Source organism: Pelobates fuscus, chromosome 2 (genome assembly GCF_036172605.1).
Source record: "Pelobates fuscus isolate aPelFus1 chromosome 2, aPelFus1.pri, whole genome shotgun sequence".
NCBI lineage: Eukaryota > Metazoa > Chordata > Amphibia > Anura > Pelobatidae > Pelobates > Pelobates fuscus.
In genome coordinates, this window is record NC_086318.1 from 407,639,539 (window position 1) to 407,711,627 (window position 72,089).

The window sequence follows — 72,089 nt, forward strand, 5'->3', positions numbered from 1 at the left end:
CATGACCTCTGGGGGGCATGGTACCAGGGAGTAGGTTAATTTTGCAATCAAAGGACCTGTGTGGGGGTAAGGTATCGGCTTTCTTTTTGTCAAATACTGCCTTTAAATCTAGATACTGAGGCGGAATTTGTGTCTCTGTAGGATTGTCAGAGTTAGCCGATGTGTTGGTTAATCCGAGAGGTGAGACCTTCCGCAAGCATTTTTCTTGACAATTCTGTCCCCACGAAACTATCTCCCCTGACTCCCAATTAATAACAGGGTTATGTCTCCTCAACCAGGAGTACCCCAGGACTATGGGAATAGACGGAGAAGAAATGAGCAGTAAGGATATGTCCTCTCTATGTAGGATGCCAACAGTTAAGTTAATCGGTATGGTCTCATGGAAAATAACAGGCTCAAGTAACGGTCTACCATCGATGGCCTCAACAGCCAGTGGTGTCTCTTTTAACTGGGATGGAATAGCATGCTTGGCAGCAAAACCCTGATCTATAAAGCTCTCAGCAGCTCCAGAATCGATTAGTGCCATAGTCCTAACTACTCCCTTTTCCCACTTTAAAGAAACGGGTAACAGAAGCCTGAGCTCTTTGTAGTTGTGAATAGAGGACAAAGTAGAAACACCCAAGGCCTGTCCTCTAGAGAAACTTAGGTGCGAGCGTTTCCCGAACGATTGGGACAATTTAGGCGTAAATGACCTCTGACTCCACAATACATACATAAACCCTCCCTTCTCCTGTACTGTCTCTCCCTCTCTGTGAGATGAGTACTGCCTATCTGCATAGGTTCAGGAATACGTAAGTCCTCGAACTCAGAATTTTGAAAGATAGGCGCTAGTTTAAAGGAGGGTCTACGGGTCCTATCTCGAGTGTTCTGCCTCTCTCTTAAGCGTTCATCAATACGAGATATAAAAGAAATTAAATCCTCCAAATTTTCAGGGAGTTCTCTAGTAGCGACCTCGTCAAGAATTACATCTGATAACCCATTCAGAAACACATCTATATAAGCCTGTTCGTTCCACTTGACTTCTGCCGCCAAGGACCTGAACTCTAGTGCATAATCCACAAGTGTTCGATTGTCCTGTCTAAGGCGCAACAGTAATCTAGCTGCATTGACCTTTCTACCAGGAGGGTCAAAAGTTCTTCTAAACGCAGCTACAAAGGCATTATAATTATAGACTAGTGGATTATCATTCTCCCATAAAGGATTGGCCCATCTCAGAGCTTTCTCAATGAGTAAAGTAATAACAAATCCAACCTTCGCTCTATCTGTAGGATAAGAGCGGGGTTGTAATTCGAAATGGATGCTAATCTGGTTCAGAAAGCCACGACACTTCTCCGGTGACCCGCCATAACGTACTGGTGGGGTAATACGGGAAGAAGCACCTACAGTGGCTACCTCTAGACCTGAGACTGCAGGAGAAATAGAAGGAGTACGTGTCTCCTCAGGTGGATTACTAGCACGAGACAAAAGTGCCTGTAGTGCCAAAGCCATCTGATCCATCCTATGTTCCATGGCGTCAAACCTGGGATCCGAAGAACCAAGCTGACTGTTTGTACCTGCAGGATCCATTGGCCCTGTCGTAATGTCAGGATCGGGACAGGGATCCAACACGCAGAGTACAAAGAGTGGAAAGGTACGTATACCGGGCCTTAGAATGGCCGGACTAACGTACCGAGAGTAATAGAGAATAGTCAGAGACAAGAGAGGGAACGAGAAGACAGATAAGCGAGAGACAAGCCGGGTCAAGGGATAACAGAGAAGCAGGGAAGTACAACAAGCCGAGTCAAAACCAAATAGAGCAAACTAGAATACCAGAGCACTGAGTGACTAGACAAGCTAGAACCACGACAGGGCAATGAGCTGAAGAGAGAAGTAAGCTTAAATACCCTGGCTCCGGATGGTAAGCACGCCTCTGACAAGTACCGATTGGATATCGGACACTTGAGTGACAGGTCGCTCGTGATAGCATCATGACGTCACGTATTGAGCGTCCTGCTAGAAAAGGACGTGGATTCCTCGCGGCCGGTGTTTAAGTGACTGGATGAACCGCGAGGAACGAAGGAAACAGCTCGCCTGGACGGACAAAACACCAAGTCTCTACCTCCCTTAGAGGTAGAGGCCTCAGGTACCCTGACAGAACATTGGCTTAAAAATAGAGTACAAAGAGTTGTCACTATGGTAAATTTTCTTCGTCCCCTACTACTACCTCCACACAGTACATAGGGCCGCCTACGGCCTGACCATGCTCTTCGTGAGCCTGACTTCCCCACTCTCCAGACCCAAGACAACCAACTGGTGACTGAACGAGACACTCCTAGACAACCCACTAGTCTCACAAGAAGCTCACACTGCCCATACGGACTACTTCAACCAGAACATGACTTCTGAGGTCTTGACCCCAAACATCTGGGAACATCTGGGAAGCGCACAAGCACCATTCAGGGATTCTTTATGGAATGGGGAGCTACGATCGAAGAGGGCGTACATCAGCTGACCGAAGATATTCAAAGATGGGAACTCCTACACAAGTCCCAGCAGACTCTAGCCACCTTCCAAGATCTAGCCGCACTATGGTTGAACTGTCAACCCTCCTGCATCAGCATCACCTGCGCTCCCTCCAACACAACAAAGCTCACTTCTACCTGCACAGCGACAAATGCGGCAGATTGCTTGTCCGAATGATTAACAAACAGAAATGGAAGTCTTACATCGCCCAGCTATGGGACCATCGAGGACGGGTACAACGGTTGCCCGACGCCATCGCCAAGGTGGCCTGCTCATATTACGAAAATCTGTACTCAATGGAGATGGCTAGGAATAACCCCAGTCCAAGTCGAAAGACAGAAGCCATCCACGCTTACCTGAAAGCTAATATCCACACGGAACTGACGAAAGATGCCAAAAGGACATTAGAAGCACTTTTGACCCTAGAGGAACTGGTGGCCACAGTAACCTGGCAAAAGCCCTAGCCGGTCTGCCCATTTGCTATTACAGACAATTTTGCAGACGTATTATACCCACAACTCCTGAAGATGTTCAACTTCCTCATGGAAGGACAGAGCCTTCCCCCACACACCTTGGCCACTAATGTCGCTCTAATTCCCAAAGAGGGCAAAGACCTGGAACTATGTGCCAGCTACCGGCCCATCTCGTTATTAAACTGCGATCTAAGATTATTTGCGAAGATCCTGGCTACTAGAATGAACCCATACTTACCCGACCTCGTGAAATCTGACCAGGTGAGCTTCATCCCCCATCGGGAAGCAAGAGACAACACAACACAGGTCATCTCCCTGATACACCAGACTCAGATAACTGACGAGAGCCTTCTCTTGCTATCCGTGGACTGGGACTACCTCTTTCACACATTACGAGTTCCTGGGCTGGGCCCACACATGCTAGCCTAGGTGACAGCCCACTACGACGATCGGATGGCGAGGATCTGTATAAACTAGACATATACTGAGCCCTTCCGCATTAGAAACGGCACACGGCAGGGCTCTCCGCTATAGCCTCTGCTGTTTGCCCTGGCGCTTGAACCACTCCTGCAGGTGATGAGACGAAACCCAGAGATCCAGGGAGTACGGACAAGAAACGGCAAACACAAGGTGACTGCATACGCGGATGACCTGATGTTCTTCGTTGCCTTCCCCAAGACCACGCTATCAACTATGCCAAATCGACTCTGCTCAATGTCTCCATGTCCGCTGCTAAGTCCGCTGGAGTGTGCAACATCTTCCAATTCCAATGGTCGGAGAGGGCCGCGAAGTACCTGGGTGTCTGGATCCCGAGAGACCTCTCCCAACTACATGCAACAAACTTCGCCATGATCCAGAAGAACCTGGCCGACTTGACATTACCACATATCTCTTGGTTGGGACGTATTGCTGTGGTAAAAATTAACATCTTGCCGCAAGTCCGCTACCTGTTTCAGACGCTTCCTATCCGGATCCCGACCGCATATTTCACATCTCTCCTATAATGCATTATAACTCACTAATGGGTATCTCGATGACCTCGGCTGCGATATCAAACGCTGACTAAACCGAAGATGGAAGGAGGGTTGGCAGTTCCAGACTTTCTCTTATATTACTATGCGATCCACCTGCAGAGGGTAATGGAGTAGGCCAAGGATGGGGTGGACAAGTTATGTAAAGATGTAAAGTGGGCTCAAATGAGTGGGTCTTTGGCAGCACTAATATGAATGAACCCCAAGGCAAGTAGGTGGAAATCAGGCCGGCAGCGCTTGCGTTACGGCCACATTGAAGATATGGCACAGGAAAGCACCCAGACTGGACCTCACATCGTTCCCGTCCCCCTTTAATCCGATCACCAAGAATCCCGACGTTCACCTGGACTGGAGAGTAGACCATGCGCCTGCTTCTTCCCGCATGGCTAGGTCGAAGCTTGCCATATGTTCACAGGACATGAGCTCAAGACATACTGGGGGAAACCAAGGGGGCATTCATACATACACTCAAATTCGAGCAGTTGAGCAAGTTCCTCAGACAGATCCGCCAACAATCTGACATAACCAGGACACTCACCTCCTTTGAGCAACAGTATGTCGATCCCGACCCACAGCCACATGCCGTATCCCTTCTGTACTCTCTTCTACACACGCAGTTGAACCACCCAGCCCCTGGGTACATGGGGAAATGGGAAGTTGCCATAGGCAAAACCTTTATCATAAACCAATTGGGGTCGACGTGTGGGAGACGGCCGCTACCCCGCTGACAACCATGGCTTGAAAACGGTTACAAGTCCCACGTCCCCCCCCCCCCCGGACCGATGGGGGTCACCCTGGTCTGTCCAATGGAGACCCTTGCGCTTCCTGGCAAGAGTGCTGCAGCGACACAGGGGCCCAAAACAAGCAGAAACACTGCACTCAAAATGGCGGAGGCAGTGTGCTCATTCAGCTCTCGATGCGAGCAGTCCGAGGTGGAGCTTGGGATGGACAAAACTTTCCAAGCCTTCTGGGAGAAGCTGGAGGCTCTTCTGCTCCCAAAAACCACTAAGAACAAGCCTGGAACCCTGCCGCGCACTCCCCCTAGCATAGCCAAACAGAAGACCGCAACAACACCTCTGACACCGGCCTGCCTGCCTGGGAAGATGGAGCCAGCGGGAAATCATCAGGAGGCAGGTGATTAGGAATTCTTCAGGAGGCAGCAAGTGCAAGACGGCAGTCTCCTGGAGCCTGCAAGTACCCATGCCGACTCACGTGAGTCCACTCTCCTACCAACCTGGCCCTGAGTGTTCATCTCCACGTGGACTGACTAACCTGAGCTGCTGCCCGTCGGCGCAGGTCTGTACTCTGCCCACACAAGGCATAGGCTGATCACCAACATAGGAGAGAGACTTAACCAGTCATAGTGCAACTGCATTGTCTGCTTCACAAACACTGTTTGGACACTTGCTTTTTATTATGCAGCTCCCTCCTTTGAGACCTACTTTAGATGGCAGTATTGTTTTCCCTACTGTTCGCTCAAACCCCCTGGGTTGCCCAGTTCTGCTCCTCACTATACAGCCATCAAGGGGCCTCCTGGGGTCTATCACACCAATTGTCCCTAGCTATATGACCAAGTCTGATTACAAATACTAAGCAGTGTACCTAGTGAAGTGTGTTATTATTACTTAATGGCCCAACCTTTTAAGTGCCAGGTACGAGCATACTCTAACTTGTATGTCAATTAGATCAACCAACATGAATAATTAGATATGTTTATTGATAAGTTAGCATGTGCACCTGTCTTGTCTGCTCGTTACCTTGCACTCCTTTAACTTAACTCACTCGTTAATCATAGGTTTTGCCCTTTAGTTCAGCTTGTCTAATAAATATAAAAAGTGCATCTCACTCACACACTGTGTCGTTGTATCTATATGTTACCTTACAATATGCTTGTACATGATGTTGTGGCATCACAAGCCTGTATGTTACTCTATGCACAATAAAAATTAAAAAAAATAAAAAAATTATAATATCCACTTAATTAATTAATTAATGAATAGATTTTTAGTTTTTCAATCACTCAGTTCTCACGTGTTGAACAATAGGTGTTTATACATTCATGTTAGTGATAGAATGACAGGATGCACAATCCTCCATTGAAACATTTGGTGTGTTTCCCAATATATTGCAGCCTGTAACTGTAGGTGATTAAGTATACCAGCAAAGTGGGACTGCAATTGACAAATTCATTGAAATATATACTGTCTCCAAAGACTGATTGCAAATCACAAATTGTGAAGGTTTGATAAACAACAGTGCCCGCAGCCAACATTCCCATTGGTGGGTGTTAGCCAGTTGGAAGAAGGTTGCAGGGGCTTAATGTAGCTGTGGACCAGAAGATCACATAGATTCTTTGAACTTCTTTCCGGAATTGCTGATAATGGGGTAAGAATCTCTTTGAGGTAAGTGTTGAGCAGTAAGATGGGCCAATGTAAAAGGGTGTTCATAGAAGTAGATTTTCAGTAGAGTAGTTTCTACCATACCATCCTCCAAAAGCAGGATCTTAAGATCTAAAAATTGTCAATGCCATAAATAAGTTTCAAAACAATTTCATAACTCTGAGATCATTAACCATTTCCTCAAAAAAGTGCCACTGACCCTTTTGAAAATAATAGCACTTTATCAATGTAGCGATACTATTTCAGGACTTTGCTCTTGACGGGATGTTGAGCGAAAATAACAGATTGGTATAACTTGGTGCACATGCCTCATTTGTATGGCACATCCTTCCAGATCAGGGATCTCAAACTCTGGCTCTGAGATGTTGATGTCCTACTACTTCCAGAATTCTTTGAATGCAATGGGGGGCATGAGAATCATGGGAACTAAAGTTCAGCAACATTAGAGATGCTGTTCTAAATGCTAAAACTCTTATTGACACTTTTTGGAGGAAAACTGGCCCCTACACCCACCTCTAGCTGAATGGCATAATAGAGACAAACAGGTTAGACAAATAAGGAATGTATTCCTTACTTGAACTTATTATGACATATACTACATACATTTTAGAGTTTTCTGCATCCTTGACCATAATTATCCTTCCCCTTAACACATTTTCCATACGAGAATGTAGTCTTGTAATGACTTACCTAGGGGAAAAAGTCCTTGGCCTCTCCCCATATGAAAGATACTCATATATTTGGACACTTATGTGCCTCCTAAGTTTATTTATTATCTCCCCTACTGAGGTTTACTCTCCCCTTCATATCCAATAGCTATCCCTATTCTACAGTATTCTTCTACTTGTTGCAAATTATCCTGTATCTCATTTGCATATCCTTCTCTAGTCACATTGTATGTGACATTACTTGTATAAACACCCTGCGGCAGATCTACATATAATACTTTGTGTTGACGTAGCACCTCCTTAAAGCTATTCTCCTATAACTAAACTAAACTCCTTTAGAACAGGTCTCTTTCTATATACATGCGATATGGATGCTCTCAAGTATATTTTCTTCCCCATACATATCAATAGGTTTTAATAACATAGCGGTTTATTTTCTAAACAGGTGTTTTAGCAGAATTGATGATGGAATTACAAGAATTCAGATATAATAGCCTAATTGCAGAAATTACCCAAAACCTTTATTTCCCAATTACATTAAATACATTTAAATTCCTTTGTCGGATGCGCACAGTGCCTATATTAAACCTCGGGGTATCTGTTTCTTAATATAGTTTAATATAATATAGGACCTGCCAAAGATGGGGTACATTGACGTTTGTGGCAGGCTTATGCAATGTATGATCATATAATGTAACTAAACCCCCATTATTTTTTGCCTAGATTAGGTGTTTTTAATAAAACTAACAAAATTGTTCAGCACTATAATAACTGTTTAGTAGACAAGTGAGTGCGCTGGATTTTCATTCTTAATATAGTTTAATCACAAAGAATGCAAGTAATGTCAGGTATTCTCTACCCATTGTACAGGTCTACGGAATTTGCTTGCGCTATATAAATAATAAAATAATAATAATAATAATGTCCTTTGTTTATCAATGCTATTTTCAAGGTAATGTCTTCAAATCCGGGTAGGTGAGATTCCCGGATGATGAAAAAGTTTTATGGATCTACAAGAATTTTTTTTTTTTTTTTAATAATAATCACAATAGTGAGTTCACTGAGAATGTAGCACTTATTGGATGAGTACCTGTGTGCTGCTCCCCCCTCTAACCACACACAGCAGATAATGTTACAGTTCATTTACTTCTAATTCTATCCAGTGTTCCAACGAGGACATGGTTGTCAGCTATATAGACTAACGGATGCTGGTGTCTTATAGAGATCACTTCTTTGATCCATACAGAACGAATGTTCCCATCTAAACTGACGCGTTGCATCTGCATTTATCAAGGACTAATATCCACCAGGAATGAGATTCTGGGTTCCTGCACTGGCCTTGGTTTGCTGCAGTTTCTGAAATGATTCCTGATTGTCTCTGGGTCTGGTCCTGTCCTGTTCTGTTCCCATGTATTCACCTGGAGGATACAGCTCTCCATTATTAGTCCAAGCGCTTCTGTTAATGGTAATTGCTAGAGTGAACTCACTGGTGTTTATGAATCCTCTCCAGGTGCTGAGTACTGATACTTACAGGGCCGGACTGGGAGAAAAATTCGGCCTGGACAAACACGCTCCCTCTTAAAGTGAGCGTTGGGTCAATGCTCTTCCAGGGCAGAGCTCTGCTAAAGAGCTCTAGCATGAGGAAAAAAAAAACTGTATTTGTTCTGCACAGTGCAAGCAAATTTAATAACATGCTTGCACTGTGTTTCCTTGCAACTTGTCTCTGGTGTCTCTATAAATGGATACCAGGAGAAAAAAGGGCCAGAAAAGAGTACTGTGCATGTGTTTGGAGTCTGCTTGTGGGATTGTGTGTGTGTGTAGAGTGAGCTGATTGTGGTGTGGTATTGTGTAATAAGGTCGGTTTTAGTCGTGTTGTGTTTGTGGTGTAATGTAATGCATATGTGGCTAGGGGCTGTAGAGAATGTGTGTATCTGGGATGTAGTAAGTGTGTGCATACAGGCTATAGTGTGTGTGTGTGTATAGGTGATGTAGTGTTTGTAGATGTTGTAGAGAGTGTGTGTTTAGGGGTGTAGCATGTGTTTGTTTACAAGGAATCTAGTGTGTGTATAAGGGATCCAGAGTGTGTATGTTAGGAATGTAGTGTGTGTGTAGGTATTGTAGTGTGTGTGTGTGTGTGTATATATACAGGAGTCTAGTGTGTGTTTGAAGGACCCAGAATGTGTAGGAGATCTAGTGAGTGTGTGTATATAACGGAATTAGAGTGTATATAGGGATCTAGTGTGTGTATATGATCCAGAGTTAGGTAAGGGATCTAGTGTGTGTCTGGAATGTAATGTGTTTAGGGGTGCAGTATGTGTGTGAGGGGTTCAGTGTGTGTGAGGGGTGCTGTAGTGTGTATGGGTGTATGTGTGTATGTGTGTGTGTATTTGGTGCAGTGTGTTGGGATTCTGTGTGTATGTGTGTTTGGAAGTATTGTGTATGTTTGGTGCAGTGTGTTGGGATTCTGTGTGTATGTGTGAGGGGTGCAGTGGGTGTCTGTGAGGGGTGTAGTGTGTATGTGAAGGGTGCAGTATGTGTGTGTGTGTGTGATGGATGCTGTGTTTGAGGGGTGCTGTGTGTGATGATGCTGTTTGTGATGTGTGTGAGGATGCTGTGTATGTGTGTGAGGGTGATGTGTGTGTGTGGGTGCTTTGTGTGATTTGTGTGATGTGCTGAGTGTAATGTGTGTGAGTGCTGTGTGTGAGGGTGCTGTGTGTGATGTGTGTGAGGGTGCTGTGTGTGTGAGGGTGCTGTGTGTGTGTGTGAGGGTGCTGTGTGTGTGTGAGGGTGCTGTGTGTGTGATGTGTGTGGAGTGTGTGTGGAGTATGTGGAGTGTGTGGAGTGTGCTAGGGTGCTGAGTGTGGAGTGTGCGAGGGTGCTGAGTGTGGAGTGTGCGAGGGTGCTGAGTGTGCGAGGGTGCTGAGTGTGCGAGGGTGCTGAGTGTGGAGTGTGCGAGGGTGCTGAGTGTGGAGTGTGTGCGGGTGCTGTGGGTGAATGTTAAAGGGCATTGTTTGTTGGGGGGGTAAAAAAACCAAAAACGAATAAGCATGCATTATATCCCCCCCCCCTCCCTTCTTACCTTTAGCCTGGGATCTCCCCACCGGCCCGTCATTGAAAACAGCTAGTGCCGGATAGTGCCAGCCCTGCATAGACCGGCAGGGGATGTCCTGTGGCCTCCCCTGCCGGCCTCGGCCCATGGCCACCGCGGCCCACCGGGCATTTGCCCGGTGTGGCCGATGGCCAGTCCGGGCCTGGATACTTAAATAGAAACATAGAATGTGACGGCAGATAAGAACCATTCGCCCATCTAGTCTGCCCAATTTTCTAAATACTTTCATTAGTCCCTGGCCTTGTCTTATAGTTAGGATAGCCTTATGCCTATCCCAGGCATGCTTAAACTCCTTCACTGTGTTAACCTCTACCACTTAAGCTGGAAGGCTATTCCATGCATCCACTACCTTCTCAGTAAAGTAATACTTCCTGATATTATTTTTAAACCTTTGCCCCTCTAATTTAAGACTATGTCCTCTGGCTGTGGTAGTCTCCTCCTTTAATGTGTTGATTCCCTTTATGTATTTAAATGTTTCAATCATATCCCCCCTGTCTCGTCTTTCCTCCAAGCTATACATGTTAAGATCCTTTAACCTTTCCTGGTAAATTTTATCCTGTAATCCATGAACCAGTTTAGTAGCCCTTCTCTGAACTCTTATACATTTTCTGCTGAGAATGATGCAGTTAGCACATTTACCCCTATCCACATGTTATTATCCATATGCTGAAGGATGCAACTAACATAACACAATCACTCACAAAGAGCCTGGCCAGGAATTAAGTCAGAACATAACATGCTGAGTCCATTAAGAAAATGTACTCCAGTCTCCAGATGTTCATTTACTCCCTTACACATCCATACATGTACTTTCTCTCTCTCTCTCACTCTCTCTCTCTCTCATAACTGCCTCTGCTACCCCAGCCCCATATCTCCCTCTCTCTGTCTCCAGCCCAATATGTTATACCAGGAGAGAGCATGTCTGTGCAGACTTATGTACTAAGTTCCACAGAGCTCCATCAAAAGCATTGCCAACTAGTGTAGTGTGGAGGTTGGGTGCCAACATTGAAGGCCTGGTCCAATCCCCACCACCGACAAAATATATGAAATATCCACTCTTGGAAAACCTAAATGCCCCTATGAGCCGTGCCGGGTTGGATTTGCCCTTGTGCCCAGACCCTGGGTTTACCAATGTGTTGCTCTGCAGTATATAGATTCATATGCTACAAGGTGCATATCAATGTATTAATCAGAAGGAATTCTTAAATTAACTCCCTTGAGTAGATTATTAATTACCCTGTTGCAGTATACAAATGCTATAGACTATAGGGAAGCACTTTTCGTATACTATCAAAAAAGGATAAAAATAAATATGTGGGGGTGGGGACTGACAGCAGACCAGAACAGTCGCCCAGTGCTGGAGCTCCTCGGGGGAATCAACTTAAAGAGTCTGAAACTCAACACTACTAGCCGAAATATAGGCACCAACCTTGCATGCCACCCCAGGGAGTACTATAAGCTACCTGTCCACCTGCATCTGGCAATCTAAGCCCGTGCTTGATTTTCCTACGGCCTATAGCCACACACAGGGAAGGGGAACCTTGATACCTACCAAAGGTCCTCTCCTCCCCCCTCTGGACCGGCGGGAGATATCCCAGTCCCCACTGGTATATCGGCGAAGTCCATTCGACAAACAATCCAGCCTGTGGCAGAACCAGGGGGGGGTGAGGTCTGGCTTTCAAGATGGCCACCCTGCAATGGCCTACAGACGGAAGCACCTTCCCGCATCTGCCCTTGCCCGAAGACCTGCTCCTCTTTGACCACATCTCCGCAGCTGTTTGGGCCAATCTTTACGAAAGGGGACTCACCTCTACTCCTGCATGCCGAGCAGTGTCTCTCAAGGTCACTCGCAAAAGAAGACACAGCTTGAATGAGTCGATCCCACATCTCCTGGGATGGGTACTGCGAAGGAGACGGCGCAAGAAGACGCCAAAGCAGCTGCATTATTCTGGAATCTGCAACCCGCTCCAATACCGGGCAAACGAGCAAGGGAACAATCACCGCACACACTCACGGAGGTTTGCCACTCCTATAATCGGCTATATGGGACATGCTACCGGCTGGCACGAGTCCTGACTGCGGGTCAAGATGCCTGCCTTAGGAGGAAACTCTCGAACTGTCCGGATGACCCGGCAGGGTGAAAGGCCTGTGATGGAGATGGGGACTTAACTGGCGATCTCAGTCGCAACTGTATCCTACCTACAATGGGAATAGGAAATAGGTCTGGTCACTCGATGCTTGTTCACCTATGGCCCACAGATCACTAAAGCACACATGGCAAGTGTCTCTTCCATCTAGCACTGTTATATTCCGATGCCTGACTACATTAAGCGTGACACCCTGGGGTGGTGTACTCCACCATTAACTCATGCTTGCCTAGCTAGTCCACTAACTCATGATTTACACACTCAAAGTTCTCCTATTCCTTTATGCATTATTCATGAACACCATACCTGATATTGCTCTTATCTATTCACATAGATCGACGATATACCTACCTAGACCTAAGAGTATCTCTTCTTCTGAATATGCATGTATCTCACTAATCTTAACTAAAATCACTACGTATTGTCTTACTCTATCTTAACAAAAATTGTGCACGGTATCTCCATGCCATACCTATGTACTGCAATGTTTGAACATGCATGTCTGTTGATGCGGTTGTGGCACCACAAACTCACTTGTAACTCCCTGCACTGCAAAAATAAAAAAATGTAATAAGTAAATATGTACCCAGGATGAAATAAAAGCATTATTGCCAAATTGCAGAAATTTCCCAAAACATTTACTTCCTCGCTCAACTATTTTAAATGCTTTTTAATTCCGATGTCCACAATTCCCATTTTAGTGACTAAACCTCTGGGTATTTGTTTCATTATATTTCTTAATCCCAAAGAATGCGTGTAATGTTAGGTATAAACGTCAGATATTATATCTTATTTATAAAAAATTATTTTGAATGATCGATGGTTAGGAGACCGTTACTAAATGTGATTTTATTCAAAGATCAAGCAGAACGATTCAGCAGAACAAAATTTTCTCGACATTCACAAGTTCATCTGTCTGTCTATCTATTGATATATCTATTTATCTCTATATCTATATATCATCTGTCTGTTTATCTATCCATCTACAGATATAGGTAGAATTGTACCCACAATGACCCTTAGTTAGATCCATAGGGCAATGCAAAGCACTGACCACTCCAAACCTGGAAATAAAAGAAATAAGGGATTTCAGTAATGGAGGGTTTATTCACTAAATACCAAATTGTAGTAAACGGCAAACCAGATTGCAAAATTTTTGCCTGAATTTTGCTGTTGGGGGTTTAATGTAGTATAATTTGTTTTTAAGTGCAAGAAACTGTGAATTGTGGTAAATTCATGTGGTGGCTTAAGGGTAAAATTGACTATAGCTGAGTTTGGGAATTTCTCCATATCATATATTTTGGCCTGAATTTTTTTATTCGTTTTTTTTATTTTAACTCTTTAGTGAATAAATTAGATGAAATTGATACAAAATTCACGCTCCCAGCCGTGACAAAGGTGGGCAAGTTTAAACAAAGCCGTTATCAAATATCACAGGGAAATGTCTCCTTCAATAATCCATCAAAAATGTAGAAAAAAACTATTCAAAACAGAGTTCAAAGAAAAAAACGGCATAATAGGGAGTATGCAGCCACACCCCGAAATTCCTTCAAAGGAAGGCAGGCTGAATGGTTTGGTTTCAACATCCCAGGACATGTTAACTGTAAGGATTTTAATAGCCGAGCCAACTTATGGTAATAAAAGGACTAAAGGTGGGAGGGTTTGTAAATGTTTAACCACGACATAGTGAAGTTAGTCTAAACAACACACTTATAGTGGAAAATGAAAGAAGCAGGGGATATTCTTTACCTTCAATAAAGTGTATATTGGATGCCTGACACCCATATTATGGGTAGATTATATTACACCAGTCCTACAGCCCTGGGCTCTGTTCTGTGTGTGGGATTGACTGAGTGTTGTGTGTAGGTAGCTCAGTGTTGTATGTGTGAGTGTTTAGTGGCTGAGTGTTGTGTGTAGGTAGTTCAGTGTTGTATGTGTGAGTGTTTAGTGGCTGAGTGCTGTGTGTAGGTAGTTCAGTGTTGTATATGTGAGTGTTTAGTGGCGGAGTGTTGTGTGTAGGTAGTTCAGTGTTGTATGTGTGAGTGTTTAGTGGCTGAGTGCTGTGTGTAGGTAGTTCAGTGTTGTATATTTGAGTGTTTAGTGGCTGAGTGTTGTATGTAGAGAAAGCTAAGAGCTGTATGTGGGGTTGGCTGAGTGTGCATGTGTGTTGTGTGGTGGCTGAAATTTGTGTGTGGAGGGGATACTGTGTGTGGTGTCTGGGTGTGTGTATTGGGGTTGTAATGTCTGTATAGGGGATGTAGCGAGTTAGTGTGTGTGTGTATAGGGAATATAAAGCAAGTGTTTGTGTGTATGTCTGTGTCTGTATTGCAGGGTGCGAGTGGAGCAATTTAATTGATTTCCCACTATTCTGCTTTAAAAAAAAGCAAACCCTGTATTTGCCCTCCCTGTTTCTTTCCTTGTACCGGAGAGGGAGGACATTGAAACCTTAATGCTAATGTGGGTACACACTGAATATATGCCTCTCTTGAGCCCTGGCACTGTGTAGTGTCAAAATGTTACCGTGGTAACTCGCGGCAATGCTCTGATGACAGACCGGAGATTGAAGGGGAATATTATTGAGTCTGAACAATGCAGAGGTGTAGGTGAGATCCTCCGGGGCTCCGAATCGGAGTACGTTGCTTTGGGATCTTTAATCTCCCTCCATGGCCAATGAATGCAGACAGCAAGGCCGGCTCTTGGTAGATTATCAGCCCTGCATGAGCCGGCAGGGGTGATCATTTAATCTAATATTAAAGCCTCGGAGCTGGAAGCACAGCAGACTTAGAGACCTTTTCTATTTTGTCTATTTTAACTGTACATTTGAAACTCACGTTGATTTTACTTGGAATTCTCAGAACTTCTCATGTTGGTGAATAATGCAGAATGTATAGTCCCCTTCCTGGTGAAAAGCCTGGTAAAATGAGTATAAAAAGAGTGTGCAAGGTTGTCAGTTATGTGCATGTGACAGGTTCACTGAGTGTGTGTGCAGGGAGGGGTTTGTGTAAATTAGAGGTGTAAGAGGGATTAGTACAAAAGATTTGATGAGGATAGGTGGGGAGGTGTGGCCATGGGAAATATAACTGTCAAAAGTCCTCATTCCAGCAGGATACTCTCAATTTAGGATTCCAGAAATTTTTTGTCTTTTGACCATTTCTGTGAATAAATATAGACTCCCCAAAATATGCCGTGTTTGTGGATCTTGTAAGATATGCGAGGTCCCTGCTGGGCATTTCTGCCCATGAAAGTAGGTCCAGGCACTCAAGGTTTCTTCAAAAAGGCAGATTTATTGAAAACTTAATGCGCAACGTTTTGACCTTCACAGAGGCTTTAAATAGGCACCGGGGGGGAACGGGGGGGGGGGAGTGAATGAGACATGAGGAGGAGTGAATGAGACATGGGGGGTGGGGAATGAGACACATAGAGGGCGAAATGAGATGCATAGGGGGGGAAATGAGACACATGGGAGGTCATTTTCGCACTGGAGCCCAGTGGATTCTAGTTACGCCTCTGTGCAGTGTGTGTGTGTGTGGTGGATGATGTGTGTAGTGGATGCAGAGTTTGTGAGTATATACGTGGGGTAGGACAGGGTCTGCATTCTGTGAAGAAAAGCTTATTTATTTATTTATTTTGAATGTACAATGAATTTATGATTTTTCTTTACCCCTTTATACCTCTTACCTGTGGCCAGGGAGGGGGGACATTAAACACCCTGGTGGTCCGGTGACATTGTGCAGGCGGCTAGGTGCGTGTCCGTGTCTCGCTCGGAGAGTTGCCATGGTAAAACGCAGCAACACTCTGATGGCGGGGGGCTCGTAAGAATTGGAGAGAGTTTCTGGAAGCTGCCAATCACATGTGATGGGCCACCTCTTCCCTATACTATATGTAGAACCACATCTGTTGTACAAGTCCCACAATGCATTATTATATTTTTTGCTTTAATCTTTGAGGTCAACTGTGTGTACTACTTTAGAAAGACAAGCTGGCTGACATCTTCTCAGCTTTTTGGAACAGAAAGACAGAGGGGCTCACCAACACTTGAGCGCAAAAGAAGTGTCGGATGGAAATTTCTGCATGTCCAGTCTGGCACTAAATCGACATCCAGCGGAGCTAAGGGTCACCAGTGTTCCTTTCCTGCACAGGGAGTCAAAAGGGGACGACTCTGTACAAGGGTCTGCCTCAGGACTTTAACCCACACAACCGATGTGATGGGGAGGTTGGACAAAGTGTGATGACTCCGTTATTTGCTCGGGGCTGGGGAGACAGGGCCTGGGGAGGCATATGGACCTGGTTGAATGGTCTCCAGCAGGCAGGCAGATTCTTTCACCACCTCATCTTTCCTTGCTTGGGTATGGGCTGATATCCTCCTATCTCCCTCCCAGTATTTTTTCATTTAGTTCAGTTGGCAGAATCTAAATTTTTATAAGACAATGTGTGCAGAGGTAAAAAGCTAATGGTGCTTAATAAAAGTGCATTGCAAACACCTGCTGCTGTGCCACTCCACACAACAAACAAAGATACAGAAAACAGAAAACCAGTGCAGGTGTGTGTACACACAATAAATCCTACAATCGTTAAATCCAAGGCAACATTACCTACTCTGGCAACATAACAACTTGATCTACAATACAACACAAAATCGCAACTTGCAGTTTACCAGAGTAAGAAACCATACACAAATGAATGTAATGCACTCACATACTGCTGAGTCACTCAAAGTTGACTCAGACTTAATAGCAGAAACAGGAATCCCTTAAAGGACCACTCTAGGCACCCAGACGACTTCAGCTTAATGAAGTGGTCTGGGTGCCAGGTACCTCTAGGATTAACCCTTTTTTTTATAAACATAGCAGTTTCAGAGAAACTGCTATGTTTATAATGAGGGTTAATCCAGCCTCCAAATCCTCTAGTGGCTGTCTCATTGACAGCCGCTAGAGGCGCTTGCGTGATTCTCACTGTGAAAATCACAGTGAGAGCACGCAAGTGTCCATAGGAAAGCATTGTAAATGCTTTCCTATGCGACCGGCTGAATGCGAGCGCGGCTCCTGCCGCGCATGCGCATTCAGCCGATGACGTCGCGATCAAGATGGAGAGGAGGAGGAAAGCTCCCCGCCCGGCGCTGGAAAAAGAGGTAAGTTTAACCCCTTCCTCTCTCCAGAGCCCGGCGGGAGGGGGTCCCTGAGGGTGGGGGCACCCTCAGGGTACTCTAGTGCCAGGAAAACGAGTATGTTTTCCTGGCACTAGAGTGGTCCTTTAATGGTACTTCGAGGACCTTCCACAGCTTGTAATGTCACCTTGGTAGGGACTAAGCACTAAACACAGCTTCCCATAAAAATTCTTCAAACTTTATTCAAGCTTGCAAAAACAAATAAGGTGAAATAAAAACACGTGGGATAAAAGTGCACTTGGTTACAGTACCGGAGGATATGTAAACGTTTCGACCCATCGCAAGTCTTTCTCAAAGTGCAATTCCTTAGAGCCCTCCATAGACCCCTTTACTTATATTTGGCGCTGGCACACCTAATTTGCACGCTTTCTCAGGAAGAAATATTGATAAAAGAGGGGTGGTTTGGACATTGAGCTGTGAGCTCCCGCCTCACAAAAAGCCTATTGCAATCACTTTTTGCAGTTGTACCATACCTATGTGAATTCTCTACTGCTTCCAAATATGAAGGCTTCACAAAAGAACCATCACAAGAAAGAAACCTCGGAGGCTTCACTATCCTCCAGCAATCCACCAAACACAGATGTGATCCCAAGATGGCACCTGTTTAAGCCCTAGCGGTCCCCCTGATGACCATAAGGATGCAGTGTCTGATTCTTCAATCACCTGCTCCAATAACACCACTCAAATTCTCTCACAAATGAGAACTGACAGAGAATATATAGTTAAAGGGACACTATAGTCACCTGGACAACTTTAGCTTAATGAAGCAGTTTTGGTGTATAGAACATGCCCCTGCAGCCTCACTGCTCAATCCTCTGCCATTTAGGAGTTAAATACCTTTGTTTATGAACCTTAGTCACACCTCCCTGAATGTGACTTGCACAGCCTTCCATAAACACTTCCTGTAAAGAGTGCCCTATTAAGGCTTTCTTTATTGCATGTTCTGTTTAATTAAGATTTGCTTATCCCCTGCTATGTTAATAGCTTGCTAGACCCTGCAAGAGCCTCCTGTATGTGATTAAAGTTCAATTTAGAGACTGAGATACAATTATTTAAGGTAAATTACATCTGTTTGAAAGTGAAACCAGTTTTTTTTTCATGCAGGCTCTGTCAATCATAGACAAGGGAGGTGTGGCTAGGGCTGCATAAACAGAAACAAAGTGATTTAACTCCTAAATGACAGTGAATTGAGCAGTGAAATTGCAGGGGAATGATCTATACACTAAAACTGCTTTATTTAATTTAGGTGACTATAGTGTTCCTTTCAAGAAATATAACAGAACGATGCAGAAGTGAAAGCAGAAATTTAAGCCTTGGGGGTACTCACCGCAGATCTGGTGGATGGGGCTAGTGACATTCAGGACAAGCTGTCTAACTTACAATCAATGATGGAGGACCTCTCCAATCCCTCCAGTCACAACAACTTTAAGAATGAAGAGCTACCGAGTCAACAGGTGACAACCACCTCACACAGCTCATCTTAAAGCCCCTACTCCCAGAGATATCTGATATATTCCCCCATGTTGTTCTGGAATTCCGCCATATTGGTTTCCAGACCGATCAGCATTACCCTTATGACTTCTGGGTTTCGCCGATCCGTGTCCGCCCATTTGTTTGACGTCACGCGCTTCCCTTCAAAAGGAAGCCGCGAACGCATGCAGATCGCTCAATCAATGTGTGTGAGTGTGTTTGGGTTAATCATCTTTGATGAGCTCTCGCTACTTGCTACATTGTTGCCGCTTCCCACCGGAGCTCTGCTAACTGATTCCTGTGTACCGAACCTCTCTGGTTTTGATCCTGGCTACGCTCTACTCTCAACTCTCTGATAAGGAACAGACTTCACTTCGGATTACTGCCTCTCTCCACTTACTTCAAGGAACCATAATCCACTCTACTCTGGAATGGACTACAATGCTCATCATCCAAGAAAGGCAAGATAAATTCTCCAGATATTGGGATTACTAATTGGTTCTTACCTAGAGTTAATTTGGAAGGAAAAGGAATACTAAAGTCTGTTCTCTGGGATTCCAGTCTCTATCTCTATAGAGATTCTCATTTGCTACATTTCTCATTTATGTTACTTAGTTACTGGAGTCTAAAAGACTATAACTACTTATCACAGCAGGATTCATATAATTTACATTAATTACTGGTTCAAGTTAAAGGACTGTGTCATTTCCAACAACAGGAATCACCTGCCCTTTCTAAACTATATTGAAGTCTAACAGTCTATTCTACTTACTGCTAATTAAGCATTCCTTATTTTCAATTATTTCTAAATGCTGTATTCTTGTGAAGCAATACTGAAACAAGAGTCTCATTATTTATGCATTACTATTTCAAAACCTCATTGCTGCAAAAGTCTGCCAAATTACTTTATTTTAATAAATTATATTTTCTTAAAGTGACAGTATCAAATATTTTCATTCACCTGCGGTTGAGTGCCAAATATTTTTTTCTGCAAGAGTATTACACCCGACAGGGATGCACGCTTTACCCGTTATTATTTGCCCTTTAGAGAAAATCAAGCCATTGAGCGGCTAATAATTAGGAATTACTTTTTCTGCTTATGCAGAAGATCCTTTGTGGAAACTGTGACAAGGAGATTGGCCGCCTCTCCTTTGCCTCGTCCCCAGTAGGCCTCAGCTTACTTTCTTGGGTTCCTGGTGGAGTTAAGTCTCGTTGGAGGTCTTAATGCATCACCCGGGATTTCCCAGCATAAGCGGTGCGATATGGTAGGTAGGTCAACGTTTTTATCGGGTTTAGCACCCACAATTCGACCCTTGCAGCAGGAGCGTGCTTTACATACGTATGTCCTGCTTGATGGCCTAGCCCTGCCCCATGCTTGTTATTATTAATGCAGTATTACGGCAGAGGATTCCCTCTCCCTCCCTATTCATTGTTTTCCCTTTTCCCTCTTATTTTTATTATAACACCTGTACAAAACTCTAAGCATCTCACGCTATTTTACATATGTACTGTTTGTGTTTCTGTCTTGCTCATTCTTCAAAATAAAGAATTAAAAATGTTTAAACATTAAAAAAAAGAAATATTAATTAAAAGGAAAAAATGTAAATGAATTGCAATGTTTTGCTGCAAGCAAGAAAAACAGATGTCAAAAGACTTTCATATGACAATAAGCCATTTGAGTATGCCTCCCATATCCAAAGGATAAAACCTGAATTATTAATAATGATTCTTAAGGCTAAAAAAAAAAACTTTGCTAGAAGGTCCAGCCAGGAAACAAAGCCTACCAAGTTATTTCTGCTTAAAACTTGAACCTTCCCTTTGTTCATTTTTGCAGGAAGCTATCCGTTTTATCCTTACGCACAATTTTTTTGGTTTTGATGGGGATTATTTTCTCCAGATCAAGGGCAACGCAATGGGCACCAAGTTTGCACCGAGCTATGCCACCGTGTTTGTGGACCATTGGGAAAGGTCATCTATTTGGTCCAACAATCCGTTCGGTGCAAACTTGGTGCTCTGGAGAAGGTACATCGACGATGTCCTGATGATCTGGCGGGGCCCTATAGATCTTCTCCATGATTTCTTCAAATATGTCAACTGTAATTCCCTGTCTTTGGTTTTTACCCCCAAGATAGGGGTCCATAATATCGATTTCCTTGATCTATCGATATATATTGAAGATCAGGAGATCAAAACCAAGACATTCTTTAAGACTATTGACTCCAATAGTTTTATCGATACTAAGAGCGGGCACCATCCAAATTGGCTTAAGGGGGTTCCCAAAGGCCAATTCGTTAGGATGCGCAGAAATTGTACCGATTTAGATTCTTTTTTCATACAATCAGAGATTCTTAAAAAAACGTTTTCTGGAGAAAGGCTATTCCCCTGAATTTATAGACTCAGAGATTGATCGGGTTGGGAAAATTAGCCGTAGTGACCTACTCCAGAATAAGAAAAAAGATGTTACTATCAGAAACCCAATCTTTGATTTTTCTTTCAATACTCAGTATAATGGAAAGGCTTTCGACATACAAAGAATAATTAAAAAACATTGGGGTTTACTCGTTGAGGACGAATTTTTAAGCAAACAAATCCCACAGGTCCCTAAAGTTATTTTTAGAAAAGGTACCAACTTAAAACAGATTTTGGCCCCCAGCACCTTTCGATCTGGGAAAGACCAAACTAAACACATGGGAGGTTTCTATACGTGTGGAAACTGCAAGAGTTGTGGTCGTCAATTTAGCATCACTAAAGATTTTGTAAGTACCCAGACACAAGCTAAATTTAAAATCAAAAATAAGGTGTCCTGTTCCTCTACCCACGTGGTGTATTTACTTACCTGTGGGTGTGGGATGCAGTATGTGGGGAGGACGGGGAGGAAACTAAAAGTTAGATTTCAAGAACACAGAAACAATATCAGAAAAGGTATGTTAACACATTTGGTGCCAGTACATTGTAACAACTGTTCTCTGTTTGATTTTAGCACCTTGAAATGTACAGGTATAGAGCAGGTAACCCTAAACGAAAGAGGTGGTGACCTTATGATGGCCCTAAGGAAGAGAGAGGGCTATTGGATCCACACATTAAAAACTAACCAAATGGGTTAAATGTGGATTTTGATTTGATGTGTTTTTTGTGAATTTTGTGATTTTCTATCCCTTCTCCTATGTTTCATTTTGTGTATTTACAATTTTTATTCATTTTATATTTTATTGCATATTAATTCTAATCTTTAGTTTGGGACATTTTAATTCAGTCATTAATGCATATATATTTGTAGTTTTTTCATTAATATTGTCTTGGGGACTTTTTTCTGCTCATTTACGAGCATTGGAACGCAAGTGGAACGCATGTTTGTGCTGTCTAGCGAAACGAAAACCAGAACGAGGCTTGGTCAGCAATTCCGGAACATAATTTGGACGTAACCGGAAGTGCGCCGGAGTCCGGACCCGGAAGTACGGCGCACAGCTGATCGCTTCGCGCCAAAGATGGATTTAAAAGAAGAGGACTGGGACTTCACTTCATGCCTACATGAGGACAGCACTCCAGTAGATGCCCCTGAGGAAGTTCAAACGTTGAACGAAACGCGTAGGGCTATAGTGTACAGAGTATTTGTTTTATTTGTTTTTATTTGTTTATTCATCCATCTGGCTTTTCCTGCTCCTGTGGACCTTGTGATAAGAGACCTCCACCTGATTATGATGTGCCTATTTTACACTTCGGTTTTGTAAGTGTTATTATTAATAAAACGTGTTAACTTTTATTGAGATACTCTGCACTATTATTCTCTTTCTTTTTCGTATGTACACCACTGATGTTCCAAAGTCCTGAAGCTGCTACATTTATTTGTTACGATATGCCTACAATCAAACTGGGTTTGTGAGTGCAATCAACATTTATCTGAAAATTCATATTTTTTTGCAAACAATATTGCCCTATGTCTGCCTCTATTATTGTATTGTAGATTGCCGTTCTGGTATTTTTCTATATTTGTTATGAGTATATGAGGAGTCCTTTCTTCTACAATACTATATAACAAAGGGTAATTTCTTGTGTGTTTTTCACTCATTACCCACTAAGTGTGTGTTTTATCTGCACACAGGTGTATTTGTACCTATTGTTGCCAAGTATTACGGCAGAGGATTCCCTCTCCCTCCCTATTCATTGTTTTCCCTTTTCCCTCTTATTTTTATTATAACACCTGTACAAAACTCTAAGCATCTCACGCTATTTTACATATGTACTGTTTGTGTTTCTGTCTTGCTAATTTTTCAAAATAAAGAATTAAAAAATTTTAAACATTAAAAAAAAGAAATATTAATTAAAAGGAAAAAATTTAAAGGAATTGCAATGTTTTGCTGCAAGCAAGAAAAACAGATGTCAAAAGACTTTCATATGACAATAAGCCATTTGAGTATGCCTCCCATATCCAAAGGATAAAACCTGAATTATTAATAATGATTCTAAAGACTAAAAAAAAACTACTTTGCTAGAAGGTCCAGCCAGGAAACAAAGCCTGCCAAGTTATTTCTGCTTAAAGTAAAACAATATGGAAATTTATATGAAGCAAATAAAAAGGATACAGAGAGTTGCTACTTATTTAAATCATAATAACAAGTGTGACATTACAATAATTAAAAATACATTCACCTGTTGATATATATGTGGTTGTTCAATTCTATTGATAAAGTAACACCAATAAGAACGTTTCATTGCTCTTTTCTTTCTTTATCCGTTTTATTATAATTATGTACTGATTTTTTTTTTCTTGTTCTTTAAGCAGTCTCTATATTTATATGCATCTACTATTATTTAACATGTTTTTGAATTAGGAGAACTGAGAATAGAATGCCCATATAAATCAGTCCCAGACTTGAGGAACACTCCTCAAACTTCAATATTGGCAACAAATAAAACAAAAGGCCTCAAAGTTGGTGTTCATGAGTTCATACAGACCAATTTGAGAAGATGAAGGTAACCTCTGTTTCACAAGAATTATGGGGAATTTCAGGCCATAATCCCAGTTTACCAATGCACGGGGAGGGGAAAGATGACTAACCACCATTGCAAAACTGGCAGATCCCTGATTCGTATCAATCATAGGAATGATGGTCACCTTAGTGCTAATAACACGAGTGCTGGTACTTGACTTAGGAGATCTTGTCAGGAACTGTCAGCCAATGTGGATGATTACCATTGGTCAAACATTTGCTCTTGTGGTTTCTCTTTGCAAACATCAGTACAATTACCTCCAATTAACCCCGATACCCATTGCCAAGCCCAAACGTAGCATTTTCATGAAATGCATACTGGTTACGCAACATATTTGTAAAATATACATGGGGTATATAACATTAGCATGTGGGAAATGCAAAATATGTGCTGTAATACATCTACTGTTGTCCTGTAGGACATATCTTATAATTAATATAACCTGGAAAGATTGACAGTTTAAAATACATGTGGTCATAAATGGCTTCTTGATGAAGTCTTCTTAATTATATACTTAGCACTAGTGATGTCCCGAACGGTTCGCTGGCGAATAGTTCCTGGCGAACATCGCTTGTTCGTGTTCGCCACGGATGGCGAACATATGCGCTGTTCGGTCCGCCCCTATTCGTCATCATTGAGTAAACTTTGACCCTGTACCTCACAGTGAGCAGACACATTCCAGTCAATCAGCAGCATACCCTCCCTCCCAGACCCTCCCACCTACTGGACAGCATCCATTTTACATTCATTGTGAAGCTGCATTCTTAGTGAGAGGAGGGACAGTGTAGCTGCTGCTGATTTCATAGGGAAATTGATAGCTAGGCTAGTGTATTCAGTGTCCACTACAGTCCTGAAGGACTCATCTGATCTCTGCTGTAAGGACAGCACCCCAAAAAGCCCTTTTTAGGGCTAGAACATCAGTCTGCTTTTTTTTCCTGTGTAATCTAATTGCAGTTGCCTGCCTGCCTGCCAGCTTCTGTGTCAGGCTCACAGTGGATACTGTGCCCACTTGCCCAGTGCCACCACTCATATCTGGTGTCACAATAGCTTGCATTTAAAAACAAAAAACTTTTTTGACTGTAATATAATAGCAGTCAGTTTCCTTCACGCGTGTGCGTTTCAGGGCCTGCCAGGGCACAGTGCAACTCATATCTGGTGTAACAGTAGTGTACATTTAAAAATTTTTTTTTTACTGTAATAGATTGAATAGCAGTTAGTTGTCTGCCAGCGTGTGTGTCAGGCTCACAGCGTATACTGTGCCCACTTGCCCAGTGCCACCACTCATATCTGGTGTCACAATAGCTTGCATTTAACAAAAAAAAACTTTTTGGACTGTAATATAATAGCAGACAGTTTCCTTCACGAGTGTGCATTTCAGGGCATGCCCAGTGCCACCACTCACTCACTGGTGTCACAATAGCTCGCATTTAAAAAAAACAAACTTTTTTGACTATTATATAATAGCAGTCAGTTTCCTTCACTGGTGTGCGTTTCAGGGCCTGCCCAGTGCCACCACTCACTCACTGGTGTCACAATAGCTTGCATTTAAAAAAAACAAAACTTTTTTGACTGTGATATAATAGCAGTCAGTTTCCTTCACTAGTGTGCGTTTCAGGGCCTGCCCAGTGCCACCACTCACTCACTGGTATCACAATAGCTTGCATTAAAAAAACAAAAAACTTTTTTCACTGTAATATAATAGCAGTCAGGTTCCTTCATGCGTGTGCGTTTAAGGGCCTGCCAGGGCACAGTGTCACACCAGTGCAACTCATATCTGGTGTAACAGTAGTGTACATTTTAAAACAAAAAAATAAAATTTTGACTGTAATAGATTGAATAGCAGTTAGTTGTCTGCCAGCGTATGTGTCAGGCTCACAGCGTATACTGTGCACACTTGCCCAGTGCCACCACACATATCTGGTGTCACAATAGCTTGCATTTAACAAAAAAAAAACTTTTTGGACTGTAATATAATAGCAGACAGTTTCCTTCACGAGTGTGCGTTTCAGGGCATGCCCAGTGCCACCACTCACTCACTGGTGTCACAATAGCTCGCATTTAAAAAAAACAAAACTTTTTTGACTATTATATAATAGCAGTCAGTTTCCTTCACTAGTGTGCGTTTCAGGGCCTGACCAGTGCCACCACTCACTCACTGGTATCACAATAGCTTGCATTAAAAAAACAAAAAACTTTTTTGACTGTAATATAATAGCAGTCAGGTTCCTTCACGCGTGTGCGTTTCAGGGCCTGCCAGGGCCCAGTGTCACACCAGTGCAACTCATATCTGGTGTAACAGTAGTGTACATTTAAAAAAAATAAAAAAAATTGACTGTAATAGATTGAATAGCAGTTAGTTGTCTGCCAGTGTGTGTGTCAGGCTCACAGCGTATACTGTGCCCACTTGCCCAGTGCCACCACTCATATCTGGTGTCACAATAGCTTGCATTTAACAAAAAAAAACTATTTGGACTGTAATATAATAGCAGTCAGTTTCCTTCACGAGTGTGCGTTTCAGGGGCTGTCCAGTGCCACCACTCACTCACTGGTGTCACAATAGCTTGCATTTAAAAAAAACAAAACTTTTTTGACTGTAATATAATAGCAGTCAGTTTTCTTCACGAGTGTGCGTTTCAGGGCCTGCCCAGTGCCACCACTCACTCACTGGTGTCCCAATAGCTTGCATTTAAAAAAAAATAAACTTTTTGGACTGTTACATAATAGCAGTCATTTTCCTTCACGCGTGTGCGTTTCAGGGCCGTCCAGAGCACAGTGTCACACCAGTGCAACTCATATCTGGTGTAACAGTAGTGTACATTTAAAAAAAAAAAATAATAATTTTGACTGTAAAGTCCAACACCCACCTAGGTACAACTGCTTTGCGAAGGCACATGATCGCACATCACAAACGCCTATGGGATCAACACATGAGTACAAGCAGCATACAAACTCAAAGCCGCCATCCTCCTCCTGGTCCAGCAACTTCAGCCACGTTAACCACTGCTGTCCTCCTTGCCCCCTCTCAACCGTCCGCCCCTCCGTCTCTCGCCTTGAGCAGTTCCTGCTCATCTGCCCACAGTCAGGTGTCTGTCAAGGACATGTTTGAGCGTAAGAAGCCAATGACACAAAGTCACCCCCTTGCCCGGCGTCTGACAGCTGGCTTGACTGAACTCTTAGCCCGCCAGCTTTTACCATACAAGTTGGTGGAGTCTGAAGCGTTCAAAAAATTTGTAGCTATTGGGACACCGCAGTGGAAGGTACCCGGACGAAATTTCTTTGCACAAAAGGCAATCCCCAACCTGTACTCGATTGTGCAAAAGTAATGGCATGTCTGGCACACAGTGTTGGGGCAAGGGTCCATCTGACCACTGATACCTGGTCTGCAAAGCATGGTCAGGGCAGGTATATCACCTACACTGCACATTGGTTAAACCTGCTGATGGATGCCAAGCATGGAATGCGTGGCTCTGCAGAGGAGTTGGTGACACCGCCACGACTTGCAGGCAGGCCTGCTGCCACCTCCTCTACTCCTCCTACTCCATCCTCTTCCATAACCTCCTCGGCTGAGTCCTCTTCTGCTGCTGCGTCTTGCTCCACATCAACGGCACCCCCCCAGCTCCCCAGGTACTATTCCACATCCCGGATACGTCAGTGTCACGCCGTCTTGGGGTTGACTTGCCTGAAAGCAGAGAGTCACACCGGACCAGCACTCCTGTCCGCCCTGAACGCACAGGTGGATCAGTGCCTGACTCCGCACCAACTGGAGATCGGCAAAGTGGTTTGTGACAACGGAAGAAATTTGTTGGCGGCATTGCATTTGGGCAAGTTGACACATGTGCCGTGCATGGCACATGTGTGTAATCTGATCGTACAACGCTTTGTGCATAAGTACCCAGGCTTACAGGACGTCCTTAAGCAGGCCAGGAAGGTGTGTGGCCATTTCAGGTGTTCCTACACGGCCATGGCGCACTTTTCCGATATCCAGCGGCGAAAAAACATGCCAGTGAGGCGCTTGATTTGCGACAGCCCGACATGTTGGAATTCAACACTCCTAATGTTCGACCGCCTGCTCCAACAAGAAAAAGCCGTTAACGACTATTTGTATGACCAGGGTGCTAGGACAGCCTCTGCGGAGCTGGGAATTTTTTTGCCACGTTACTGGACGCTCATGCGCAATGCCTGTAGGCTCATGCGTCCTTTTGAGGAGGTGACAAACCTAGTCAGTCGCACCGAAGGCACCTTCAGCGACATCATACCATTTGTTTTCTTCATGGAGCGTGCCCTGCGAAGAGTGCTGGATCAGGCCGTAGATGAGCGTGAAGAGGAAGAGTTGTGGTCACCATCACCACCAGAAACAGCCTTATCAGCATCGCTTGCCTGACCTGCGGCAACGCTGGAAGAGGATTGTGAGGAAGAGGAGTCAGAGGAGGAATGTGGCTTTGAGGAGGAGGAGGAAGACCAACCACAACAGGCATCCCAGGGTGCCTGTTGTCACCTATCTGGTACCCGTGGTGTTGTACGTGGCTGGGGGGAAGAACATACCTTCAGTGAGATCACTGAGGACGAGGAACAGGACATGAGTAGATCGGCATCCAACCTTGTGCAAATGGGGTCTTTCATGCTGTCAAGCCTGTTGAAGGACCCTTGTATAAAAAGGCTGAAGGAGAACGACCTGTACTGGGTGTCCACGCTACTAGACCCCCGGTATAAGCAGAAAGTGCCTGAAATGTTACCGAATTACGGCAAGTCGGAAAGGATGCAGCAGTTCCAAAATAAATAAAAAAATGCTTTACACAGCGTATAAGGGTGATGTCACAGCACAACGGGAATCTAACAGGGGAAGAGGTGAAAGTAATCCTCCTCCTCCCACGACCACGCCGACAAGGACAGGACGCTTTACAGACGTGTTGTTGATGGAGGACATGCGGAGCTTTTTAAGTCCTACGCATCGCCACAGCCCTTCGGGGTCCACCCTCAGAGAACGACTCGACCGACAGGTAGCAGACTACCTCGCCTTAACTGCAGATATCGACACTCTGAGGAGCGATGAACCCCTTGACTACTGGGTGTGCAGGCTTGACCTGTGGCCTGAGCTATCCCAATTTGCGATAGAACTTCTGGCCTGCCCCGCTTCAAGTGTCCTGTCAGAAAGGACCTTCAGTGCAGCAGGAGGTATTGTCACTTAGAAGAGAAGTCGCCTAGGTCAAAAAAGTCTAGATTACCTCTTTATTAAGATGAATGAGGGATGGATCCCGAAGGGACTGACAGTGGGCGATACATTCGACTAAAAAAGGCCTGATGAGGGGGACGTACAGGGTGTCGCGGCTGCCGGCCCGCCGCGTGATATTTAAATCCCTAGCTCACCCCAGTACCTTGCTCTGTCGTGGTTTCCTGTTCCTGGTTTCCTGAGAGTGCGTTATCATTGTGAATCTGATTTCCTGGTATCCTGATCTTGGCTTTTCCCTGGTTATTCTGAATTCTGGTTTCCCTGACTTGGGTTGTGTAAACGGTATTGTGTATTTTCTGGCTTCCTTGACCTTGGCTTTCCCTTTGACCATTCTCTGTCTCTAGCATATTAGTCCGGCCATTCTAAGGTCCGGTTTACGCTCTGTCCTTTTATTTTCCTTTTCTTGCCTATGTATATGTTTACATAGTTTCTGCGTGCTGGACCACACTAGTAGTCGTGACATTGGGATTAAACTGATAAGAATAGTACTACTTAACACACCACTCCTATCTGGTGGCACATTAGATTGCACGCGCAGTGCCCCAAATTTGAAGTAGGAGGACCGACCAAGCATCTTTTTCCATCTCCCGGTTCCTAAAATCGATGCCTTATATACACGTCCCCTGATAGGGGACGTAACAGGGATTAAACTGATAAGAATAGTACTACTTAACACACCACTCCTATCTGGTGGCACATTAGATTGCACATGCAGTGCCCCAAATTTGAAGTAGGAGGACCGACCAAGCATCTTTTTCCATCTCCCGGTTACGAAAATCGATGCCATATACACGTCCCCTGATAGGGGACGTAACAGGAATTAAACTGATAGGAATAGTACTACTTAACACACCTTATAATAACGCAGAGAGAGGCAACGCAAAGAGAGAAGAGTCTGAAGAAGAGGAGTCAGAGGAGGAAGGTGGCTTTGAGGAGGTGGAAGACCAAACACAGCAGGCGTCCCAGGGGGCTTGTTGTCACCTTTCGGGGACCCTTGGTGTTGTACGTGGCTGGGTGGAGGAAGAGACCTTCAATGACATCGGTGAGGACAAGGAACGGGACATGGCTAGCTTGGTATCCAACCTTGTGCAAATGGGGAGTTTGCGTTTGTGCAAATGGGCTGTTTGCGGTGCGTTAAACGGGGAGTTTGGTCTGTCACTGTGAAGCGGGTGTAACCCTTACACTACCTGATCGATACAACATCATACCTGATGGTTTTTTTTTTTTTTTTAAGTACTTTATTTTTGCATCTTGGCGGACAAAGTGACATGACAGCGTTGTGCGGGCTTACGCAGAAGCCACCAAACATATTCAGTGTAAGTACATCATTGTTAGCTGTACAGATATGCTGCGACAAGTCCTCACGAGCATTGATGCCATCTTTGTCACAGTCCATCAAGGGGTTTTCCTTTATTTCTTCTTTGCCTTGTGTAGGTGTAACCATTAGAAAACATTAGAAAACATAACATTACGGAACGTAACATAATAGACAGGTTCGTCTTGTCCCTCAACACAGGAACTCAACCGTGTGTGTGTTTCCGTGTACTCATCTTGATTTGAGTACAGATCATGTTTTGAGTTGTGTTGTGTGGTTATTCACTATTGCTCAGGATTTTATGAATAGGACCCTCCTGTTCTCTCTGTCCCTAATGTACAGGGGCGGGAGGACCTAGAGGGGAATAGAAAGAAAAGAAAAGAGAGAGAGGACAAGAGGAGGAGGGGGAGGGGGGGAGAGATGGGTCATATGCGACGTCTCAGTGCGGCATGTTGTTGTATATTGTTCTCAATCTTTCGTTAGGCCGTTGTTCTAGGGGGGAGTGGGAAGGGCATAGTTGTGCCAAGGCTCCCACAATTTGTCAAATTTAGGTGTGGTCCCTCTCAGTCTGGCCGTTAGGCTATCCATTAGATGGACCTCTTTTATGTTACCTATTACTCTCTGGGTGGTGGGTAAATCTGCCTGTAGCCAGGTTTGCGCCATCGATCTCCTAGCTGCTAGCGTTATTTTATGGATTAATTTTTGTTCCTCTCTCGTCCAGTTATCTATGGGTCTGTTCAGGAGGTATGTCCACGGGTTTAGGTCGGGTGCCTTGTGGAAGATTCCATTCAATACTTGGTGTATCTTTGCCCAGAATGCTTGAGCTTTGGGACATTCCCACCACATGTGGAGATATGTACCCCTATGTCCGCAACCTCTCCAACAGTCATCAGTGGGTGTTCGTCTCATGCAGGGCCGGCCTTAGGCATTTGGGCGCCCTGTGCAAAAAATCTTCACAGCGCCCCCCCCCCACTCCTTACCCCTTCCCACACACCCTGTCACACACACACACACACACACAGGCAGGCAGACAGCCATACACACACACACAAACACACTCAGGCAGTCATACACAGACAGCCACACACAAACACACACACAGACATAGAATGTGACGGCAGATAAGAACCATTCGGCCCATCTAGTCTGCCCAGACAGTCACACATAGGCAGTCACACACAAACACACACACACACAGGCAGACAGCCACACACACAGCCACACACAAACACACAGGCAGACAGCCAAACACTCAAGGGCAAACAGCCACACACACAGTCACACACACACTGTCAGACAGCCACACACACACAGTCACACACACACACACACACACACTGGCAGACAGTCACACACACACACGCAGACAGTCACACACACACACACAAACACACACACACACAAACATAGGCAAACAGCCACACACACACAGTCAGACACACACACTCACTAACAGACAAACACACTCACAGACACACACTAACAGACACAGACCCACACTAACATACACACACTAACAGACACACACTAACAGACACAGACACACACTAACATACACACACACACTAACAGACACAGACACACACTAACATACACACACACACACACACACACTAACAGACACACTAACATACACACACACACACACACTCACCCACATTAACACATTTTTTAAAATTTATTTAGACACCCCCCCAGCCTCCTTACCTTTGGGAATGCTGGGGGGGGGTCATCTTTTTTCCCTGGTGGTCCAGTGCCTGCTGGGCGGTCGGGCGGCGCTGGCGGGCGGCTGGCGAGGGAGCACTTTCTCTGAGCTGTATGCTCAGCTCCCTCGCGCGCCGCACAGTGAGGCTGGGAGGCGGAGCCGGAATATGACGTCATATTCCGGCTCCCAGCCTCACTCTGCGGCGCGCGAGGGAGCTGAGCATACAGCTCAGAGAAAGTGCTCCCTCGCCAGCCGCCCGCCAGCGCCGCCTGACCGCCCAGCAGCCCGGCATGTCTGTTAGCCGCAAGGCTAACAAGACATTTGCCTTGGGCATTTGGGGGCGGCTTTTTTTGCCGCCCCCTGGAAAATGCCGCCCAAGGCAAATGCCTTGTTAGCATTGCGGCTAACAGACATGCCGTGTGAGCTATGCGGCCGCAGGGCGCCCCCTGCACCATGGAGCCCTGTGCGGCCGCACAGCTCGTACACCCCTAAGGCCGGCCCTGGTCTCATGCGATGTAGTGTGACTGGGGTGGTGTACCACCTAAACATTGTTTTGTAGGATTGCTCCTGTAGTGTTACACATATGGATACCTTATAGTTTGCCTCCCAGATGTCCCTCCATTCCTCTCCCTCCAGTACCTCCCCCAGGTCTCTTTCCCATGCCTCTGTGATACCTGATGTTTTAAAGCAGGTTATTCCAAACAATTTAGGAATGTTAGGTGATTTATGCCCTTTATGGATTAAAACCAGACTCTGCATCAACTATGTAATTTTCCATGGGAGTTTTGCCATGGATCCCCCTCCGGCATGCCACAGTCCAGGTGTTAGTCCCCTTGAAACAACTTTTCCATCACTATTGTGGCCAGAAAGAGTCCCTGTGGGTTTTAAAATTCGCCTGCCTATTGAAGTCTATGGCGGTTCGCCCGTTCGTGAACATTTGCGGAACGTTCGCGAACCGAAAATGTTATGTTCGCGACATCACTACTTAGCACTTGTGGGCTTGACGTTTATGTTTATTACAATATACTTCATCTGTCCACATAAAGTAAACAATAGGTTTTGGATGGGTTGTCATACATGGTATGAATATAAAATAGGCAGAAACCATTTTCTGCAGAAAAAATCAAATCTCCACCACCCTCCTCGACCAAAAAGGCAGTGCCATACATGAAATGTTACTGTGCAATTGTTACATGTAGTAACAGATTAAAGACTTTGTTTTCTACATATCTTGGATCTTTGCTGTGTTAGAATCAAGTGAATGTAGGGAGCAAAAACACGATGCAATAAATTCTATTAACGTACACGTACTAAGAGACTCTGTATGCCTAGATACATATAAATTCTTAAAAGGACACTATGGTCACCAAAACAACTTAAAGGGACACTATAGTGACCAGAACAACTACAGCTTATTGTATTTGTTCTGGTGAGTAGAATCATTACCTTCAGTCTCTTTGCTGTAAACACTGTCTTTTCAGAGAAAATGACGTGTTTACATTACAGCCTAGTGATTACTTCACTGGCCACTCCTCAGATGGCTGTTAGAGATCATTCCTGGGTCATGGCTGCCTAAAATGCATCCAAACATCCAGTGTCTCCTCCCCTGCATGCAGACACTGAACTTTCCTCATAGAGATTCATTGATTCAATTCATCTCTATGAGGAGATGCTGATTGGCCAGGGCTGTGTCTGAATTGTACTGGCTCTGCCCCTGATCTGCCTCTTTGTCAGTCTCAGCCAATCCTATGGGGAAGCATTGTGATTGGATCAGGCAACCACTTCTTCTGATGTCAGCAGGCAGTGGGCAGGTCAAAAGGAAACAGGGACAAAGCCTGCAGCTTCAGGCTTGAATACAAGTAAAATGTTTAGGAGATAAATTGCTTTTGTTTCTGTTTATGCAACCCTAGCTACAACTCCCCTGGCTGTGACACACAGCCTGTATGAATAATGGTTTCATTTTTAATCAGATGTTAACTTACTTTAGATGTTTTTGTCTCCCGATCTTACTGTAATCAAATACAAGAGGCTCTTGCAAGGTTTAGCAAGCTAATGACAGTGCAGGAGATATGAAATTCTAAATTAAACAAACTGTGCAATAAAGGTATACATTAGATCTCACGTTACAGGAAGTGTTTAGGAAGGGCTGTGCACATTACTTGCAGGGAGGTGTGGATAGGCAGGGCCGGCGCTTCCTATAAGGCGAACTAGGCAGCCGCCTAGGGCGCCTTATAGGAGGGGACGCCCTGCCATCGCCGGCCCTTTAAATGTTGCAGCCGCCTGAGCGCTCTATAGAGAGTGCTCTGGCGGCTGCCGCACTGCCTCACCTCCCCTTCCTGTAGCGTGGCCGAGCTCCTCTCCGGTCCGCGACCCACTGAGTGTGCACTTCCTGTCAGTCCGCCCGGGTACAGGAAACAGAAACTCCTGTACCGCGGACCGGAGAGGAGCTCGGCCACGCTACAGGGGAGGGGAGGTTAGGAGGAGAACTGAGGGAGGGAGGTTAGAAGAACTGGGGGGGGGGGTAAGAAGAACGAGGGGAGGGGGGTAAGAAGAAGAGGGAAAATGGGGAATAAGAAGGAAACAAGGGAGGGGGGAGTAAGAAGAAAACAAGGGAGGGGGGAGTAAGAAGAATACAAGGGAGGGGGGAGTAAGAAGAAGACAAGTGGAGGGGGCTAAGAAGAGGGGAGGGGGAGTATGAAGAGGGGTGGGGGGAGTAAGAAAAAGAGGGTTGGGGGGAGTAAGAAGAAGACAAGTGGAGGGGGGAGTAAGAAGAAGAGGGGAGGGGGGAGTAAGAAGAAGAGGGGAGGGGGGAGTAAGAAGAAAGGGGAGGGGGAGTAAGAAGAAAGGGGGGAAGGGGAGTAAGAAGAAAGGGGGGAAGAGGAGTAAGAAGAAGACAAGTGGAGGGAAGGAGTAAGAAGAAGAGTGGAGGGGGGAGTAAGAAGAAGAGGGAAGGGGGGGAGTAAGAAGAAGAAGGGAGGGGGGGAGTAAGAAGAAGAGGGGAGGGGGAGTAAGAAGAAAAGGGAAGGGGGGGAGTAAGAGGAAAGGGGGGAGGGGGGTAAGAAGAAGAGAGGAGCGGGGGAGTAAGAAGAACACAGGGAGGGGGGTGAGGAGAGGCGAGAAGAACACAGGGAGGGGGGAGTGAGAAGAACACAGGGAAGGGGGTGAGGTGAGAAAAACACAGGGAGGGGGAGTGAGAAGAACACAGGGAGAGGGGGGTGAGGAGAAGGGGAGGTGAGGAGAACACGGGGGGGAGGTGAGAAGACACGGGGGGGAGGTGAGAAGAACACAGGAGAGGGGGTGAGGAGAAGTGGAGATGAGGAGAAGGGGAGGTGAGGAAAACACAGGGAGGTTGGGTGAGTGTGAAAAGAGACCCCCATGGGAGGGTGGGCGGAGAGGAGAGACCACTAAGGGGCAGGGGAGAGCTCTAAGGGACAGAATGGAGAGCTCTTTCACACTACACGCACACACACACAATGCATCCCTATACATACACAGAAACACACAATGCATCCCTTACACACTCATGCAAACACACACACACTGCTTCTCTTACATACACCCAGAAACAATGCATTTCTTATACACACTCAATGCACACACTTACAGACACACCTTGCATCCCTTATGCATACAAACACAGATTCACACAATAGATCCCTTACACACAACCACAAACACACACTGCTTCCACTACACACAAACACACTGCATCACCTACACAAACTGGTATGCCTATACACTACATTCCATAAGCACACACATTAGATCCTCTACAATAACACATAACACATCCCCTACACACTACACTCCCTGTGAGCGAATTTAATGGGTGGAACATATAGGTGGACTTATGGGTGGGCTTTATGGGAATACTCACCGTCAGGCCCTGGGGCCCAGACCTTGAGCTGCTTCCTGTTTTCCCAGAACATTGAATTTTGTGACCGCAGTTACAAACAGCCTCCAGAGATCCGGTTCTACACCAGACCAGTGGAGCGAAACTGCAGCCAGTGCCCATCACCATCTTCATCTGGTTGTAAGTAGGCAATCTAGTATATTATTAGTGACACTAATCTCTAATTAACCTCACATTAAAGGGACACTATAGTCCCCAGAACCACTGCAGCTTAATGAAGTGGTTCCGGTGTCTATAGCGTGTCCCTGCAGGCTTTTTAATGTAAACACAGTGTGCAGCACTGGCGTTAGTTCATATGGCAGATCATATGGGTGGGGCCTTGTGATGTCACATGGGGGGGGGGCAAATTTTTCTTTTGCCTAGGGCGGCAAAAATCCTTGCACCGGCCCTGTGGCTAGGGCTGCATAAACAAAGTGATTTAACCCTTAAATGGAGGAGAATTGAGCACTGAGACTACAGGGGCTGGAGTTTGCATAATGGGTTCAGCAACAAAGCCAGACTAAGGCTTCATGGGGGATCTTCAAGATGACTATTGAGATTCTTATCCTTTTTGTGGAACCAAATAAAGGACTGTAAGATTTTATTAAGAGCTCTAACTCTCTAAGTATCTATTCTCTGGAACCATGGGCAACATTTGCAGGGGGTATAGTATCCTTGAGGGCAGAATCATTTTAATGAGATTGTAGTGACCTACATTGGGTATTGGAAGTTTCTAAGGAACTCTGAAGGAAGCATGAGAAGAAAAACTCCCAGATATATAATCTAGATGTGAATGCCCAGTGAATACTTAAATGATTTGCAAGTCTCATTTCATGGTGGTCCCCAGGACCAGCTCAACTCCCCGACATCCTCTCCAAAGAGCACTGTGATTAGTGGTCGGGGGACTGATTGACATCTAATCAAAGATTAACCAAATTGGGGCCCCGTTCTGATCCAGTGAATAGTTCCAAAGAGATTGAGGGTATCTCCCTTTCAGGCACTTGCTGTGTACATGGGTCCTGGCGATCCCCAGTTCCAATTGGGGGGGATAAACAAGCTTCTGGGGACCGCCCTACCCGTGACATTGCCGTTCTGAAGAACAGCAATGTTTTATGCTGCAGGATTAAAACAGAGCAGGGACAAGTCTCCATAAAGTACCATGCTGGTGCATCATTTGACATGCTAGCACTTGGCAAACCACACTGAGGCCATTTAGCCCAGGGTCACAGCGCTTTCAAATGTTCTGCGCATGTACAGCCCTCTGTATCTGGCTAGCATGGTGTCTGGTCAGTCTAACGTGTGTTCACGTACATCCCCTTTTTAGGCTTGCCAACTATTCTTTTGTTAAAGGACACTCCAGACCCCTAAAGCACTTTACCTTGCTGAAGATCTTAATGTGTAAAGAGTTTGTCCTCTTTTTTAATTTTACAAAAAGTGTAGATTTCAATAGACATTGGCACTTTTAGAAATTAACCTTGTTTAACACCCTAACCTCTCCCCCCCCACCCCCTCGCTTTAAAGCAGACAACCGGTCCTGTTACTTCCTGTTTTGGTTAGCTCAGTGGAGCTAAACTCAAGAGGCAGCAACTGCCTAAAGCAACTTCTTGCAAAGACTTCTTATTGAGCTGCATTGGGAAGTATGTGATTGGACAGCTACAGAAAGTGTGGGTGGGGTTAGAAGGGGCTTGCAAAGACAAGAGATTTGCTGCAATTGCAAGTGGCTTCTAGATATACCCGCAATAAAAAAGTGCATAATTAAATGCATGCATGTTTTCCTTTGGCGTATATTTACTGTACAATTATTATTTTTTTTTTTTTCATTTGGACAGTGGAGTATCTCTTTAATTAATGTGAACCTGTAAGAAAAAATGTCACTTACCTAATTGTTACCTTATCCTAAAGGTACATGGTTTATTGAATTTAAAATGATTGATTTACTCACCTTATTCTCCATTCCAGTGCTGCTTTGTGGGTGTTATTCTCCACTACCCCTCCACTCTGCCTGCAGTCTTCTTTGATTTACCCTGTCCTCATTTTGGCACCCGGGGTGGATCCTGTGTTTGGCAAGCCCTCCTCTCCCCCCCACGAAAAAAAAAAAAAGACACCTGAATTTTTTGTAAAAATTTTTTTTTAATGTATTTCACAAATTTGTAAAACCCCTGTAAGTTCCTTCTACAAAACCACTGTCCTACCCCTCTCCCACAAACCCCTGCACCCCACATACCTAGTTACAGGCAGACAGTTGCATACACAGTCAGTTACAAGCAGTCACACACAGTTGTAGCCAGACAGTTACGTACACAGTTACAGGCAGACAGTCACATATACAGTCACACACACAAACAGTCACAGGCAGACAGTCACACACACACAGTTACAGTCACACACACATAGTTACAGGCAGCATCACACAATCCCAGGCAGACAGTCGCAGACAGTCACACAGTCACACACAGTCTTAGGTAGTCACATACACACACATACAGTTACAGGCAGACAGTCTCACACACACACAGTTACAGGCGGGGAGACAGTCTCTCTCTCTCTCACACACACACACACACACACACAGTTACAGGCAGACAGACAGTCACACACACACACAAACATAACCAGAGGCAGTCATACACACACAGACACACACACACACACACAGTTACAGGCAGACAGTAACACACACACACACACACATAGTTACAGGCAAGCAGACAGTCACACACACACAGTTACAGGCAGGCAGACCGTCACACACACATACCGTTACAGGCAGGCAGACAGCCACACACACAGTCACAGGTAGTCACACACACACACACACACGGTTACAGGCAGACAGTCTCACACACACACACACACACAGTTACAGGCAGGCAGACAGTCTCACACACACAGTTACAGGCAGGCAGACAGTCTCACACACACAGTAACAGGCAGGCAGACAGTCTCACACACACACATAGCCACAGACAGTCATACAGACACACACACACACACACAGTTACAGGCAGACAGGAACACACACACACACACACAGTTGCAGGCAAGCAGACAGTTACACACACACACACAGTTACAGGCAGGCAGAGAGTCACACACACACACCGTTACAGGCAGGCAGACAGTCACACACACACACACACACTCTTACTTACAGTCCTCCGTGTGTCTCTTTGTACCCCCAGCCCCTCTGTGTTTCTCTTTGACCCTCCAGTCCCTCAGTTTGTCTTGTTGTCCCCTCTAGCCCTTCTGTGTGCCTCTTTGCCTCCCCTCAGCCCTCTGTGTGCCTCTTCCCCCTCAGCCCTCTGTGCAATTCTCACCCCCCTCAGCCCTCTGTGTGCCTCCCCTCCAACCTCAACTTTCTGTTTGCCTTCTCCCCCCCTCAGTCCTCTGTGTGCCTCTCCACCCCACCTCAGCCCTATGTGTGCTTCTCCCCCACCACAGTCATCTGCGTGCCTCTCTCCCCCCCAGTATTCTGTGTGATTCTATCACCCCATCTGCCCTTTACATGCCTCTCTCCCCCCCCAGTATTTTGTGTGCCTCTGTCAGGGTACCTGAAGTCTCTACCTCCGAGAGAGGTAGAGACTTAGACGTTCATCCGTCCGGACGCCATGTTTCCTCTGTTCCTCGCGGTCGACCCGGTCACACAAACGCCGGCCGCGAGGGAGTCTCTTCCTTTTGTAGCATGGTGCCCGGAGGCCGACGTCATCACGCCAATCCGGAACGACCTGTCACTCAGTCCGAGACAGACTAATCAGGTTTCGTCGGAGGCGTGTCTATCCTCTCTAGCCAGGGTATTTAAACATACTTCGCCCTGTTGCTCATTGCCCTGTCGTGGTTCTAGCCTGTCTAGTCACACAGTGCTCTGGTGTTTCTCAGTTATCCTTTTGGTTTCGACCCGGCTTGTTTCCTTACTCTGTTTACCTCCGTTATCCTTGACCCGGCTTGTTCCTCGCTTACCTGTCTTCTCGTTCCCTCGACCTCGGCTTGTCTCTGACCATTCTCTATACTCTCTGTACGTTAGCCCGGCCATTCTAAGGACCGGTATACGTACCCTGTACCTGTTTGTACTTTGCGTGTTGGATCCCTGTCCCGATCCTGACATTACGACAGGGCCAATGGATCCTGCAGGTACAAACAGTCAGGTTGGTTCCTCTGATTCCAGGTTTGACGCCATGGAACACAGAATGGACCAAATGGCCTTAGCACTACAGGCATTGTTGTCTCGTGCTAATAATCCTCCAGAGGAGACGCGTCCTACTTCTATTTCCTCTGTAGGTTCAGGTCTAGAGGTAGCTACTGTAGGTGCCTCTTCCCGTGTTACTCCACCTGTACGTTATGGTGGGTCACCTGAGAAGTGTCGTGGTTTTTTAAACCAGATCAGCATTCACTTTGAATTGCAACCTCGCTCCTATCCTACCGATAGGGCAAAGGTTGGGTTTATTATCACCTTACTCATTGAGAAAGCTCTAAGATGGGCTAACCCATTATGGGAGAACGATAACCCGTTGGTATACAATTATACTGCTTTTGTAGCTGCTTTTAGAAGAACTTTTGACCCCCCTGGTAGAAAGGTCAATGCAGCCAGATTACTGTTGCGCCTGAGACAGGAGAACCGAACATTAGTGGATTATGCACTAGAGTTCAGGTCTCTGGCGTCAGAAGTTAAGTGGAATGAACAGGCTTATATGGATGTATTCTTGAACGGGTTATCAGATGTTATCCTTGACGAAATTGCTACTAGGGAGCTACCAGAGAATTTAGAGGACTTAATTTCGTTCATTTCTCGTATTGATGAACGTTTAAGAGAAAGACAGAACACTCGAGAGAGGAACCTAAGACCTGCCTTTAAATTAGCACCCGCATTTCTAAGTCCTGAGTCCAATACCTCACTAATTCCTGAACCTATGCAGATAGGCAATACTCATCTCTCAGAAGAGGAGAGACTGTACAGGAGAAGGGAGGGATTGTGTATGTATTGTGGAGTCAGAGGTCATTTACGCCTGAATTGTCCTGTTCGCTCGGGAAACGCCCGCACCTAAGTTTCTCTAGAGGACAGGCCTTGGGTGTTTCTATTTTGTCCTCTACGCATAATTACAAAAATCACAGGCTTTTACTACCAGTTTCTTTAACATGGAAGAGGGAAGTACTTAAGACCATGGCATTGATAGATTCCGGCGCTGCTGAGAATTTTATCGATCAAGCCTTTGCCACTAAGCACACTATTCCGTCCCAGTTAAGAGAGACCCCCTTGGCCGTTGAGGCCATTGATGGTAGACCACTACTCGAGCCTGTTATTACTCGTGAGACTATATCCATGAGCCTGTCTGTTGGTATCTTACACAAGGAGAGTATATCTCTTATGCTTATTTCGTCCCCTTCCGTTCCCATAGTCCTGGGGTATCCATGGTTAAAGAGACATAACCCTACTATCGATTGGGAGTTAGGGGAGATACTCTCGTGGGGTCAGGGTTGTCAGGAGAGGTGTTTACAGAAGGTATCCCCTGTGGCTGTAATTTACACACCTGACACTACTACCCAGCCTAAAGAGAGACAGATACCTCCTTTGTACATGGACTTAAAGGCAGTATTCGATAAAAAGAACGCTGATACTCTACCTCCACACAGGTCCTTTGATTGTAAAATTAACCTATTACCTGGTACCATGCCTCCTAGGGGCAATGTATACCCTCTATCCACTAAAGAGAATGCTGTTTTAGAGGAGTATATTCAGGAGAATTTAGACAAGGGATTTATCAGGAGATCCTCATCTCCTGCCGGGGCTGGGTTCTTTTTTGTTAAGAAGAAGGATGGGTCACTCAGACCTTGTATCGATTATCGAGGGTTGAATAAAATAACCATCAGGAATGCCTATCCTATCCCCTTGATTACAGAACTCTTTGATCGGTTAAAGGGCTCTAAAATTTTCACCAAGTTGGACCTCAGAGGGGCGTACAACTTGGTGAGAATTCAGCAAGGCCATGAGTGGAAGACAGCGTTTAATACCCGCTATGGTCATTATGAGTATACGGTCATGCCTTTTGGTCTCTGTAACGCACCTGCAGTTTTCCAAGATTTGATTAACGAAGTTCTTAGGGAATTTCAACATGATTGTGTTATTGTCTACCTGGATGACATACTCATACACTCTAAAGAGATTGAGACCCACCATCGACAAGTCAGACAGGTATTACACAAACTTTTACAACATGGTTTGTACTGTAAACTTGAGAAATGCAGTTTTGACCAGACCCAGATAGACTTTCTTGGATACGTGATTTCTGGGGAGGGCTTTAAGATGGATCCTGACAAACTCCAGTCTATTTTAGATTGGCCATTGCCTCAGGGACTCAAAGCTATTCAGAGATTTATTGGCTTCTCTAATTATTATAGACGCTTCATTAAGGGCTACTCGTCTATTATTGCGCCCATCACCAATATGACCAAACAAGGGGCGGATACTAAGACATGGTCTACTGATGCTCTAGCTGCTTTCAAGAGTCTCAAAGAACTTTTTGCTTCTGCTCCAATACTAGTCCATCCGGATACGACCTTACCGTTCCTACTCGAGGTCGATGCCTCTGAGACAGGGGTAGGGGCGGTTCTGTCACAAAGATTGGGGGTAGATAAACCATTGCACCCATGTGGTTTTTTTTCTAAGAAACTTTCGGGCCCTGAGAGCAGATATGACATTGGCGACAGAGAACTCTTAGCAGTCATTAAAGCCTTAAAGGAATGGAGACATTTATTAGAGGGAACCTTACACCCTATTACTATCCTGACGGACCACAAGAACTTGTCCTACATTGGGGAGGCTAAGCGCCTGTCCTCTAGGCAGGCTCGTTGGTCCTTATTCCTGACTCACTTCAACTATGTGCTGACTTATAGACCTGGTTCAAAAAATTCTAAAGCCGATGCCTTATCTCGCCAGTATGAACCGTCTACTGTACCTGAGCCGGTCCTTTCCTCTATAGTTCCGAAATGCAATATTGTTGCTAATACGAATCTCAGGATTCATTCTCCGTTACTGGCCGAGATCGTTAAGCTACAACATTTAGCACCTAGACAGACTCCTGTGGGTCGACATTTCGTTCCTCCTGCTCTTCAACTGGAACTGTTGCAGTGTTTCCATAACAGCAAGATGGCGGGACATCCTGGTATTCGCAAGACTTTTGCGTTGATCTCTAAGGATTTCTGGTGGCCTGCTTTACGTAGGGATACTAAAGATTTCATCGCTGCATGTGAGGTTTGTACTAAGACCAAACAACCTCATACGCTTCCTTGTGGATTCCTGCACCCCTTAGAAGTTCCAGAGAAGCCGTGGTCCTGCTTGGCCATGGACTTTATTGTCGATCTACCTATCTCTAAAAAACAGACTGTTATCCTCACCGTGGTTGACAGATTCACTAAGATGGCACACTTCATTCCTCTGCCTAAACTTCCATCTTCTCCCGAATTGGCCGAGATATTCGCTAGGGAGATTTTTCGCCTACATGGGATACCCTCTCAAATTGTGTCTGACAGAGGTTCCCAATTTATTTCCCGTTTTTGGAGGTCCTTCTGTTCGCAACTTGGTATCAAATTGAACTTTTCTTCTGCCTATCACCCTCAGTCTAATGGAGCTGCTGAACGTACCAACCAGAAAATTGAACAATATTTGCGATGTTTTGTTTCCGAACACCAGGATGATTGGGTCGGTTTGATTCCTTGGGCAGAGTTTGCACACAACAATCTCGTTTGCGATTCTACTCATTCAAGCCCCTTCTTCATGAATTATGGCTTTCACCCGTCTATTCTTCCTTCGGCTTCTCCTTCCCAGGGGGTGCCGTCGGTTGATGTTCATGTTGCTAATTTGAGGAAGTTGTGGGATCAAACTCGGCAAATCCTTACGCACAATTCTATGCTGGTTAAGAAACATGCTGATAAACGTAGAAGGGCGGCTCCGCTCTTTGTTCCGGGTGATAGGGTATGGTTGAGCACGAGGAACATCCGTTTAAAGGTGCCCTCCATGAAGTTCGCTCCCCGTTATATTGGACCTTACAGGGTGCTGTCTCGTATCAATCCAGTTGCGTATCGTCTAGCTCTTCCTGATACCTTACGCATCCCTAACTCGTTTCATGTGTCGTTGCTGAAACCTCTTATTTGTAACAGGTTCTCCTCCACAACAGCCCCTCCTTGTCCTGTTCAGGTGGAGGGTCAGGAGGAGTATGAGGTTAACTCTATTATTGATTCTCGTATCTCCCGGGGGAAAGTACAATATCTGGTCGATTGGAAGGGATACGGTCCTGAGGAGAGGAGTTGGGTACCTCAGGAGGATGTTCATGCTCCCCGTCTCCGCAGGGCGTATCACTCTCGCTTTCCATCTCGTCCCGGTTCTTTCCGCCCGGTGGGCGTATCTGAGGGGGGGGGTACTGTCAGGGTACCTGAAGTCTCTACCTCCGAGAGAGGTAGAGACTTAGACGTTCATCCGTCCGGACGCCATGTTTCCTCTGTTCCTCGCGGTCGACCCGGTCACACAAACGCCGGCCGCGAGGGAGTCTCTTCCTTTTGTAGCATGGTGCCCGGAGGCCGACGTCATCACGCCAATCCGGAACGACCTGTCACTCAGTCCGAGACAGACTAATCAGGTTTCGTCGGAGGCGTGTCTATCCTCTCTAGCCAGGGTATTTAAACATACTTCGCCCTGTTGCTCATTGCCCTGTCGTGGTTCTAGCCTGTCTAGTCACACAGTGCTCTGGTGTTTCTCAGTTATCCTTTTGGTTTCGACCCGGCTTGTTTCCTTACTCTGTTTACCTCCGTTATCCTTGACCCGGCTTGTTCCTCGCTTACCTGTCTTCTCGTTCCCTCGACCTCGGCTTGTCTCTGACCATTCTCTATACTCTCTGTACGTTAGCCCGGCCATTCTAAGGACCGGTATACGTACCCTGTACCTGTTTGTACTTTGCGTGTTGGATCCCTGTCCCGATCCTGACAGCCTCCCTCCTCCTCAGCCCTCTGTGTGCCTGTTCCCACCTCAGCCCTCTATGTGCCTCTCCTCCCCCTCAGCCCTCTGTGTGTGCCTTTTCACTCCCATCGGTCCTCTGTGTGCCGCTCTTCCTACCCTCAGCCTTCTGTGTGCCTCTCCTCCCCAACTCCGCCCCATGTTTTCCTCTTCCCCCACCCTTAGCTCTATGTGCCTCTCCTTCCCCTCTCCGCCCTCTGTGTGCTTCTCCCCCACCCCAGTTCTATGTTTGCTTCTCTCCCCCCCTCAGCTCTCTGTGTGCCACTCTCCCTCTTAGTTCGGTGTGCTTCTCCTTCCCCTTCAGCCCTCTGTGTGCCTCTTCCCACCTCAGCCCTCAATGTGCCTCTCCCTCCTTAGCTCTATGTCCCTCTCCTTCCCCTCTCAGCCCTCTGTGTGCTTCTCCCCCACCCCAGTTCTATGTTTGCTTCTCTCCCCCTCTCAGCCCTCTGTGTGCCACCCCCCCTCTTAGTTCTGTGTGCTTCCTCCCCCCCCCCCCCACTAGGCTGTGCACTCCACTCCAGCCAGTAAGAAGGAAACGGTGCCCCCTAGACTTCTGCGCCCTAGGCAGCTGCCGAATCTGCCTAGTAGTCACCTCGGCCTTGTCTGCACGTTAGTATTGTTTGGTGTGGTAGAACCCAACTTCTATTAAAGGGCCACTATAGGCACCCAGACCACTTCAGCTTAATGAAGTGGTTTGGGTGCCAGGTCCATCTAGGATTAACCCTGCCTGTTGTAAACATAGCGGTTTCAGAGAAACTGCTATGTTTACATATGGGTTAATACAGCCTCTAGTGGCTGTCTCATTGACAGCCGCTAGAGGTGCTTCCCCGCTTCTCACTGTGATTTTCACAGTGAGAAGACGCCAGCGTCCATAGGAAAGCATTGAGAATGCTTTCCTATGGACTGGCTGAATGCGCGCGTGGCTCTTGACGCGAATGCGCATTCAGCCGGTGATGTCAGAAGAGGGAGGAGAGTCCCCAGTGCCGAGGGAGCCAGGCGCTGGAGAAAGGTGAGTGTTTAACCCCCTTCCTCCCCCTTTAGTCCGGCGGGAGTGGGACCCTGAGGGTGGGGGCACCCTCAGGGCACTATAGTGCCAGGAAAACGAGTTTGTTTTCCTGGCACTATAGTGGTCCTTTAAGCTGGTGCCTATTCCTGTGCTGCTAGGAGTAGTGTCTCATATATTCATGTTTTAAGGAATATTTCAAGCTCCATAAAAACAAAAGCACACTGTATTTTTGTGGTGCCACAGAAGCGCCCTGACACTCCCCATTTAGTGGTTATGGTGTTTGAAGTGTTCATTCGATAAAAATCTGTGTAAAACCCTGAAAACACTTATTTACTGAACACCAAATTGTGGTGAATTGTAACATTTAGACTAGAATAGCCACCCAGTGACCATAGTGAATTGTAGATATTTTTCCCAAATTATCTATTGCTTCCTTAATTTCGCAATTCATTTTTCAATACACTACAATCCAGTGTTTAGTAACAAAACATAGAGAATCCCCTGTCAAGTTCTAATTAAAACAAAATATTCTGGGTTATTCATTTACCAAAGGGTGAATTAATATGTAATTCAATAAGAATTGTAAGGATAAATAAATGAACAGAAAACAAAACGAAGTTGTGTCTTTTCCTACAAACTTAACACATGCCAGTTAAATAAAGTACTAAAGACAAAGAAAACAGTGATCAATGATCTTTATTGATAATTTGTATCACAATACAGTGATCAATGAGAAAGCAATGATCTTTATTTATAATTTGTATGAGAACACAGTGATCAATGAAAAAGAAATGATCCTTATTGATAATTTGTATCACAATACAGTGATAGATGAGAAAGCAATGTGTAAACTCTCCTTTCCCCCACTTTCTGTTTGTATTTGTCCTTAACTCTGTGTTTGTGAGTAATGGTTTCTACTCTACTAGACACGGTGACACTAGCCGGTTTCCCTCTCGGTGGGTTGGGTCACAGTGAGATCACACAGTACCTGTATGTATGGGGATGTCCAGGTGAGACTAGAATGAGACCGCCTCTAGCTCCTGACTCAACCTGAGTTTCGCCTAGGTAATCAGTGACGTCATTCCCCCAAATGGATATATACATAAGTCAATAGGGTGCAGTGAGAGTTTCATTGTGCACTCTGCTGGGGGACCATAGAGCTGGATTTATTTTTGCCTTTACCGTTGAGGAAACCTTTAAACTAAAGTTCTGCTGGATTCTTCTCACCTGGATCTTGTCCCATTGCATTGGTTTCTGAGTAGTGGGGGTTGATACATTGTATTCAGGTGTAACCAGAGAAGGCTGCTCGCAGGTTTCGTCCTTGTTTGTGATTGAGGGAGGTACCTGTCGGACCGGTCTGACCTGGTGAAGGAAGGAGGGGTAGGAAGTGATTAAGGTGAGCCCTCCTGGGTTCTGTGGAAGGTAAAAAGAACAGATCACGCAAGGAGTTCCAAGACTCTACAGCTTCAAGATGACGACCTCTCCTCTGTTTAGGCTGGGGGCAGCCCTGGTGTGCTGTATCCTTATTTCACAAGCCCTGGGCCAAGGTGAGTGCATGGGTTTCAGCTTATTTTAACGAGGGGAGAGGGGGGTTGAATGCTTTTTATCATGAACCAAAATATCTGTATACTAATCCCAGGATTTTAGTAGCTTGAATATATGGAAAAAGCATTGTTTGCTTGGTTACCCCTGTGTCCTCTGAGGCTAGATGTGCTGATTTTTGTGTAGCTTGTTTCTAATTTTTTTTTTTTTTTTTTTGGACAAGGTCAGTTGTAAGTCTCCATCCAGTACGGATAAAAAGTAAAACAAAAAAATGACTAAATCCCCCTATATCTCACCAAGTAACGATGTAGTGGCTACCCCCAGATACAAGTTAGAAATTCAATGTGCTTGTATATGGTGTCTTTAAATGTCCCAGTATAAAAATCATGTTTCCCTTTACTTGTACAAGCAAACCTCATTCTCTATTGGTGTATATGAAGTTATGAGCTGGCAAAAGTGTTCCTACTGGAGTGAGTAGGGGGGGGTCCCTACGTTTCGACCACCCATTGTTCTAGTTACCCAGCAAACCATGCCACAGGTGGTAACCAGTTACAATATATCTCTAATATCCCACAGGGAGAGACTTTATCCATTGTTTCCAGTCAGTCCTGGTCAGGGGACCTGAAACAGCCCATGGACTAGGCTGGCTAAGACTAATGAGAGTAGCAGTATCATTAAGTCTTTTTTTTTTTTGTATAAACTAAACCGCTGACTCCCTATCTCAAACGGTGGCCATCTGATAACCTAGGCAGTCTTATCAACTCTTAATAGCGAACAGGGGCATTTTATCTTTCCCTGCTCTGAGATTATAAGGTCACACCCTGATACCAGAGACTGTAATCTCACCCTTATCTCTGCTCACTGGGAGCCTCCCATATAAACTCTGCTAGCTGTGTCATGGCTCCCAGGGGGCACGGTGAAAGGGTTAAATCCAGCCCTGGCTATGGCCTTTCTGGAGGTTCTTTGAGCGAGGAATGCTCAGGCTGGCCGGGTGAGGCGTGGCTGCCTTTTTAAAATGGCGCCGGGCGGTTCCCTGGGTGGGCATGGCCGCCATGTTTACCACCACCTGCAGGCGAGCTATGGCCTGTCTGTGCGTGGGAGCTCTCTGAAAGCAAGAGATTGTGTGTTTCCTGGCTTCAAAGCTCTGGAATCTATTCACAACATATATATATATATATATATATATATATATATATATATATATATATATATATATATATATATATATATATATATATATATATATATATATATATATATATATATATATATATATATATATATATATATATATATATATATAAAAAAAAAAAAAGGAAACTACATGGGACTTGAGAAACAACATATAATTCGGGTATAAAAGTATATTTATCAGATGGGGTCTTTAGATCCACCAGTGATTACATAATGGATCTATAGTGCAGCCCTGGAATGTTGTGATTTAATATAGATATCAGAATATGAATTTTACATAATACAAGGCAGAGGTTTTCAGTGCTGCCTATCAATCTGGAGTGATCTAGTAAATGTTACCACATGGGCAACTGAGAAATGAAAATGTCTTCAAATTACTTGTATCCCTCTATGCTTGTTTAGAAACTACTATATTCGTTAACGTATTTGGAAGAGTGTACTAAAAAAAAAAAAGTAAATCAGTGGTTATTTACAAAAGTGCACTTTAGGCTTTAGTAGAAAAGTAGTTGTATTGAAGACCAAGGTGGCTATAGTACTTTATGATCTAGCTATTTTAGCACAAATATTGGAATTTTGCTTTGAATTTGACTCTGTAGGAACCTTCTTTGAACACTTGTCTAATACATTTTGACAACTGACAGTTTCTTCAGAACTGGCTATCTGGCAAATGCAGAATTCTATTTGTAATGTTCAAAGAGGGACATTTTTAATTTTAGGCGTGCGGGCCAAGGGCTAGACTTTCTGAGCAGTATTGGGCAACTTCATTTTTTTTTATATTTTTTTTTTATGCAACTAAAAGGACATTTAGAACACGGACCATGTGTCTTAAACTACAATACACATGTTTAGAAACCAGTCTAAGACACATTATTGTGAGTGGTGTTATAGAGCTCTGTTATACTCACACCAACAATATGGAGCTCCTAGAAGAGGTATATGGACCCGAACAGGGACTGTCTCTATGAAATGGGAACACTAGGGAGGAAATTAAACTGTTAATAGAACATCCCACTAGCATTATATAATCACGCAATGTAGTCTGAGAACGTTTGGTGCAAACACCACTGGTGGCATCTATCTACCTTTTCTATAGGATTTAATATAAAAATATGCAGTGCCTCTTAGGGTGATCAAGTGATTTAGAAACTATGTAAGACTATTGCCATTATAAACTAATAAAAAAATTAAACCCTGCAAAATGTTTTACTTTTAGTGTCCTATCACCCAACCATGTCTATGTGCTGTCCCAATTTTAAAAATCTTATTTTTTTTTTTTGACTGACACTGGACAGCCCTAGTGCATGTTGGGTATGTGTTGTGTGGAGTGGCTGGATAAATGTTTTGAATGTTACCTGATCTCAAGAGTGGTGGATTCTGAAAATTAAAGTTTTTTTTTGTTTTTGTTTTTTTTTTGGTGTAGTCTCAAATATGTAGTGCCTTGTGTAAGAAATCTTTAAACTTGATGTCTTCCTAGAAATTCGAATGGGTTCCAATTGCGTTCTTAGTCTTATGAAGAAACCAAAAATATCATTCAAATGTACTTTACTAATCTCTCTTCACAGATTGCTCGTGTAATTTCCATGTTAAAGGGGACTGTAAAGCAAATAACAATGCTTGCGAGTGTCGTCTTCCGATCGGTCCTGATATGGTGCCCATAAACTGCTCACAACGTAAGTTTACACCACGCACCTTAAAGCATAACTTCATTAGAACTGCAATAACAAATGGTAGTGAAGAAACTTTATTTTGGATTTTTTTTTCTAGCAATTCCAAAATGCTTCCTAATGAAGAGAGAAAGTAATCCTGGAAAGGCTGGTAGAAGACCAAAGCCAGAGAATGCACTAGTAGATAATGATGGTTTGTACAACCCTGACTGTGAAGATAATGGCGTCTTCAAGGCCAGGCAGTGCAACAATACCGAAACCTGCTGGTGTGTTAATTCTGCCGGTGTCAGAAGAACTGACAAGGGAGATAAAAACTGGAAATGCACAGAGCTGGTCAGGACTTTGTAAGTATTCAAACTGATAGATGTGATTGAATTTCAACTAGAAACTGTATATATTTCTGTGACTAATACCTGTAACTGTCTCATTACAGCTGGGTGATTGTTCAATTAACACGTAATAATACAGATAGCATACCAGAGGCAGACTTGAAAAAGTAAGTATCCTGGTGTGTGTGTATACATGTGCGTATTTTTATTTTCTTCTCTATAACCTTACATGTTTTTTCTTTGATTACAGTGCTATAAAAGACACCATAACAAACAGATATAAGCTGCTCTTAAAATTCATCAATAATATTGAGGTAGGTTATGTCCATATAGAAACGCAGAAAAGTGTTCCTTTGTTCCTTTATCACATGACTTAAAAGTAGTTGATGAGACTAACTTGTGGATTTTTTTTTTATTTTAAACTCAACACTTTAAAACAAAATTCTGTTGCTCTACCCAACTTGGTAACTGAATTCAAAAATTGCCAGAAAACGCCAAGAAATTTCGTTTTAATGTTTAATGAAATCTGTCATCTGCAAAATGATCCAATGCTCAGTGTGTTTTCTTGAGAATTCACTTTTCACCACATCAGACTGACCAAAATATAGTTGCTTATTTCAGGTTTAAAAATGACAGGATACAAAAGAGGGGACTGGGTATGTTGCAAAATTCAGTTCTACAACACCTTTTTCTTCTCTTTAGTTTGAAGGACCTCTGATCTACATAGATTTGAAACAAAATTTCACAGAGAAGACACCTAATGATGTTGACATAGTTGATGTTGCTTATTACATGGAAAAAGATGTAAGTAAATTTAACACACAATGTGTGTGCCTGCAAGCCTAATGGGAATACATTAAAGCTGAAGAAGCTTATTTTTCACTGTCTGTTTTGCAGGTAAAAGGCGACCCCATCATTCCTCTGAATAACCCCTTCCAAATTCTTGTCAATGGCAAAAATGTTCCTGTTAAAGAACCCTTAATATTCTACATCGATGAGAAACCACATGAAATTTCTATGAAGCGTTTAACTGCTGGCCTTATTGCAGTCATTGTGGTGGTTGTAGTGGCGATTGTTGCTGGTATTGTTGTACTGGTAAGTGTCTACTGATGAGGAAACAGTCCTGTTGTACATGGGATTTTGTCATGTAAATATGCAAACTGCACGTTTTCAATTTTTTTCAAACGTTCTTAATTTTTTGCAAGTAATCAAATGTAAATGGCAAATGCCTTTCAGAATACATGTTAATGAATATTTGGCACAGTGTGTAGCACTTAATGTACATATGTTGTGCCAGTCTAGATTTCCAAAGAGGTTATGACTGCTTTGGTATAGCATTACATATGCTAGAACAACATGCACACAATTCTTGTGCAATGCCTTGGTGCCGTTGCTCATAATACAATGAATGAGCACTTGCTGGGATTTTCAAACCAAACTGGGTTTCAAGGGTTAGTCCAACCACCATGACCACTTGTTTTTCCGAAGTGATCATGGTGGTAGGAGTCTGTGCAGAGATATTTGGACTCACAATACATGTGCCTGTGGGGATATAGCTCCCCCATTTTTTATTTTTTCCCCCCAAAAGAATTACCCAGTTTTCTCAGGTGTCTTAAAAGTGGAGAAGAGACATATTGGAGAACTGATTAATCCTTAAATCCTGGACTGACTTGGGAACCACTGATCTAGGGGAAAACTGACTCTGGCTCTTAATGCCTTGCTGTCCCATGTGGCTACGGATCTTATTGGATACAATGCAACTTTATGTAACCTACGCATGGATTTGCATGCCTGTGTATTGCCATTAATTTTTTTTTTTTTTCTCCATAGATTCTTACAAGAAGAAAGAAGGGAAGATATGAGAAAGCCGAGGTACATGCTTTAGTTAATCTTACTGTGGGTTTCTTTAAGTGTATTTTAGATCACTGGGACAACTGTCTATAAATGGTGTAACATCTGTTCCAATCTGAAAGTACAGTTCATATGAAACAGCCAGTCTGATTGTAATGTGTCTAAACCTGTTTTTCTTCCTTTTGGTAGGTGAAAGAAATGAATGAAATGCAAAAACAACTGACATCGTAGAATACTCAAATTACTGTAGATGATACATTGTTGGGATTGTTGCAACTCAAGCTTTCTCATCAATCAAGTTTAAACAATCCTGTGTACAATTTTCATAGTTCGTATTCATTGTGTTTTTTTTATAGAGTTGTGTATATATTTCTGTAAACCACTTCATTGCAAAGGGACACTTTTTTATTTTCCCAATTTAAGTTGGATTATTTTTTTTTTTTTGCATCAACAAATCTTAACAGATGGGGTTTTTAACTTTTTTTGTATATATTCTGAAATGTTGTGGTTTTTAATGTCAAACTGCGAATTCAATAAAAGTGTAAAGATTACAGTTGTGTGGATTTGTATATAATGCCACTCCAATTTTAGAATATTGAAGTGACTGAAACACAATTCTAGAGAGCCATATATGTGATTCTAGAATTCAAAACAAAAACAATGACTACAGTCACACTCTCTCCTCCTTTCTTTTCTCCTCTCCCCCCACCCCCCCAGTTGTCAACCACATCAAGGTTTCTTCATGCAGGAGGAGTTTAATGTATAAATTAAACCGATCTGTTTTCAGGGCTGCTCTCATTGAATAAAGGCAACCTGCTTGACTCGGTGAAGTGAACAAGATTTCACTTTAAAAACCCTGAAGTGGGCTTGCTTGGGAAATCTGGGAGGATGCCAGGTCTGTCGAAGTTATAGTACTCGGAGTGTTTGGTGTTTTTTTTTTTTTTTTTTTTTTTTTTTTTTTTTTTTAAACTAGGATGAGTGACTGACTAAGGAATTGGACCTGTCTCCATCCACCTCTGGCCCAAGAGTCTGTTTTTTTTTTTTTTGTTTTTTTTTTAGCTAGACTTTTATATATTCATCTCTGCGATGAAAGGGTCCACTGTGTTGCAAAGGACTTATCCCATTTAGAATGACTGTCTTTCACCACTGCATCAGGCATGTTCCTTGTGGGATACATCCAACCTTACTGATTAGATGTCAGTAAGATTTCTCAGATTCTGGGCTCTAGGAAGACTTTCAATTCTGGTGACTCCCGTTTTTGGCTTCAGCTTGGCACCAAGAACATTCTCAAAAGTTCTTGTCACTTTAATAGCCTTTTGTAAGAGGTATTGAAATCTTCCGTTACTTGGATGATATCCTCATCATAAGCCCATCCCAAAGGAAAGTGGCTCATCATACTCTAGTGACAAACATTCTTCGAGATCACGGTTGGCTTCTGAATGTATAGTAGAGCTACCTAATTCCTTCTCAAAAAAATCATATTCCTTGGAGCAGTGATAGACACAATCCTAGCCCATTTGTTTCTCTCTCCAGAAAGGGTCCTAGAAATCTTAGACAAAATCAGAAGACTAAAATTTCTCAACCGCCTCAGTGAGAGAAGTCATGAGTCTTCTAGGTTCTTTGACATCAACAATTGGGCTGGAAAAATGGGCCCAATCGAAGTTTCGTCCCATTCAGAATTACTTTCTTCTTCAACTCAACAGCGAAGAAACAGACTGGGAGCAAAAGATAACTGCCCCTGCCGGTAAGAAAAGGGTTGAACTGAGGGAGAGGCAAGAAGAATTTGGTGAAAAGCTGCATGTTAGAGAAACCTCCTTGGAACATTACAACAGATGCAACTTCTTTTGGATGGGGTGCGATATTTGCAGAGCAGCCAACTGGTCTGCCCCGACGTTCATAAAACACTACAAACTGGACGTGCCTCTCCTTCCACCTCCTTTGGGAAGTGTTCTGTCTACGGTTTCTTTATCCCACTGATATTAAATTTCTTTGCAGCATGAGTGTCTGTATAGTGTATTTTTCTCGGTTTCTTTATGCCCACCCTATATTTCTGTGAGCTTGGGTATTACCCATAAGTGATGCTGCCATGATTAGTCAGGAATAGAAAAAAAATGACAAACTTACTGTAATTTTCTATGGAGAGACACTAATACTGTGTACAGATACCAGGAGCTGGCCTAGAATATGGCAAAAATGGGTAAAGATCTGAATACAAGAGAGGATGTGTACAATGGTACCGTGTCTTTAAGAGGACTGAAATTCACAAGAATATGTAAAAACAAGATAAATAGAATCAAATAATTTAGATGGGATATATGTGGATGGAGGATAAATATCTTGTAAATAAATAAATGGATAGATAAGTATGTCTAAAGCAAAATGTGCAGTGCAAGTGCCTCTTACTGATATATATATATATATATATATATCAGTAAGTAATTTTCATTTCCTGGCTATTTCTAATGGTAGCATCAGGGTTCCCGCCCATTCTTTTATTTTTTTTCAGCTTTATAATTGGACTCTGGTGTAAGGGGAGGAGGGACTTTTTTTTTTTTTTTTTTTTTTTTTTTTAATTATTTATAACAAGGCAAAGCACCACATGAATTCAAAAAGACAACAGTAAACAGCAGTGACTGATGGTTATAACATCGCATAGGAAAGCATCAAATACAGTTACTGGTACATGAAGAGAGTAAATAAATCACTGAGCGGATAATCCTGACGGAGTCTCCATTAATGGTTGTCTGTTCGCCATATTCCAACGGGATATAAATAGTCATGGTGCAGCGCCTTGGGTTTTTAATTTTTAAGAAATATAGAAAATGATCAATCCCCATACACCGTTCGATCTAGCGTAGCACTCGTAATCAGTAAGATGTAGGGCATGTGTTCATATCAAATAGACCGTCTATCCCCAGCAAAACATTCGAAGCCCCCGCGAGGGTGGACTAGCCAACCCTGCAACATCAATATGGTCTAACTGACCAACCGCATCTACAGTGCTGCACCGGTTCCCTATGCATAGGTCGTGAGAGTTTTGCTATAGAGGGAACAGAGTAAAAGATGATATGTGGTGAAAATGGAGACGATCGTAGAGAGAGAAGAGAGAGATAGATGAAAAAGAAAGGAGGATCTTCCATAGGGGGGTGGGGGAAGGGAAGGGGAGGAAAAGATGTAGGGAGGGGGGAGTGCAATATACTGCTAGCCGTCGATAACTATGAATATTTTCCGTGGGTTAAGCGCTATATAGCTATAGGAGGTGGTATAGATCTAGAGGCCCAAAGCACTGGACCGAGGTCGGGGCCACCTCAAGGGTTTGAAGTTTAAGGCAGGGGAGGACCCTCACAGGGCGTTGTCTCGTGGGCGTGGAGCGGGGTCAAGTGTTCAGCCCTCGAAACGAGGGCTCGGGGGAGATATCCTAGCCGTCCGGTCTTAATCGCCTATTCCGCTATCTATCCACGGGGCCCAAACCCTGTCAAACTTCTTGAGGGTGCATCTGACCCGCGCCGTTAGCTTATCCATGAGGAAAGCATCCTTGATTTTCTGTATGACAGCGTCAAGCGAGGGAGCCTCGCTATGTAGCCAAGCTTGGGCGAGTGCCCTCCTGGCCGCTAGGTTCAATTTATGCAATAACGCCTGTTCCGCCCTGGACCAGTCGTCCAAAGATCTGGCCAGAAGGAACACCCAGGGGTCTAATTTAACTGCTTTGTCAAAGATATCTTTCAGAAGCCCGGCCACTAAGCTCCAAAATTTTTGTGCCTTGGGACAATCCCACCACATATGTAGGTACGTCCCTTGCAAACCACACCCTCTCCAGCATAAGTCCGTGGGCGATTTACGCATCTTGTATAACTTTACCGGTGTGGTGTACCACCGGAAGATAGTTTTGTATGCTTGTTCCTGCATGGAGACACATATAGAGGAAGTGGCCGCAGCTTCCCAAATCTCCTGCCAATCAATGCCTTCCAGTTCCTCACCCAAATCAGCTTCCCATTGAGATATGTAAGTGAGGTCCCCCCATTCTTTCGTACTTGAACTTAAGTGAGTGTATAATAAGGAGATCAGGCCCCCAGGGGGCCGTTCTTTGAGACATATAGTTTCGAACAATGTGAGCGATTTCTGGGCACTGATCTTAATCGAAGGGGTTTGGGCAAAGTCCCGAATCTGGAGGTAGCGAAAAAAGTCGGCAGGGCGCAGTGTGGCCCTATCTTTCAATTCTTCAAACGTTACTAGGGAGCCACCTTTGTACAGATGGCAAAGACGCTGTATCCCTGTACTTTCAATACCCCCGAAGTCTCTAGCCTCCAGTCCAGGAGTGAAGGCCGTGTTTCTCAAAAAGGGGGCTAAGGGTGAAAGCCCGGGTGATAAACCGTATTTAGTCGAGGTAGCATCCCAAATTCTCAGGGAATTCACAATAGCCGGACATTCGATGCAGGTCGAGGGTCGGTTTTCCTTAGGGACCCACATCAGAAATTGAGGTAAGTCGGGACCCATGAGAGACGATTCCAAGTCTACCCACCGCCTTTCCTCCGGAGGGGAAGTCCCAGGCCCCCCCTTGTTTTAGCCCTATATAGAATGTTTCGGGAGACTCTTGGCCTCTTATTTTGCCAAATAAATTTACCTATCGCCTGCTGGAGCCCGCCTAGGTCAGATTTAGTCAGCTTAACCAGGAGGGCCTGGAACAGAAACAAGATTCTGGGCAGCACGTTCATTTTCACCGAATGGATTCTACCAATCCAAGAAATTGGTTTGTCTATCCATTTCTCCATATCGGTGATCAGGGCGCGCAACAAAGGTGAGAAATTTTGTGTATATAGATGTGTTGGATCCGCTGTCAACCTTACCCCCAGGTACTTGATCTGGTCCCTCGCTATCCTAATCCGGTAGGTATCCCCGATAGATGTTATATCTATTTCAGTCATGCAGAGAGGAAGTGCGCTCGATTTAGGCATATTCACCTTGTACCCGGCGAGCCCGCCGTAGGTATCCAATATTTCCGCCAGTGTCCCCATAGAGCCAATTGGATTTGTTAGGGTCAGCAATATATCGGCGGCAAAACCCGACACTACGTACCGCTGACCCCTGATCAAAACCCCATGGACACCTGGGTTACTACGTATCTCCTGCAAAAGGGGCTCCAGGGAGAGGACAAACAGCAAGGGGGACAAGGGGCATCCCTGCCTGGTACCATTCCCTAGGTGAAAGGGCGTCAGTGACGCCCCTGAAATCCGAACCCGTGCTTTAACGTCCGTATACATTGCCTTGATCATGGTAATGAAAGTATCCGGTAAGCCAAAATGGCGAAGGACCTCAAAGAGATAGGGCCACTTAACCCTATCGAAGGCCTTCTCCGCGTCGAGGGACAATAACAGCGTTGGGATTTTTCTAGTTGTTTGCCTCCAGATAAGGTCGACATTCCGCCTGGTATTCTCGAAGAGTTGCCGTCCGGGTACGAAGCCCACCTGGTCCGGATGTATCAATCTAGTGAGTAGGGGGTTCAGCCTAGTAGCTAAAAATTTTGCCAGGATCTTTGAATCATGATTGATCAATGAGATGGGGCGGAAGCTACCCGGGGTAAGATCATCCTTCCCCGGTTTTGGCAAAAGTACGATATCCGCCAGCGACATATCCCGGTCCGGCACGCCTCCCTCCATTAGATCATTAAACCACGACTCCAAATGGGGAACAAGTTCCTCATGAAAAGTCTTGTAATAGCTGCCCTCAAATCCGTCCGGGCCTGGGGCTTTATTGCCTTTCAACATGGAAATGGCAGCGGCTATCTCCTCAGCGGATATGCGTGCCCCGAGGGCGGCAGATTCGACACCCCGCAATACCGGAAGGGATAAGCGTGCCAGGAAGGCCCGGGTATCCTCCGCTTCGCGTTGTTGGTCCAAAGCAGTCCCATTAGAGTGATTGTAAAGACCAGTGAAGTACTCCGTAAAAACCCGAGCGATTTCATTAGGATCCGTACAGAATTTACCCGAAGCACCCTTAATCCTTGTTATATGCGAATGTCCCTGTCTCGGGCGGAGAGACCTAGCCAATAACGTATCCATTTTATTGGATTTCTCGTAAAAGGTCCTCTTGGACCATGTCATAGCCCTAGCGGTGTCGTCAGTAAGTGCGTCGCGTATCGAAGATCGAAGGTTACGGACGTCCGACAGGTTGTCGGATGATGGTGCCGTTTTGTGCTTTTCTTCCGCCTTCCCCAGAGCCTCTAGCAAAGATGATAAAAGTTGTGTTTTACGTTTTTTCTTCAGGGAGGCCTCGCGAATTAACATACCCCTGATTACCGCTTTATGTGCGGCCCATACCGTGGCTGGTCGAATTCCAGCCTCCGTGTTTCGCGCAAAGTATTCCAGCAATTCCCTACGAACAGTTTCAACCACAGCCGGATCATGCAGTAAAGAGGTGTTCAATTTCCAAGACCACGGAGAGGCCACACACAACCTATCCAGGGTCAGCGTGACCTCCGCGTGGTCTGACCATGTAATGGAGCCAATCGCATTGCCCGACACCCTGGGTGCAGAACAAGAGTTAACTAAAAACAAGTCTATTCTAGAGTAGGTGTCGTGGGGCGCCGAATAGAAAGTGTAATCTCGTCGATCAGGGTGGTGTGCTCTCCAGATGTCTATGAGACCGGTATGATGCAAGAAGGAATGAAGCAACTTATCTTGTCTACCTCTCCCGTGTGACCGCGGGAGTCCCCTGCAATGTCCTCTGTCCACCGCTGGGCATGACGTGGCGTTAAGGTCTCCCCCCACCACCACCATGCCAGGAGATAAGCCGTTCACCATCCGGGTCATATTGTCCCAGAAATCCACAGAGGGGTCATTGGGGGCATAGATATTGAGGAGGTGGATGGTATGAGAGTATAGATAGCCCGAAATTAATATAAAGCGCCCACCCGGGTCGGCCGTAACAGTACCCACCCGCAATGGGCATCTGTGATGTATAAGCACAGCTACCCCATTCCGTTTATTTAGAGCCCTCGCTTCGTGTACGGTCCGAAAAGTATAATCCCTAAGCGCGAATTTCGCTGAGGTCGGTATATGTGTCTCCTGCAGGAATGCTATATCCGGATTCTTACGTTTGAGATCCCTAAACATAAGGCGACGTTTGCTTGGAGCGTTGAGGCCCTTGACATTTAAGGTTAACAATTTCAAAGACATTGGTAGTTATTAAAGGGGTGGCCCAACCTCCTGACTACATTTGTCTGAGTACAATGCTCAAGGGGTAGTAAACAATATATTTCCGACATATAGCCACCCGGGTCCCACTGGCCGGAGCAGCACATCAAGGTGCAATAGAATATATCAACGTCCCCTCCCATGGGAAGACTCAGAGAGGGGGGGGGGGAAGGGAAGGGGGCTGTGAAAGAGGTGGGAGGAAGAGGGGGAAGGAAAAATCGAGAAAGTATGAGAAAGAAAAAGAAAGAAAAGTAACAATGAGAACAAACTCCTGGTCTTACCTATAGCCAGGGAAAATAGGGGAATATGTTGAAGCTCTCCCGGAGTCCATAAAAGGCTCCAGAGTAGCAAAAACATAGACCAACGAAAAGATAAGCACCCCTAGGGTGCCAATCTAAAAGTATCCTAGAAAAACAACGTGCATTTACTACGCCAATGCTAATGGTCCGGTCCTTAAGAGCTGGCAATGAGGGGTCAGCTATCCCGCCCCGTCAGCCCATAGCCGCCTGAATTCAGAAGAATGAGAAGGGAGGGACTCAGCAGGGGTCGCCTGTCGGACGGGGGAACAAATAACATCTTTACATCCCCGCAAGGGAATATCCCCAGCCGCCCCAGAGGGAGAGACCGCCCCCCATAATTAACCCAAAAGTTGTAAATGTGCAAAAGGGTCCAGGCCAGATTAAGGGGCAGCACAATTCGTACCCAGAGACGGGGGAGGGGGGGGGGGGAGGGGGGAGGGGAGAGGGGGAGGGGGGAGGGGGGGGAGGAGGGAGGAGGAAAAAGGGGGGGGGGAGGGCATATATAAGCCTAAGGCTAATGCTCCGCAACACAACGCGGCCGTGAACCATCACAATGTATTGTACAGCACACACCCCAACTGCATCTGAAAATCCTCCGCCCGCCCCCCAGATCCGTCCCAAGGTCCCCAGGCCTAGAATGCAAAATACATGTACAGTAATTGTTGAACCATGGATAGGGGAGAAGTGAAAAACAAAGATGATACATTTAAAACGCAAAATCGCCCACCGCCATGTCAGTCCAGCAAAGTTTGTGTAGACAGAGCCCACTAGCGACATGTTACAGATCCCTCCCCTCCCGTGGTCGCACTAGCAAACAGGAGCCGGGGCTCAAACCAGAGGGTCCATAGGGAAACGTGGGCGAGAACCGGCAGCCGAAGCATAACAACGACAACGATAATAGCGGTGACCATAATAACAATAAATATAATCATAATGAAATTAATGAACGTAATAATAACAACAACAACAATAATAATGAAAACCCTAGCCCGCCCCAAAGATAAGTTGCCCACCCGGGGCCGAGAAAAAAAAACCCGATCTTGCCATTCTTGGGGGGCCTCGCTGCCTATAACAGAGACCCGAGTCTGACCCGAGAGCTAAAGGAGGGGAAGGAGATGCAGCCCCCGCAGCCCGCCGACCCAAACAACAGGGACCCCCCCAGGAAAGCTCACCGCCCGGAGCCACCGGTAGCCGACCAGCATTCTCGTTGAATAGACCGATCGCACTCACTCGCCCGCCTCATACCATTCTCGAGGGAGGGCCTGAAGGACCTCCGCCGCCGCTCCCGGAACTGCGAAGCCCTCCGGAGGTCGGATCCCCAGCTCTCTCAGGAAGCCCGCCGGATCGCCATCTGCAAACAAGATTCTGGTTCTGCCATCTTTGAAGGCCAGCAACCTGAAAGGATGACCCCAGGCATATTTGACTGAGGCCTGCTGCAGGAGTTCGGTGATAGGACGCCAGTCTCGTCGCTTCCGCAGGGTCGTCGGGGTTAGATCCTGGTACAAGGCCAGGGAAGTCCCCTTGTACACTATGGGGCCCTCCCTGCCCCGTTTCATCAAAGCCTCTTTCGTCTGGAAAGACAGGAACTTAATTATGACGTCCCTCGGCCGCCTGTCATCCGCCCTTCTGGCCCGAAGCGCCCGGTGTGCCCGTTCAACGTGCCACAAGTAGTCCGGCACCCCTGGAAGAAGCGGCTTGAAAATGTCCAGGACAACGTCTATGAGGGAGCCTTCACCCTCCTGTTCCGGTAGGCCACGGAGGCGAATGTTGTTCCGCCGTGACCTGTTACCAAGATCCTCGATCGCTGCTTCGGCCGTTAGCAATTGAGTTGACAGTGTATTGATCCGGGCAGCAGAGTCGTTATGGGCCCGGACAGTGGTTTCCATCCGGCCTTCTAGCTCCGCCGTCCTCGCGCCCAAGGCCTGGATCTCGGCCTTCACCTCAGCAGTATTCCGGACGATCTCGGTGGCCAGGTAGGTGCGCACCTCCGATAGTTTTGCTAAAATCTGACCTGTGTCCGTATCAGAGGCCCCAACCGTGGCGCTGCTTCCCGGGCTCGAGGGCGAGCGCGGCGTCCCCAGGCCTTCCCGTCCGTCATCTTGAGTGCTCAATCGTGCAGCACGGGTGGCCGCGAACATGTCAGGGACCAATGTAACCGTCTCCGACGGTTTTTTCGTCTGCCTTCTCGGGTTCTTTTTATCCATCACAGTTCCCCTGTTCTGGCACTCTAAGTTTCCAACAAATTCCGTCGAATTTCGGCTATTGTAGGCTGTTGGCACCGTGGCTGCAACGGAGCTCTATCCGGACACGTCCAGCTCGCTCGGCTGCCAGCCACGCCCCCCGGAGGGACTCTTTATACCTATCAGTCCAATTAATCCCTGTCCTGTGACTGCTAAGGGAGGAGCTACCCATAAGTGATGCTGCCATAAGAAATAGCCAGGAAAAGAAAATTACAGTAAGTTTGTCAAATTTTAATGCCAGCGTATACTTTTTGCAAAAAAAGTACTCTGAGTGCTCTCCTTTATATCTACATTGTGGCCAGAGGTTTGTACACGGGCAAGCTATTGAAGTTGTGTGCAGGGTACCAACATGTTTAGATCTATCATGCGCCAGAGAGTTGCAGAGTAATAAATATCACACAGTGCACCATGGATGTAGGGATGTACTTGAGAAGTGTCACAGGATGTTTATTCACTAAACTGACTTTTACAGTATTAAATCAAAATGAAAAAAAAATATAAAAACAATAATTTGGAGAATTTTTGCACTCAACTACAGTCAAAGGTTTGCTACCTCAACCTTTATTTTCTCATTTGAGGGTAAGGAGCAGGAAATATGGGCAGCTGCCACAGTTTATAATAAAAACATTATAATAACAATAAAAAGCAGTCAAGAAAGATAGAAGTACAATATACAGGTACCCGAGGTGTGGAAAATGCATAAATTCCATACAAGTCATAAAAACTGCCAGATTCAGATTTTTTTGAAATTATTTTTTTTTTGCATCTTCTTTTCATTGCCATCTTTAAAATCTCTATAAGGTAGTATATTTGGCAACTTTTTATTTTTAAAAAACAATAAAAAATTGGTTTATCTGTCATATCTAGGTCTCCCATCCCATTGTTACAGGAGGTACGAATGCAGGATTTGAGGTTTGGCAGGACCCAAGTGGACATGAGTGGTGGGTGTAGTGGGCCCATCCAAAAAAAAGGTGGTGTCAGTCTGATACCGGAGAAACTGACGGAAGCTAAGCACAGAGAGATGGACACAGGTTTCTTCAGGAAGGAAGAGATTCTTTATTCGGTTCACCGATCGGGACTCAGAGGGACTAATGTCACCAAAATACAACAAGTTCTGAGCCCCGGACAATAGTGCAGGCTCCTTATATAGGCACATAACTCCTCCCATATTAAGCTCCACCCGCACATTCTCTTAACCAATCAAAACGAACAAGAACTAACTTCCTGCTTGACCGCATGGCTTGTCCAGCACAATGGAGGAGGGGAATACTACATCCTGTATTCTCGCACATGCTCCGTACACTACTGATCGTATCTTTGCCACGTGCAACCAACCGACCGATACGTCAGCATATGCACGTACAGATGCCACGTGGTAATCTCGGCCTACTACATTTATTTTTACCGAGATTCCACCACATTCCCCCTTTGATGCCTCTGATATTTCACAATTACTTGAGGCATCACTTAACCTTGGTTTACATACACCTCAGGTTACCATGAATCAGACCAGACTTTTCTAAGATGTGAATCCCTCAACACTCCTCTTCCTACATTGGTTCTCCCTGATTTAGAGCCTCATATTTATATATGGCCATTATCTGTGCTGCAGCCTTCCTCTCTGCTATATTTTCTATCAGGCTCTGCACAGACCTAACTACTAAAGGAATAAGACATGGCAGGAGTAGACACAACATTAAAATCAGTATGACCCCGCCTACCAATGCCTTAAGCCCTCCAAACTGCTCATACCAGTTAGCAAAACAACTACTTGGATTATACCCTTTCCATACCTGAGTAGGCACATGCGCTAGTTTAACCATATGGCTAGTAAGCTCAGCTATTGCTTGCCCTTCGTCATCTATTTGAAGACAGCAATTGCTCAGGTTAAACTTCCCACATACACCTCCCTCTACTGCCAATAGGTAATCCAAGGCTAATCTATTTTGGTACACTGCTGTCCTCATCCTGGTATTATGCTTCGCTAGAAGATTGAGCGCTTGTGAGGTCTAAATAGTAATTATCTCAACCACCGCCTGTAACCTTATAATGCGGTTGAGCATATAAATTGGGGTTCTATATCCGAAAGTACCATCCTCTGCCCAAGTGGCTGGCCCATAATAGTCTATAATACGCTGGGGAGGCCATTCATCATCTTCCCAAGCGCCTATCTCTATGGGTCCCCTTTTCTTCCTATGATTCACATCATAGACTTTAACTCCCAAAGTCTCACCTGTTTCAATAGGTAACAAGAAGAAGGATGGTTTGAGCATACCCAACACACATGCCCCTTCCCAGTCCTGTGGCAACTCCGAATAGGCCTTCTTACCACAGATCCAGTACAAATTTGCTGGGGCTTTCCAACTAGATGTGATAGATAAGTCAAACCATACGTCCTTTAAATTGGCATATCTTGCAAACGGGTTAGATGGTTCTGAGACATTTGAAGCCGACCACCAAGTTGTATTCTTTGTATCATCATCATAAGCTTTTTGCCCTAGACAAGTTAATTCTCCTACAGAAGTATTATACATCATTCCTTTCCTTGCTATGCAAACATAACCTATGATGGAGGTTTTCAATCTCCACTCAGATTTACCTCTAACACTCATCTGATAATCGGCTTGTGAAGATATTAATTGTTCAACTGCCTCAGAACCGGACATTACCTCCTTTGCTTCCCAAGGCCATTGGTCTCCCATGTTAGTACCTCCACACACATAGCAGTTGGTTACATTAAGACTACCAGCAATACTCTCTGCTAAATCTATGAACAGGTTTTTAGCATTATGGGGGATCTTATTATCTATACTCATCTCTTCATAAAAAGAATGGAATACCTGATGAGTTTGGGAGGTTACAGTATCGGTCTCTATCCCCATAAACAATATTGTCCCAGGGTCTAAACCCGTCCCATATATTTGAAACCCAAATAAGTTACCATATCTATCTAAGAATTGGTCAGGATTATTTATAAGAATATGAACTGGATTGCATTCCATAGACTTACAGTATGGATTGGTAGGCAACTTAGTGTCAGGGTACCTGAAGTCTCTACCTCCGAGAGAGGTAGAGACTTAGACGTTCATCCGTCCGGACGCCATGTTTCCTCTGTTCCTCGCGGTCGACCCGGTCACACAAACGCCGGCCGCGAGGGAGTCTCTTCCTTTTGTAGCATGGTGCCCGGAGGCCGACGTCATCACGCCAATCCGGAACGACCTGTCACTCAGTCCGAGACAGACTAATCAGGTTTCGTCGGAGGCGTGTCTATCCTCTCTAGCCAGGGTATTTAAACATACTTCGCCCTGTTGCTCATTGCCCTGTCGTGGTTCTAGCCTGTCTAGTCACACAGTGCTCTGGTGTTTCTCAGTTATCCTTTTGGTTTCGACCCGGCTTGTTTCCTTACTCTGTTTACCTCCGTTATCCTTGACCCGGCTTGTTCCTCGCTTACCTGTCTTCTCGTTCCCTCGACCTCGGCTTGTCTCTGACCATTCTCTATACTCTCTGTACGTTAGCCCGGCCATTCTAAGGACCGGTATACGTACCCTGTACCTGTTTGTACTTTGCGTGTTGGATCCCTGTCCCGATCCTGACATTACGACAGGGCCAATGGATCCTGCAGGTACAAACAGTCAGGTTGGTTCCTCTGATTCCAGATTTGACGCCATGGAACACAGAATGGACCAAATGGCCTTAGCACTACAGGCATTGTTGTCTCGTGCTAATAATCCTCCAGAGGAGACGCGTCCTACTTCTATTTCCTCTGTAGGTTCAGGCCTAGAGGTAGCTACTGTAGGTGCCTCTTCCCGTGTTACTCCACCTGTACGTTATGGTGGGTCACCTGAGAAGTGTCGTGGTTTTTTAAACCAGATCAGCATTCACTTTGAATTGCAACCTCGCTCCTATCCTACCGATAGGGCAAAGGTTGGGTTTATTATCACCTTACTCATTGAGAAAGCTCTAAGATGGGCTAACCCATTATGGGAGAACGATAACCCGTTGGTATACAATTATACTGCTTTTGTAGCTGCTTTTAGAAGAACTTTTGACCCCCCTGGTAGAAAGGTCAATGCAGCCAGATTACTGTTGCGCCTGAGACAGGAGAACCGAACATTAGTGGATTATGCACTAGAGTTCAGGTCTCTGGCGTCAGAAGTTAAGTGGAATGAACAGGCTTATATGGATGTATTCTTGAACGGGTTATCAGATGTTATCCTTGACGAAATTGCTACTAGGGAGCTACCAGAGAATTTAGAGGACTTAATTTCGTTCATTTCTCGTATTGATGAACGTATGAGAGAAAGACAGAACACTCGAGAGAGGAACCTAAGACCTGCCTTTAAATTAGCACCCGCATTTCTAAGTCCTGAGTCCAATACCTCACTAATTCCTGAACCTATGCAGATAGGCAATACTCATCTCTCAGAAGAGGAGAGACTGTACAGGAGAAGGGAGGGATTGTGTATGTATTGTGGAGTCAGAGGTCATTTACGCCTGAATTGTCCTGTTCGCTCGGGAAACGCCCGCACCTAAGTTTCTCTAGAGGACAGGCCTTGGGTGTTTCTATTTTGTCCTCTACGCATAATTACAAAAATCACAGGCTTTTACTACCAGTTTCTTTAACATGGAAGAGGGAAGTACTTAAGACCGTGGCATTGATAGATTCCGGCGCTGCTGAGAATTTTATCGATCAAGCCTTTGCCACTAAGCACACTATTCCTTCCCAGTTAAGAGAGACCCCCTTGGCCGTTGAGGCCATTGATGGTAGACCACTACTCGAGCCTGTTATTACTCGTGAGACTATATCCATGAGCCTGTCTGTTGGTATCTTACACGAGGAGAGTATATCTCTTATGCTTATTTCGTCCCCTTCCGTTCCCATAGTCCTGGGGTATCCATGGTTAAAGAGACATAACCCTACTATCGATTGGGAGTTAGGGGAGATACTCTCGTGGGGTCAGGGTTGTCAGGAGAGGTGTTTACAGAAGGTATCCCCTTTGGCTGTAATTTACACACCTGACACTACTACCCAGCCTAAAGAGAGACAGATACCTCCTTTGTACATGGACTTAAAGGCAGTATTCGATAAAAAGAACGCTGATACTCTACCTCCACACAGGTCCTTTGATTGTAAAATTAACCTATTACCTGGTACCATGCCTCCTAGGGGCAATGTATACCCTCTATCCACTAAAGAGAATGCTGTTTTAGAGGAGTATATTCAGGAGAATTTAGACAAGGGATTTATCAGGAGATCCTCATCTCCTGCCGGGGCTGGGTTCTTTTTTGTTAAGAAGAAGGATGGGTCACTCAGACCTTGTATCGATTATCGAGGGTTGAATAAAATAACCATCAGGAATGCCTATCCTATCCCCTTGATTACAGAACTCTTTGATCGGTTAAAGGGCTCTAAGATTTTCACCAAGTTGGACCTCAGAGGGGCGTACAACTTGGTGAGAATTCAGCAAGGCCATGAGTGGAAGACAGCGTTTAATACCCGCTATGGTCATTATGAGTATACGGTCATGCCTTTTGGTCTCTGTAACGCACCTGCAGTTTTCCAAGATTTGATTAACGAAGTTCTTAGGGAATTTCAACATGATTGTGTTATTGTCTACCTGGATGACATACTCATACACTCTAAAGAGATTGAGACCCACCATCGACAAGTCAGACAGGTATTACACAAACTTTTACAACATGGTTTGTACTGTAAACTTGAGAAATGCAGTTTTGACCAGACCCAGATAGACTTTCTTGGATACGTGATTTCTGGGGAGGGCTTTAAGATGGATCCTGACAAACTCCAGTCTATTTTAGATTGGCCATTGCCTCAGGGACTCAAAGCCATTCAGAGATTTATTGGCTTCTCTAATTATTATAGACGCTTCATTAAGGGCTACTCGTCTATTATTGCGCCCATCACCAATATGACCAAACAAGGGGCGGATACTAAGACATGGTCTACTGATGCTCTAGCTGCTTTCAAGAGTCTCAAAGAACTTTTTGCTTCTGCTCCAATACTAGTCCATCCGGATACGACCTTACCGTTCCTACTCGAGGTCGATGCCTCTGAGACAGGGGTAGGGGCGGTTCTGTCACAAAGATTGGGGGTAGATAAACCATTGCACCCATGTGGTTTTTTTTCTAAGAAACTTTCGGGCCCTGAGAGCAGATATGACATCGGCGACAGAGAACTCTTAGCGGTCATTAAAGCCTTAAAGGAATGGAGACATTTATTAGAGGGAACCTTACACCCTATTACTATCCTGACGGACCACAAGAACTTGTCCTACATTGGGGAGGCTAAGCGCCTGTCCTCTAGGCAGGCTCGTTGGTCCTTATTCCTGACTCACTTCAACTATGTGCTGACTTATAGACCTGGTTCTAAAAATTCTAAAGCCGATGCCTTATCTCGCCAGTATGAACCTTCTACTGTACCTGAGCCGGTCCTTTCCTCTATAGTTCCGAAATGCAATATTGTTGCTAATACGAATCTCAGGATTCATTCTCCGTTACTGGCCGAGATCGTTAAGCTACAACATTTAGCACCTAGACAGACTCCTGTGGGTCGACATTTCGTTCCTCCTGCTCTTCAACTGGAACTGTTGCAGTGTTTCCATAACAGCAAGATGGCGGGACATCCTGGTATTCGCAAGACTTTTGCGTTGATCTCTAAGGATTTCTGGTGGCCTGCTTTACGTAGGGATACTAAAGATTTCATCGCTGCATGTGAGGTTTGTACTAAGACCAAACAACCTCATACGCTTCCTTGTGGATTCCTGCACCCCTTAGAAGTTCCAGAGAAGCCGTGGTCCTGCTTGGCCATGGACTTTATTGTCGATCTACCTATCTCTAAAAAACAGACTGTTATCCTCACCGTGGTTGACAGATTCACTAAGATGGCACACTTCATTCCTCTGCCTAAACTTCCATCTTCTCCCGAATTGGCCGAGATATTCGCTAGGGAGATTTTTCGCCTACATGGGATACCCTCTCAAATTGTGTCTGACAGAGGTTCCCAATTTATTTCCCGTTTTTGGAGGTCCTTCTGTTCGCAACTTGGTATCAAATTGAACTTTTCTTCTGCCTATCACCCTCAGTCTAATGGAGCTGCTGAACGTACCAACCAGAAAATTGAACAATATTTGCGATGTTTTGTTTCCGAACACCAGGATGATTGGGTCGGTTTGATTCCTTGGGCAGAGTTTGCACACAACAATCTCGTTTGCGATTCTACTCATTCAAGCCCCTTCTTCATGAATTATGGCTTTCACCCGTCTATTCTTCCTTCGGCTTCTCCTTCCCAGGGGGTGCCGTCGGTTGATGTTCATGTTGCTAATTTGAGGAAGTTGTGGGATCAAACTCGGCAAATCCTTACGCACAATTCTATGCTGGTTAAGAAACATGCTGATAAACGTAGAAGGGCGGCTCCGCTCTTTGTTCCGGGTGATAGGGTATGGTTGAGCACGAGGAACATCCGTTTAAAGGTGCCCTCCATGAAGTTCGCTCCCCGTTATATTGGACCTTACAGGGTGTTGTCTCGTATCAATCCAGTTGCGTATCGTCTAGCTCTTCCTGATACCTTACGCATCCCTAACTCGTTTCATGTGTCGTTGCTGAAACCTCTTATTTGTAACAGGTTCTCCTCCACAACAGCCCCTCCTTGTCCTGTTCAGGTGGAGGGTCAGGAGGAGTATGAGGTTAACTCTATTATTGATTCTCGTATCTCCCGGGGGAAAGTACAATATCTGGTCGATTGGAAGGGATACGGTCCTGAGGAGAGGAGTTGGGTACCTCAGGAGGATGTTCATGCTCCTCGTCTCCGCAGGGCGTATCACTCTCGCTTTCCATCTCGTCCCGGTTCTTTCCGCCCGGTGGGCGTATCTGAGGGGGGGGGTACTGTCAGGGTACCTGAAGTCTCTACCTCCGAGAGAGGTAGAGACTTAGACGTTCATCCGTCCGGACGCCATGTTTCCTCTGTTCCTCGCGGTCGACCCGGTCACACAAACGCCGGCCGCGAGGGAGTCTCTTCCTTTTGTAGCATGGTGCCCGGAGGCCGACGTCATCACGCCAATCCGGAACGACCTGTCACTCAGTCCGAGACAGACTAATCAGGTTTCGTCGGAGGCGTGTCTATCCTCTCTAGCCAGGGTATTTAAACATACTTCGCCCTGTTGCTCATTGCCCTGTCGTGGTTCTAGCCTGTCTAGTCACACAGTGCTCTGGTGTTTCTCAGTTATCCTTTTGGTTTCGACCCGGCTTGTTTCCTTACTCTGTTTACCTCCGTTATCCTTGACCCGGCTTGTTCCTCGCTTACCTGTCTTCTCGTTCCCTCGACCTCGGCTTGTCTCTGACCATTCTCTATACTCTCTGTACGTTAGCCCGGCCATTCTAAGGACCGGTATACGTACCCTGTACCTGTTTGTACTTTGCGTGTTGGATCCCTGTCCCGATCCTGACACTTAGTAACAATCATATCCTTGTCTGCTGTCTGTCCCCAAGTTGCCCACCCCACACAAGACCAATATGGGCAATAATTATATTCCCTATTTGGGCATCTTGGACTTACATACTTATTTTTACTACTGGGAAAAATATATTTATCATTAGACCCATACGTTCTCTCCCATCTAAGATCCCCACATACATTCCACGGCTTTCTACCACTTGATATCGCTTTACATGCATCAAATAGCAGAACACCCGAAGAATGTACGGATTCTAACACTGTTTTATTTATTAGGGTCCCCTGAGGATCTCCATTCCTGAGGGTCAACCAAATCGTACGGGGTTGATACTCCGGATTGAAGCACTTAGGTTCTCCTACTCCTAAATGGCATACACTATACTCTTTATTTAAGTATCTACACCTAGATACATCTCCTTTACACTCATATTGCAAATGCCAAATTAGGGTCTGGGAAATATGATTACCTGTTCTCGTAGTCTTAATGCAAACCTCACAGCTAGGAGTGTCGGTACCTCTACCTTCCTGAATATAAAAAGACATATAAATAAACATTATCATTAGCACATCTTTCGTCGGCTGCATCCTCAATCTTCGTCCGTGCGATGGCACCTCAGCTTCCAGGATGTAAGGGCTGCAAGGAATGGAGTTCTGCTCGTCTTCACAGGGGTCCCTTCGAGACTTTCCTGACTTTTAATAACACGTTGGTGAGCGGACAGGCGTTATTATGGCCGTCTAAACACTCACTTACCAATCTCTGAAACAATAAAATTTGTAATCCACAAGATTTCCTCGTCACTCCGACTGAGTCGTGCGCTTTAACCGGATCTTGCAGGGATTCTCTGGATCTGTTGTAGCTTGCCAAGAATCTACTGCTGCTGGTTTAACCCTGGAGTGATGAATCCACGGAGTCACTTCGGCCACTTTTATCGCTGTAGGGGTAGACAAAAGAACAACATAAGGACCCCTCCACTTAGGCCCTAACGGTATATTATTCCACTCTTTAATCCACACTTGGTCTCCTGGATGGTAACTATGAACAGGGGGATAAATATTCACAGGTAATCTATCTTGTACCCATTTCTGTACCTCCTCCATAGTTTTACCCAACTCTACAACCTGCTGCCGGGTAATTCCTTCTCCCAACTGACTCAAATCCCCCCTTAAGTTACCAAGTACGGGAGGTGGACGCCCATACATGATTTCAAAAGGAGA

General features: G+C 45.0%; 1 protein-coding gene across 1 annotated transcript; it reads left to right on the forward strand.

Moving 5' to 3' along the window:
* The first annotated feature begins 47,287 nt into the window (after nt 1–47,287).
* EPCAM (epithelial cell adhesion molecule) lies at nt 47,288–53,226 on the forward strand. The gene is made up of 9 exons (XM_063441476.1): nt 47,288–47,642; nt 50,394–50,501; nt 50,596–50,839; nt 50,929–50,991; nt 51,075–51,138; nt 51,527–51,628; nt 51,722–51,919; nt 52,655–52,696; nt 52,865–53,226. The coding sequence occupies exons 1-9, from the start codon at nt 47,567–47,569 to the stop codon at nt 52,904–52,906; spliced, it is 939 nt and encodes a 312-aa protein (XP_063297546.1). The 5' UTR covers nt 47,288–47,566; the 3' UTR covers nt 52,907–53,226.
* The last annotated feature ends 18,863 nt before the right edge of the window (nt 53,227–72,089 follow it).

Bases quoted from the DNA above. Each gene is read 5' to 3' on its own strand.
- EPCAM (XM_063441476.1), top strand. From the start codon at position 47,567: ATGACGACCTCTCCTCTGTTTAGGCTGGGGGCAGCCCTGGTGTGCTGT. The intron at 51,139-51,526 runs GTAGGTTATGTC...TCTTCTCTTTAG, and splicing joins AATTCATCAATAATATTGAG to TTTGAAGGACCTCTGATCTA. The intron at 51,920-52,654 runs GTAAGTGTCTAC...TTTTCTCCATAG, and splicing joins TTGCTGGTATTGTTGTACTG to ATTCTTACAAGAAGAAAGAA.